This window comes from Scylla paramamosain, unplaced genomic scaffold (genome assembly GCF_035594125.1).
Source record: "Scylla paramamosain isolate STU-SP2022 unplaced genomic scaffold, ASM3559412v1 Contig2, whole genome shotgun sequence".
NCBI lineage: Eukaryota > Metazoa > Arthropoda > Malacostraca > Decapoda > Portunidae > Scylla > Scylla paramamosain.
Genome location: NW_026973667.1, coordinates 3899471 through 3961709, shown reverse-complemented (window position 1 = coordinate 3961709; position 62239 = coordinate 3899471). Strand labels below are relative to the sequence as shown.

Here is a 62239-nt window from a genome sequence, read left to right as displayed (position 1 = left end):
GGCACCACCACGGGGCTAGGCACAGCTGCCGGGACAGGCACCACCACGGGGCCAGGCACAGCTGCCAGGACAGGCACCACCACGGGGCCAGGCACAGCTGCCAGGACAAAGACTCTGCAGGCGGCGCCGACACGCGGTGATGCCGCCGGCGAGGGGCTCGGTGACTGCCCCGGGGTGCTGCCGCCTGAGGCAGAGTTCATCAGGCAGACGGACGGGTCCCTGCAAGTGCCGGCACAGGGACGCACGTACCACGCTGGGGAGTACGAGGGCGCAGAGGGGGGCGTGCTGGTGTACGGGTCTGTACGCAAGTTCTCGGCAGCACTGGGGTGGGTGAGCACTGTGGGGCTGAGTCTGTCCTGCCTGGCCCTGGCGCTGCACCTCGCCGCCTTCTGCGTGGCGCCCAGCCTCAGGAACCGTGCTTCGGCAAGCACGGGCGTCTGGCGTGGTGGTGTAATGCGCGTCGTGTCTTTTGTATCAGTTGGGAAGAGCAGGGGACCCAGCACAGAGCCCTGGGGCCCCCTGCCGTGCACCTTCACTCTGCTGGGCGCTGCTGCATGTACTATTGTGCCTCTACATGCTGCACCTGCTGGAGGTGTTTCAGCGGTACAAGGACTGTGGCGAGGGTGACACAGGCAGAATTCTCAGGATACAAAAAGACATGTTATCAATGTCTGTCGTATTTCTCTATTCATTCCTTTGTTCTCTTCTGTGCATACTAATGTTATCAATCTCATATTTCTTTATTCACTTGTTTCTTCTCTTCTCTCTATACAAGTGTTATCAGTCAATCGGCCTCAGTTCTTTATTTTACTTTACTGGCCAAGAACACATTACATTGTACAGTCTTCCGTTATACGGAAGAAAAAATAAACGAAATAAAATAAATAAATAAATAAATAAATAAATAAATAAATATATATATATATATATATATATATATATATATATATATATATATATATATATATATATATATATATATATATATAGTACAGTAGACTGGGAAGTTAAATGCATAAAAAAAAATGAAAAAAAAAAAAGGAAAGAAGTACACAAAAAAAAAAAATAGTGAATTAATTTCACAGTATAAAAACCCTGACACACACATACACACACACACACACACACACAAGTTCAGCATTTTCATCACCCTGGCACACAGTAGCAGGTTGTCTCATTGGTACTGAACTAACAGGGATGCAATCTACAGTATTGCTCCCTTCTCAGTACAACAAATACTTAATACAAGTGATGTACAACATTCTCTCTCTCTCTCTCAAAAATGTTATGTGGAGTGTGAAACATTTTTTTATTTTTTATTTATTTATTTTTTGGGTTGGTCTTTGTACTGCTATCAAAGAGTCTATTCTAAAGTTCCTGTCTCTCTTTCTCTCTCTCTCTCTCTCTCTCTCTCTCTCTCTCTCTCTCTCTCTCTCTCTCTCTCTCTCTCTCTCTCTCATTTTTTTCATGCATTAATGTATATTTCTTATACATTATTTATTATTATAACTTGCTTTCTCTCTTTAAATTCTCGGCAATTAATCATTCCACTTCTTACTTTTTCTTCATTTGTTTGTCTTTTTTTCTTCTTTTCTGGCACCACTCATTTTTTTTCATCTGTTTATCTTACCCTTTGTTTTTCACTTTTATGGCAATATTTTCACTATCTTTTTTTGATCTGTTTATCTTGCCTTTTATTTATCTCTCTTTCCTTGTGTCAATATTTTCATTATGTCATTTTTTATTTTCATTTACCTTCGCTTCTCTTTTCTGTTAATATATTCATTAACCTTTTTTTTCGTCAATTTACACGTTTCCTTTTTTGTGCTTTTAATATTTTTTTTCTCATTTCTTCTTTTCCCTCTCTTTAAACTTTTGACAATTAATTCTCACCTTCTTTTTTCTTTTCACTTTTTCCTCTCTTCATACTGTCGACAATTAATCTTTTCATTGACACTCCAGTTTTTCCGGCAATTGTGCACAGTTTCTGTTGAGAGGTGAGTGAGCCGGACACCAGTGGTCACACAGCTCTTGTAAGTGTAGAGGAAAGGGAGCTATGAAGAGAGAGGGGTGGGGTGTCTCAGGGGAGGGAGAAGGCAGGTGTTGAAGGAAGAGTATTAAAGCAAATTGAAAATGACAAAATACAGACTGGCTTGAACTGTAACATTACAAGACAAGGTAAATCTTTGAATCCCTTGTTGTTTATCTCATCCTCCAGACTCTTGCTGCTCCCTAAACATAACAAAAAAGTAATCCTAATGAGAATAGTAAATTAAAAGAATGATCAATTGTGTAAACTGTAAGACAAGCCAAATAATTACTTGAATCAACTTGTTTATCTAATCTTACAAACTCTGCTTTTCCTTCCTTGTGCACTAATTAAACTGACAACTAAAGCATTAAATTAACTGTGTCTTTCCTTACCTCTCTCTCTCTCTCTCTCTCTCTCAAAAATGTTATGCAGAGTGAAACATTTTTTTCTTTATTTTTTTCATTGTTCTTTGTACTATCAAAGTGTCTATTCTTAAAAGTCAGTCAAGCATTCTCCTCTCCCACCCTCATCTTCACAATTTATAAACACCAAGTCGTCTTTCTTTGTACATCGAGATGACAAAATCATCGCCTCTCTTCTCTTTGTACCTCCCTTCGTTACTACATTCATTCGCTCATTCATTAATTTTCAAACACCAATTTCTTCCTTTGTACTTCTCCTTGTGCTGTGTTGAGACAGCTGACGTGTCCCTAAGGCACGCTGGTACATGTAAACAAACTGCTATGGAATGAAATGGTTTTGTACAGTGAAGTTCATAAGTCCTGAACATTGCTATCATTCCCTACTACTCAGACGGGATTATGGATGGGGATGATAGGTGGAAATAGGTAGGTATATTTCATACAGGGACTGCCACGTGTAAGCCCGGTCGCTTCATGCAGCTTCCCTTATTTCTTATGTTCTTATGTACTACTGTGCTTGTCTCCTGTCACAGTCTTTAGGGCCATAGTCTGCAACACTTCAGCACTGCACCTCCACTACTTTCCAAAGGGTCTAGTTGAAGTGACACATGTTTTCAAGGTGTTTTTACAGTTCTAGTGACAGATTAACATTTCTACATTATTAACAGGTGAAACACTCTTGAGAACCTGGCTAATCTCTGTGGCCTTGGAAAACAGTCATAATGAGAGCAGAGCATTACAGAATATTGGCCTTGTGCTATGATCTCTTGGAAATCTGAGCTGTTGGGGGCTAGAGGCTGTCACAGGAGTTAAAACTGTTAGCAAATTATGAGACACAACACCGAAGAAACACAGAAGACATGGTGAAGCTGAGAACACGAACACTGGTGGAGATGTGGCAGTGTGGCAGAGGTAGAAAGATGCTGGATGTGGAATGCTGAGGTGTGCTGCCCCAAGGAGATTCTGGTTTGTGTGTGATGGTGAGTGACTTGATGATGATGATGATGATGAAGAGTGTGTGTATTTTGAAGGGCATCTGTGTTGTGCAGGTGTGGAGAGTTGAGCCACACCTGCCAGGCTGTGGTTTGTACTGGTGGAGTGTGGGAAGTGAACACAGGTTTGTACTGTGGGTGTGTGGCAGGCAGGGACCAGGACGAGTGGTGCTAGGTGGTGTCTGGCAGGGTGTGCTGCTCTCCCATCTGTCCTCCTTCTCTTGCCTCACCCTGCTTCCCTTCCTCTCTTGCCTCCTCCTGCTCTCCTTCCTCCCCTGTGTCCTGTGCCGCCCGCTGCCCTGCCTGGCCGGCCTGCAGCACAGTGAGGTACTGGTTGGTGTAGTACATGTGGGCGCCATCCTCCCGTGTCCAGTCCCGCAGCGGGCGGGTGCTGCGGTAGGGGTTGGGGCGAGCCAGGGACACCTGCACCTCTGGCTTGGCCCTCCTGAGGGAAGCCAGGTCCCTCTGTGCCTCTGAGTGGTTGAAGGAGGTGAAGGCAAGGGGCGCAGCATCGTCGGCCATGAGGGCTAAGGAGTCTGGCCAGGTGTCCCCCTCGTCCCCCTCCCACTCGTGGAAGCCACAGTTGAAGGCCAAGCGCAGGGTGGCGGGGGGGTGGCTGCCGCAGTGGCCTGGGGCAGGTTGTGGTACAGGGCACGACGGCACTCCACCACCAGCTGCCGGTCCTTGTCCCTGCACTGCTGGCACAGCGCGGCCCTGTGGCACCCCTGTGGGCCGCCCAGCCCTGGCCCCACCAGCAACACATGCAGGCGGGCCAGGACTGGCAGGCGATGCATCAAGTACTCCCAGGGGGCGGCCACACGGGGCTCCCGGCCATCCTCCGCCCCCACCACATGCAGGGTAAGGACGGGTGCCGTGGCCAGGCCTGGCCACACCTGCTGCAGCACGTAGAGGGCTGTGAGGGGGAAGGTGAGGCTCTCTGAGGCCCCAGCGACAGCCACGGGCCGCAGCCTGCTGGCCAGGGAGAGCATGTGCTCCTCCATGATGGGGGCCAGGGGGCGGTACTCCTGGTCCAGGGCGGTGGGCAGTGTGATGGCCTCCCTGTTCTTGGCCTGCTGGTTGCAGCAGGAGCACAGCTTGTACAGCTCACACCACTGCCGGTGCTGCTCCCGGTCCTCCCGAAGGTGGTCGTGGCACCAGTAGTACACGCCACAACAGTCTGGGCAGCAGCCGGACCCTGCCCCCAGCGGCCCCGTCATACCACGTGTCGTGTTGACATCTTGAGCTTCAGCTTGGCGCTACAGGCGGCTCGCTTTGCTCCTGAGTCAGCCTTTGTAGCGACAACTGCTGGGAAAAACAAAAAGGCAAACACAAACTTAACGTTATCCTTCATATTAATTGTCAATACACCTGGCACGCCATGCATTCTCTCCAGGAACTCCTTCACTGCCTCAATACTCCTTCCATTGCTACAGCTGGCACGCCATGCATTCTCTCCAGGGACTCCTTCACTGCCTCAATACTCCTTCCATTGCTACAGCTGGCACGCCATGCACATTGTCTCCAGGGACTCCTTCACTGCCTCAATACTCCTTCCATTGGTACACCTGGCACGCCATGCACATTGTCTCCAGGGTCTCCTTCACTGCCTCAATACTCCTTCCATTGGTACACCTGGCACGCCATGCACATTGTCTCCAGGGACTCCTTCACTGCCTCAATACTCCTTCCATTGGTACACCTGGCACGCCATGCACATTGTCTCCAGGGACTCCTTCACTGCCTCAATACTCCTTCCATTGCTACAGCTGGCACGCCATGCACATTGTCTCCAGGGACTCCTTCACTGCCTCAATACTCCTTCCATTGCTACAGCTGGCACGCCATGCACATTGTCTCCAGGCCGAGTGGTTTTGCCACCCAGAGACACTGGCTTTTCTTGTTATTATTTAGTTATTTTCTTTTATGTAAGAGGGCTGTTGGAAAAGGACAACAAAAAATTTGAATAAAAATGCCAACTTAATGCCAGTTCCTGTAGAGGAGCCAAATAAAATGAGAATAATAAAAATAGATAAATAAAACGATGTCTTGAGCCTCCCCCTCGTTGAAAGACTTGAAGTCATTGGAAGGAGGAAATGCAGAAGCAGGCAGGGAGTCCCAGCGTTTACCTGAGAAAGGGAAGAATGAATGAGAACACTGGTTAACTCTTGGTGTTGTCTCTGCCTGCCCTCTCACCCTCCCCCTTCACGCACACCACGACCACCGCAAGCCTTTCACGACATTCCAGGGTGGCCTGTGCACTCTGCCGCCTTCTCTCATGACAGAGCTGCCTACATCTATCTTTTCTCCTCTTACATTCCTCTCCTTCCTATACACAAAGACTCCTGCTCCTCCTCCTCCTCCATCCTGAACGTTCTGTGCCTCTCCAATCATCACCTGCTCACCACCACGCACGTGAACGCCCTCCTTTGAATGTCTCGCTCGCCATCATCATCACCATCACCACCGTCATCATGACCACGGGCACAGCTGGCAGCAGTGAAGGAGCAAAGACGAGGGCGCAGTGATGCAGGGCCAGTCATCACCAAACAAGCACACAGACAACACAGTTGGTGACACAACAGGATGGTGAGGAACACGAGGGCAGCCTTTCCCTTCCTGGACGAGAATATGAGGAGGAAAGTCACCACCACAACAATTACACAGAAACTGTTAGCTGCTACACTTGTGTGCTCCCTCACCTGTAGAGAGAGAGAGAGAGAGAGAGAGAGGCAAAGAAGGTGCCAGACTTAACCTAACCTAATGTGTGAAGGGTGACAAAAAGAAACAGAAACACAACACTTGAGGCAAGGAGAGAGAGGGGCTGCCTCACTACAATATATTCCTGTAGCTGAGGCCCTGTATACTACACCTGGTGAATACACAAACACTTGAGGCAAGGAGAGAGAGGGGCTGCCTCACTACAATATATTCCTGTAGCTGAGGCCCTGTATACTACACCTGGTGAATACACAAACAAAGGTTTACTGCACACACACATTTATTGAAAGTCACACCTGCACTGCCAACAAAACAAATGCTGGGGCCATGACTCCCCCACACAACCACCACCACCACCACACAAAACTGCTGGGGCCATGACCCCCACACCACCACCACACCACCACCACCACCACCACCACCACACAAAACTGCTGGGGCCATGACTCCCTCACAGGCACGGCAACCACCACCACCACCACCACCACCACAGGTACAGGTGTGGCCCCATGTGTCCACACACCACCACCTCAGAAGTGGATTTTCACGTGCTTGGCAATATCACCCTTTGTCTTGAAACACTTGCCACAAACATCACACTCGAACTCCCTCACCCCAGTGTGTCTGAAGGCGTGTTCATTGAGATGAGAAATGGTGGTAAATTTCTTCCCACACTCATCACACTCATAATTTCTAACACCACTGTGTGTCAGGGTGTGTGAGGTGAGGGAAGACTTGTGGGTAAATTTCTTCCCACACTCATCACATTCATAATTTCTAACACCACTGTGTGTCAGGGTGTGTGTGGTGAGGTTAGACTTTTGGGTAAATTTCTTCCCACACTCATCACACTCATAATTTCTAACACCACTGTGTATCAGGGTGTGGTTGGTGAGGTCAGACTTGTGGGTAAATTTCCTCAAACACTCATCACACTCATAATTTCTAACACCACTGTGTGTCAGGGTGTGTCTGGTGAGGTGAGACTTTATGGTAAATTTCCTGCCACACTCATCACACTCATAATTTCTAACACCACTGTGTGTCAGGGTGTGTGTGTTGAGGGAAGACTTGTGGATAAATTTCTTCCCACACTCATCACACTCATAATTTCTAACACCACTGTGTGTCAGGGTGTGTCTGGTGAGGTGAGACTTACAGGTAAATTTCCTGCCACACTCACCACACTCATAATTTCTAACACCACTGTGTGTCAGGGTGTGTGAGGTGAGCTGACACTTGTGGATAAATTTCTTCCCACACTCATCACACTCATAATTTCTAACACCACTGTGTGTCAGGGTGTGTCTGGTGAGGTGAGACTTACAGGTAAATTTCCTGCCACACTCACCACACTCATAATTTCTAACACCACTGTGTGTCAGGGTGTGGTACTTAAGGCCTTGTCTGGATACAAAAGTTTTGTCACACTGCTGGCACTCAAACTTGCTCTCTCCTCTGTGGACAGAGCTGCCTGCCTCCAGGTGATTCTTGCCACCATGCTTGCGCCTCCCCACACCTGAGGCTGGCTGCTGCTGCTGCTGCTGCTGCTGCTGGTGCTGCTGCTGCTGCTGCCGCTGTTGCCGCCGGCCGCTCATGCTGCTGCCCGGCCTCATGACCTCCACCGCAGCACCACTCCCGCCAGCACACGCCGCGTCCAGTCCTGCAGGGACCCTCGGGGAGGCCAGACAGCCGTCAGTGCCAGGCAGGGCGGCGGCCTGGATGCTGGCCTGGTCTGTGGAGCAGGGAAGAGTGGCGGCCATTACAAACTGTACCCACGTCTCAGAAAGAGCCATTTCTGCAAGCACTGACCAACGTGATGCCGTCTTTGTCACTTGTGGGACGGGTCAAGTCACAAACCCTTCAGTAATTGTCAACTACACACACACACACACACACACACACACACACACACACACACACACACACACACACACACAGAGACATACTCACAATAGGGGCAAGAATGGTACAGCCTCAGGAGTGAACCAGGGACATCCAAGCACAGTGCAGCACAGCGGTGCACAGGTCTCCCCTCTCTCTCACAGCAAGTGCCTGGAAGAGTGCATCACCTTGGGTCAGTGGTTCTTAACCCTTGGGTCACAGCCCAAAGTTGGGTCAACCACCCACACTTCACTGGGTCATCAAGGACACAAACATAGTTTTTCCCCGGTATACTTGTTCAAAATGTTATCAGAGTATTAATGCTGTGTACAGAATACTTACTGTTCAAAATGTTATCACAGTATTAATGCTGTGTACAGAATACTTACTGTTCAAAATGTTATCAGAGTATTAATGCTGTGTACAGAATACTTACTGTTCAAAATGTTATCACAGTATTAATGCTGTGTACAGAATACTTACTGTTCAAAATGTTATCACAGTATTAATGCTGTGTACAGAATACTTACTGTTCAAAATGTTATCAGAGTATTAATGCTGTGTACAGAATACCTAACTCATTAACATCTAAGGCTAACCAAATCATGCACACAGACAATTTAACTGAGGTGGAGAGAGAGAGAGAGAGAGAGAGAGAGAGAGAGAGAGAGAGAGAGAGAGAGAGAGAGAGAGAGAGAGAGAGAGAGAGAGAGAGAGAGAGAGAGAGAGAGAGAGAGAGAGAGAGAGAGAGAGAGAGAGAGAGAGAGAGAGAGAGAGAGAGAGAGAGAGAGAGAGAGAGAGAGAGAGAGAGAGAGAGAGAGAGAGAGAGAGAGAGAGAGAGAGAGAGAGAGAGAGAGAGAGAGAGAGAGAGAGAGAGAGAGAGAGAGTCACATTTATCCCCGACCTTTCAACATAATTTGAATTTAAAGTGAGTGTTTGTGGGAACTGTCATTCCAACAGCAAGGTTAGTGGTGATGGGAATGAATTAAATTAGAGGGTAACAATCCACCGCAACAAGTGGATCCAGCAACGAGGATCCGGGTGGAGCAGATTCACCACTCCGGAGAAAAGCGACATCATTCCGCTCAACCTCCACCTTACAGGCCTAACCAAACTAGCTAACTTAACCTAATTAAAATAGCTAACCTAACCTAACCAAACCTAACCAAGACTAACTTAACCTAACCAAACTAACTTAACCAAACCTAACTTAACTTAACCTAAATAACCTAACCTGACTAAATTAAGCCAAATAAAACCTAACCAAACTAATTTAACCTAACTAAACTACCTAACCTAACCTAACCAAACGTAACTTTACCAAACCTAACCACACTAACCAAACTAAACTAACTCAACCTAACCTAACTAAAGTCACCTAACCTAACTGGCAAGGCAGAGAAATGAATAAGAAGTGGTCACCTTGTTTCTCTTCACAAAATGTGGCGGTGCGCTGGAAATAATGGCAGCAACAGACAGACTTCTTCCTCGCACTAACTCAAATATTTCAAATTGAGCGCTTCTCCCTCCTCAGGATGAAGTAAAGCGCTGTCATTGGCTAAATTAATCCTTCATGTTTTAATTGGCCAGCAGCTGCATTCTCAAACAAAGGAACCAATCACCGTGAACAATTTCACGCTTGCCAACAGATGTGACATACACACGCACGAACGAACACCCCCTCACCAGGGTAGACCAGTGCCCTTCTCTGATAAGAAGGGTAAGGAAAGCCACGTTAATACTGGGGAAACAGTAAAATACCGTAAGGTTTGGCGCACCTGCAGATCCGCGCTGCCCTTACATTCATCTGAAATAACCTCTACCTGTCTATTCATATGTCAAGAAAGGGTAGCCATCCAGGTGAGTCAAGCAGGTGAGTGAGTCCAAACATCTCCCGTCTTTTCCTCTTTCCGCAACTTCCTCCCTCCGTGGGGAAATAAGAAAAGTTTGTTGTCCCGTCCCCCCGCCCTCCCCTAGAGTACTTATCAGCCAGCCTTCTGCCAGTGACCCTTTATATGTCAGATGTAAACTTGAACACGGCTAGTGAAGGTTAGGCTGAGGCAGGAGCAGATATTCTACACATTAACCAAAATCCAAACACACGAGATCCCCGAAGTTCTCCCTAAACACACCGCTCCCTCCCCTTCTGTTTCTTGTGGTGGTAACAGCGTCTATTCTTGCCATTTTAAGGCGATTTTTGGCCAGACACACTCACCTGGACTTCCTTTCCCTCACTTCTACTAGTAATTTTGGTGTGGGCGCCGCGTTCATGTGAATTTTGGTGTTTTTTGGTCAATGTTTACACGTGCAACTTCAAACCTTCCTTCGGGACGCCATGAGATTCTGTTACGCTCGTACAGTTCAGCGTTGCCAGATTGTTTTGGCCATATTATCGTACTACAAGGGTTGAAATTATTGTACTTCTGGTAAAATTTTCGTACATATGTAATTATTTCAAATATTATGCAAAACTGCCACTTTCCAAATACAGCAGAATTTAGGTTTTATTATATATATATATATATATATATATATATATATATATATATATATATATATATATATATATATATATATATATATATATATATATATATTTCGATTAAATATTTGACATTTAAATAGTTTCGATTAAATATTTGACATGTTGCATCATGGAATTACTGTTACCTGTTTTTTCATCACACACCTCTCTCTCTCTCTCTCTCTCTATATATATATATATAGAGAGAGAGAGAGAGAGAGAGAGAGAGAGAGAGAGAGAGAGAGAGAGAGAGAGAGAGAGAGAGAGAGAGAGAGAGAGAGAGAGAGAGAGAGAGAGGGGTGTGTGTGATGAAAAAACAGGTAACAGTAATTCCATGATGCAACATGTCAAATATTTAATCGAAACTCGCTTACTTTGGTCCGCTTCAGTGTCCGCGACCACAGCCACACTCACACACCACCCCTACACCTGCTCACAACACACTAGCGCGTAGCAACTTCCCAGGGGGCCCAGCGTTGCCAGATTGTTTTGGCCATATTATCGTACTAATCAGGTTGAAATTATTGTACTTCTGGTAAAATTGTCGTACATATGTAATTATTCCAAATATTATGCAAAACTGTCACTTTCCAAATACAGCATAATTTAGGTTATATATATATATATATATATATATATATATATATATATATATATATATATATATATATATATATATATATATATATATATATATATATATGTAGCCGCATCGGCTGGGCATCAATTGGCTCTCAGGTGATCTGTTTTACTGATCACACCCATCATCGTAGGGTCGAGGAAAGGCAGTTCTCTCTCTGACGTTTATTGATGAGGTAGGCATGACCGTAAGAACTGCGAACAAGTTCTCGGTCTCAATTTCTTACAAAATAACATTATACACTGATATTAAACACTTTCAACATATTACAATATTCATTAACAATACATGCAATTGACTTAGCACTATGACAATCAGTTTTTACTACAAAATTAAAGTATTTACCTCAGTCACCATCCTGCCCGTCTTTGTCTGAGCGCGACTTGGCCGTGAGTGATGCCCGAAGGCGACTAGCAGGTTAACCCCACACTACCAACAAGTGAGCATCGGCTTCGGTGCTTAATATAGCATTAAATACTGATACTCACACATATTACACGTTTTCATGCAAATAGAAAACTATTGAACATTTCACTTATATATGCCGAGGAATAATCACATGAGGTACATACGCTTTACACACAGTAACATGGCTCCCCTAAATTGTGTAACAATTTACCTTAAATTAAGATTAGTATGTACCTTAAAACTAGGATTAGCACATAATATGTTTTGTTACATTGGCTCCTTGGCGGGGATGCTCCGGTCTATTATTATGCATTACCTTCTAACAGCAATACTAGACTATGTATTGGCCTCTCTATGATGGTCCTGTTTGCCTTTATGTGTCTTCCCTGGTTGTCGAGATTACAGTCTGAAACCAGGACCTTAACCTTTCTTACTAGGCCATCATGATCAGGAGATACTTCGGTTACTCTTCCCAGTTTCCACTGGTTCCTTGCTAAATTCTGATCTTTGATGATAACTATGTCATTTACACTGAGATTCCTCTTTGGTGTTGTCCACTTATTTCTAAGTTGTAGGAATTGCACATACTCCTTTTTCCACCTAGACCAGAACTGGTTGGCCAGGTATTGTGCTCTGCGCCATCTCTTTATGCAGTACAGGTCCTTCTTAATGAAAATGCTTGGAGGAGGCAGTACTACCTTTGTTTTCATAGTTAACAAATTACTGGGTGTCAACGGTGTAAGACTTTCTGGGGAGTTAAGATGGTCCACAATTAGGGGACGACCATTAACTATATTTTCTGCTTCGACTAGGAAGGTTCTCAGATCTTGGTCATCTAACTGAGTACCATGCTGATCAAGCAACACAGAGAGTACATTTCTCACTGTGCGTATCTGCCTCTCCCAAACACCTCCCATGTGACTGGAATTGGGTACATTCATGTTAAAAACAATCCAGTCACACTGATCTTTCACGAGTTCTTGTCTGACTTTATTGTTATTTAATTCTTTTAAGCATTTCTCATACTCTGATTTGGCTCCTACAAAGTTAGTTCCTTGGTCACATCTCAACTGTCTTACGGGCCCTCTTCGTCCTACAAAGCGACGGTATGCACTTAGGAAGGAACTTGTATCCATGCTGTTGGCTGTCTCTATGTGCACAGCTCTACATGCCATGCAAGTAAAGAGCACTCCATATCTTTTAAGCTCTTTACGCCCCTCTTTGACATAGAAAGGGCCAAAGAAATCTACTGCTGAGTATGTAAAAGGAGGTGATGGTTCTAGTCTGTCAATAGGCAGGTCTGCCATCTTCTGTCCCTGTGTTGTACTTCTAACTTTACGACAGATAATGCACTTTGAAATGTGCCTTGATACTAGGGATGATCCTCCTACTATCCAGTATCCACATGACCTGATTTCATTTAAAGTTATGCCCCTGCCTTGATGATTTGTCCTTTTGTGATGGTGGCATATTATCAGCTGGGTTATGTGAGATGTTTTGGGGAGGATGACTGGATGTTTGGATTCATCTGTCAAATTAGAAAGCCTCAATCTTCCTCCTACTCTCATGATACCATTTTTGTCAATGAAGGGATCTAACTTATAGAGGGAACTGGTCTTGTCTATCACTTTTGTTCCCTTGCCCTTGTCTCCTTTAATTAAAGAATTATGGTTAGCAGATGATTTCAGTACGTTTATTTCCTTCTGGAATGCCTTTGCTTGCAGTTGTTTTATAATTACATTTTCAGCTTCTGACACTTGTGCTACATTTACTGGCTTATATGTGTTTCCCTTTACTTTAGTAGTGCCATCACCTTTTCCTCTGAAGCTGTTCAGAAGCTTGAGGCATACAGCAACTGCCCTCTTTGCTTTAAACCAATCTGAAAAATACTCAAGTCTTTCTAGTATATCTGTGGGCTGTTGTGTACCTACAGCATGGCATACAACTTTCTTCACTTCAGGATCATTCTCATTTATGACCTTGTACTTGGAATGGCTATCCATTTTGCTATGTTGCCAAAGGAATTCTGGGCCATTCCACCAGATCTTGCTATTACACAATTCATCTGCTGTCATGCCTCTAGATGCATGATCTGCTGGGTTATACTGTGTCTCTACAAATTTCCACTGATCTGGTGAAGTGTGATCTCTTATTGTTTCTACTCTATTTGCAACATATACATGGAATCTCTTTGCTTCATTTGCAATGTAACCAAGGACTACTTTGCTGTCTGTCCAAAATACTTCTTCCACATTATTATACTCAAGTTCTCCCTTCAAGAGTTTATGGATTCTAACTGACACCACTGCTGCTGCTAGTTCTAGTCTGGGAATTGTTATGGTTTTTAGAGGTGTGACACGTGACTTTGCCATTACTAATGCACAATGAATTTGGCCAGTCTTGCTAATTAATCTAATATATGAGCACTGGCCATATCCCTCTTGACAGGCATCTGAAAAGTGATGGAGTTCAACCTTTTCTACTTCCCCAAAGTCATCAGGTTTGTAGCATCTAGGTACCTTTAACTGATCTAGTTTGTGCAGCTCATCCTTCCATTTTATCCATTTAGGTTTGACATAATCTGGCACCTCATCATCCCAATCAACTGCATTCTTACATAATTCTTGTAAAATTTGCTTTCCAGTCAGTATGAGAGGTGACACTAGACCTAATGGATCATATATAGAGCTCACTGTTGACAGAATGCCTCTCCTGGTGAGTGGCTTGTCTTTCAGCTTTATTCTAAATTGAAATGTGTCAGATTCTATGCACCACTCAACTCCCAAAGTTCTTTCTATAGGCAGTGTGTCTTCATTCTTACTAAAATCCAAACTTTTAATTCCATCTGCTCTCTCATGAGGAGAAATTGCAGCTAATACATCTTTGTTGTTTGACAAGAACTTATGAAGGTTAAAACCTCCCTTGTAACATAATTCTTTGCTCTGCTGAATAAGAGTGACAGCTTCATCCATTGTAGCTACTGACTTCAAACCATCATCAACATAAAAGTTGTTTCTTACAAACTTGGCTGCATCAGATCCACACCCGTAGTCATCTGCAGCTTTCTTAAGAGCAAAGTTCGCTACACTTGGAGATGAAGTAGCTCCAAACAGGTGAGCTGTCATCCTGTATTCAGCTATCTTATTATTAAGGTCACCATTTTCCCACCAAAGGAATCTTAACATGTCTCTGTGTTCTGGGTTGACTTTCACTTGATGGTACATTGCTTCTATATCACATACAAGTGCAATGCTTTCTTGCCTAAACCTACACAATACTCCAATAAGTTTGTTGGTAAGGTCTGGGCCTTGTAACAGGTGACTGTTTAATGACTGGCTCCTGTAGTTTGCACTACAGTCAAATACAACTCTCAACTTCTTTGGCTTTCTTGGATGATAGACTCCATGATGTGGAATGTACCAGACCTTACCATCATTCCTAACTAAATCCTTTGTCGGTACAACCTCTGCATAACCTTTTGTAATCATATCATCCATGAACACTTTGTAATCACCTTTGTGTTGATTATCCTTCTCAAGTTTACCTCTTAACTTCTTGAATCTCTGCTCTGCTAATAGTTTGTTGTTTGGAAGCTTGACGTTATCATCTTTAAGAGGAAGGGGCAACTCATAATGGCCATCCTTCAGCTGATGCACTCCTTCTTTCATCTTACTCATAAACCTTTTATCTTCATATGATAATGGAGTGTCAGCTGACTTTCTATCACTGAAGTCAAGTTCAAACATATCTCTCACTTGAGAAGGATTAATCATCTCTTTGGTTTTAGTAGGAACCACTAAGAAATTAACCCTCTTTTCTTCATTGATTTCTACTTCTTGTGTCACTGTTCTGTAGACTACCACTGTATCCTCCAATGGACTTGAATGGGGTGAGATTTTACCAATGATCCCCCAACCTAGCTCTGTCCTACGAGCATAGGGATGCTTCTTACTATCACCTGCTATTTGCTCTTCTGCCATAATGGCTTCTGCACAATCAAGACCAATGAGAAGTCCTATGTCAATGCTTGGGTCATATTTCATTAGTTTGTCAGAGATTGCCTTTAAGTGGGGCCAGTCACAAGCAGTCTCGGGCCTTGGTATCTGACTCCGTCCAGCTGAAATGTTTTCTGTTGAATATGCTGAAGGGACTGATATTTCCACTTCTTCATTATAACCTCTTACTTTAAGTCCATGAATTTTGATAGAATCAGTGATTTGTTTTCCACTTATTGTGTGGATATTGAGTGACACTGATGGTCCACTAACTCCCAATTTATTCAGAGTGCTTTCCTTGATGAATGAAGCATCAGACTGCTCATCCAGCAGGGCATACACTAAAAATTTATTCTCTTCGTTACTAACATGATGTAACCATACAGGAACTATCATGGTGTGCATGTCATGTGTCACTGATTCTGTAACTTTGACCTTATTGGCTACTACTGTGGGTTTATCATCTTTAGGCTGAGTTGCTTGTGCTGGCACCTTTTGGCTCTCAGTTCTTGTCATGTCATCATTGTGAAGAGCTGTGGGATGGTATCTCTGACATACTTTACAAACTTTCCTTCTTCTACAATCCTTTCCTTTGTGACCCATTTTTAGACACCCTGTACATAACCGTTTTTCTTTAGCAAATTTGTACCTAGTATTACCATCAAGTTTGGCAAATTCCTTGCAATCATCTAAATCATGATCCTTTGTACAGTAGTGACAGAATCGTCCTTTCCTTTCCTGGTCCTTGGGATACTGTTTGTTGGCTTGTACATTTACTTTACTTTGGAATGACCACATTGGTTTTTCCTCAATTGATTTAGCCATGAAAGTTCTACTCCCTCTATTCTTTGTCATGATGTTTGATTCCCTTGGTTTCCAATTGGCTGCCCATGTTTGAGTTTTGATCCAATCATTTACTTCCTTACTTACTGAATTCCATGAAAGAAATGGATTGCTTGCTCCTTTTGCTTCTTTCTGGACAAATTCACATAACATTTCAAAGGGTGGGTGGTGCTCTTCATTGCTACTAGAAATGTTGTTATTACTGTTAGTATCAAGATATATCATCGCTTGCTTTCTCCAGTCATGAACAACATGTTCAGGGAGTTTTGCTAGCACCTTTCTCTGCTCTCTAGGATCATTCAGAAATGACAAATAAGAAGTGTGTTTCATTGCAGCTAAGCAGCACTTCAAAAAATCTGAGAATGCTGTTAATGCTGGACCATTATGCGGAGAGATTGGTAGCCAATTCATTAACTTATTTGTGTAAGCATCAGCTATGATGCTTTTGTTTCCAAATCTATCACTAAGAATTTTCTTTGCTTGCACATAGTCAGCATCAGAGTTAAAGTGCATTAACATTTTAATGGCATTCTTTGCCTCACCAGTTGTATACCTCTCTAAGTAGGCAAGTCTCTCTTTACCAACAGAAGTTTTAGACTCTACATAAGTTTCAAAGTTTTTCAACCAACTTGGAAATTCCATGGGTTCTCCATCAAAAGTGTTAGGCTCTATTGGAGGGAGGCTCCACTTGGGATCAGGTATGTTGATTGCAAAGGTTCCCCCAGGATGGGAAAAGGATTGATGATTCTGTCTCACATTATTCACATTATTAGGCATGTTGACATTATGAGTGTGTCTACGAGAGCTTGGTACAAGACTTTGAGCTGTAGGGTTGAGATTTATTACCTGAGGTTCACTAAATATTTGTCCATCTACTTCATTTGTCATCAATTCATTATCTCTATTGCAAGAAGAAGGTTTCTGTGGGTCATGGAATGTAACATATTTGTGAGGCATGGCATTGTCACTTTGTTGATTTGCAATTGCTTGTGCTTTCATTTCATTTTGTGACTCTATGTATTGTTGAAGATAACTTTGCTTCTCTACACTTTCATCATTACCTGGAAGCATTTTTACTTCTTCTTCAACTAAGCTAAGAGCATTAAGTTCAGCACTAGCAACTGCTAAATCTCTCTCTTTCTTTTTCTTTGAGAACATTGCTTCGTCTCTTGCTAACATAACTTCTGCATCTGCTTTAGTCTTAGCTAACATAACTTCTGCCTCTGCTAAACTATCATGATATTCCATTTCCTTTCTAAGTCTGGCTACCTTTGCTGCTGCTTCTTGCTTTCTTTGTGCTGCTGATGAACGTGATGAAGTAGATGAGACTCTAGAATGTCTAGACCGTTTGCTGGAACAAATTGATCCTCTGTCATTCTTTAACTCCTTTCTTTTACATTCTATACTTTCTAATATTTCATGGTGAACTCGTTGATTGTGTTCCAGCTCTTCATTTAGCTCCTCTGACCTTTCTGGCTCTAGTTCCACCAGCTTTGTGTATTCCACATAATACTGCTGAAATGCCTCTATTACTTCACTTGACATGGGCTCTAATTCAAAGGGGCTAATTACAATTTTTAATCCTTTCTTAATTTTGCTGGTAACACTGCTCCATTTACGCTTACAGGACTCTGCTCTTCCTTTGGTTACACTGACTTGATATTCTCTTCCTTTATCGGTTGGCACTCGCTCCCTGACACTAACTTCTTCAATACAAGTTTGATCCCTGTCCACTTGCTCACCCTCACCTTCCCTAAGGCCATCTACGGCATTAATTTCCTCAGTATCAGACATATCTAACAACTTAATTGTGTCAATACTGAGACACTGAAAGAGCAATTTAAAATTACCACTCTTAATACTAGCTAATTGTGGGTAATTTTCACTTAGGCTACTCAATTCAGTGCACATACATACTATTATACTTTCTTGCCTGTGACCATGGGTTCTACAAAATGGTGGCGAGGCACAGTGGGTAGAAGGGAGTGGTTGTCGTCAAGGGTAGAGCTGACCCCGGGGCCTCAGAGGTCAACCTATAGGCTTACGTCAGCGTCCCCTCGTCCTGTGACTCACTCTTGCTACGGTTTCACATGGAGCCAATTTCTTGCTTGTAGGCCGAGTTCTTACTGTAGCCGCATCGGCTGGGCATCAATTGGCTCTCAGGTGATCTGTTTTACTGATCACACCCATCATCGTAGGGTCGAGGAAAGGCAGTTCTCTCTCTGACGTTTATTGATGAGGTAGGCATGACCGTAAGAACTGCGAACAAGTTCTCGGTCTCAATTTCTTACAAAATAACATTATACACTGATATTAAACACTTTCAACATATTACAATATTCATTAACAATACATGCAATTGACTTAGCACTATGACAATCAGTTTTTACTACAAAATTAAAGTATTTACCTCAGTCACCATCCTGCCCGTCTTTGTCTGAGCGCGACTTGGCCGTGAGTGATGCCCGAAGGCGACTAGCAGGTTAACCCCACACTACCAACAAGTGAGCATCGGCTTCGGTGCTTAATATAGCATTAAATACTGATACTCACACATATTACACGTTTTCATGCAAATAGAAAACTATTGAACATTTCACTTATATATGCCGAGGAATAATCACATGAGGTACATACGCTTTACACACAGTAACAATATATATATATATATATATAGAGAGAGAGAGAGAGAGAGAGAGAGAGAGAGAGAGAGAGAGAGAGAGAGAGAGAGAGAGAGAGAGAGAGAGAGAGAGAGAGAGAGAGTGTGTGTGTGTGTGTGTGTGTAATGAAAAAAAAACAACAATGCCCTTAACAAACAAAACACTTTCCTAAATACATATCATTAATAATTGGAGAAAAACTACAGGACACTTCGTTAAGTTGTTTACTTACTATGTAGGAGATTACTGGTCTTGTTCTTCTATATATACATCCGGCACGTCGTCAGCAGCCCCGGCACTCTCTTCATTGGAGGAATATAGCACGCTTGATGTCATGTTTTTTATCATTGACTTTGATTGATGGCTTGAAGGTCGTACAGTCACTGCTGGATGTGGAAGCAACACACTGCTTCGCTAGTATGATGTCTCTTACGGTTTCTGTTATTAGCTTACTTCTGTCTTTTGTTTTCACACGGTTGACACTAGAGAAGCAGCGCTCACAGTCAGCATTAGCATGAGGCAAAGAAAGACATCCTAGTGAAAAGTCTGAAACAAGCTTAAACTTGGGGTTTCCATCACTATCCTCCAGAGTTTTTATGGCACACCAAAATTTATCAGGCTGGTTGTAATTGCTTTTGTCCACTTTTTCGCCATGTTGGTAATGGATTCAGGCAGATCTTCTACGGCAAGCCTCTTCCACTCATCGTCCAGTTGCTGGAGGGTAGAATCATCCTGGGCAATGATTCGGGGAAGGTGTGTCGCGAGGGGCACCAAACTTTGCTCTTGCACTTTGCCCTGGATGCCTAGAACACTGGCTGGCTCCAGCATATGCATTCTTGAAGGGATTTCATCTCCGAAATTAAATATCTTCCTGATCTGTTCTGCTGCTACTATCAAAAATAATCTGCAGTGGAAGCGAAACTCATACATTTCATTTTTTTTTTTTTTTGCTTGCTTAATTCTGGATTGTCTGTTATTGTTTTTAAGACAGATGCACCCAAATACACCTGCTCTAGCATCAGGAACTCACGTTGATATCTTGGATCAACTTTTGAAAGCATGGTTTTCACAATGTATTCATGGTTCATGTACACCAGTAGCAATTCTTTATATAAATTACAAACTTGCCTGTGCAATTCAGTTATGACCACTCTTTCTCTTTGAAATAAAAGGTTCAGCTTTTTGGTAATACTTTGGTAATACTGAAGAAAGGAGGCAGTAGTAAAGCCTGGTAAATGGATTGTGCAGTTGTTCATAAGCACTTCTAACTGTGCTACCACAAGTTTTCGTCTGTTGAAAATTTAATTCAGTAAACAACATCTGAAGAGGGCCCCACTGCTCAAGCATCCTTTTCACAACAGCCGTGTAGGAAAGCCAGCGCGTTCTACATGGCAATAAAATCCTAAGCTTTTGAGCCCCAGCAAACTCTTGAAATTGTACAAATTGTGCCAATCGTTTTGAAGAGTTCTTGAATGTGTTGTGGACATCATGAGCTAGTTGTTCAATAGCATCAGGTAATTGTTTGCATGCTTCAGAGGCACATATATGGGCAGAATGGCACACACATTTCATAATAAAGATTCCTGGGCAAAGTTCCTTTAACCTGCTACTCACAGAGTTATTAGGCACCATCATAGTGCTGCATCCATCAGAACCAAAGCCAATGATATTACAAGTACGTATACCATTTTCAGTAAATGTTTTCATTATCTCTGAAAACAACCTGGCAGCTGTAGCACCTTCATTAGCTTTACTAGGATCACTACTAAATAATGGCACTAAATCCAAAAATTTGGTGACAACAGTATTTCCTTCAACCACTCTTACCATGATGCATAAATTCTGACAGACCGATATATCTGTGGATTCATCCACAAGAATGCTCAACTTGTTCTGCTTCAAGATGTTAATGAGCTCTTGTTTGTGAGAGTGTGCCATAACATTACCACACACTCTTTGACATTTTGTTCTTTTCATTTTCAATTCCTTTGCAATAGCGGAGTCAGAGAAGAAACCTTTCAGGACTTCACACAGATGATCGGCCACACGGAAACTTATATTGTGTTCCACCATAAATGCAGTAAGCCTTATTTCAGCAGCCTTAACAGAATCACTTTTACTAGTTTCATTATCACCACGTGCACTTGTAAATGACTCCATAAGTATTTTGGATGAGGATGGCGCACACATTTTCTTGTGCTTTGCAGTGTTTTCGTGCAACTTGAGAGTTGTGAGCTGGGCGGTTATTTCAACACTGCAAATAAGGCACATGGCCTTACAAGCATCCTTCTTTGCAGGCCCCACCCACGGAAACTGTTTGTCCCACTCGGGCCTATATTTCTGTTTCCGTCTCGCTTTTTTCGGCACTGCACCACATGCCTCCTCTCTCTCCTTTCCTTTCTCTTCAGACATTTTTAACGAAAACTGAAAGTCCTGTCCTGCGTCACGACGCGCGAGACTGACGACTGACTGACGACTACGAGACTATGGGACGGGGACTCGGGGAGCGGACGGACTGGTCGCAGACAAGAACGAGACCTGTTGTTCACCCGTATGGTGAGACTTGTCTCGTAAGGAAAGCAATACATCTGGCACTTTCAGGTTTTTATTTTGTTGTTCAAATTTATGTAAGAAATTTTGCATTACCTGATATTGATAACATTAATTTTCACTCAAATTATTGTATATTTCATAAAAAATATCGTACGAATTCCCAAATTATCGTATAATCGTATGAGTCCCATTGTACATCGTACACTGGCAAAAATTATTGTTCTTGTACAATAATTATCGTACGTCTGGCAACGCTGGCGGGAGTTACTTCCTCTCAGCTACTGTATGCTCTGAGTTGCCTCTTGGGTCATTCTCCTGCCTTCCTTCACGCATTTCTTTGCTTAACCTTCTTATTTTGTGGCTGGCTTTCTGCTGTCACCCATGGCCTTGGTGTCCCAGTGGCTCAGGAAGACTCCCAATCTTTGTGTCGGGTCAGATGTGGATGATGATGGTCTTTGCAACGGCATCTCTAATGGCTCAGTCTGCCTCTTCCCCTTTCCTCGGCGAGTCTTCCACAGGAGATGCTTCCCGTCTGGCGGCATGTTAGCAGACGCTCACCCGAGGGCGCTCCTTTCACGGTTGGTGATCATGCAATTCACACAGACACTGGACTAGAGAACTAATGCATTTTTCTATATATTCCCATAATGGTATGCACTCTTTGGTTAAAATGAAGATAAATAATGCGTGGTGTAGTGATACACACTGAGTTTAACAGAAAATGCCATGCTGGTGCTTCAGCTGGTGGCCATTGTTGGGTCTGTTTTCAAAGGTAGTCCGCCAACGACACGGTAACAATTTATGGACATTTTATTCCCGCCATACAAGAAATGTGAATCTGTTGGTCATGGACAGAACTGTGAAGACTGAGGCAAACTGTTGGGTGAAAGTAGTCACTGTACAATTACCTGGCCATGAAATGTTACTCTGGGAAGCAGGTACCGAGCGAGGCAAACACCTGTGACACACCACGTCACTTTCATCATGGGCTGTGTGTGTCTGGGCTGGGTCAGCTGGTGCAGGGTTAGGCCTGGAGTCCCCCAGGGGTAGGGCAGGTCAGTACCTTTCACCATTATGTGAGGGAATCCCTGCAGAGTTCAAAGTTCATTTTGATAGAGATAATTATCAGTAAGTTTGCACATATTTTTTGGTTGTTAAGGTGTGGGATTTTACCTCAGTTTCAGCATCCAGCACTGCAGGTCATGCCTCGCCATACTTCGGTGAGGCTGACGTGGAAAGAGGAGGAAAATAGTGCCTAACCGATTCCTAAGCCAAGAGGTCTCCTGCCAATAATGGACGTCCTTTTTTGCCTGCCTCAAACTCGTGTTTGGGGTTATTTTTGACCGATGTTGCTTCTACAGCATGCAAGATCGTCATTCGTTAGTATGAAGGCAAAGAAAATGTCAGCAATACTATTGTGACTCTCATTTATCAAGTATTCTAAAACCTCCGACTCGTCTCCTGGGTGGCGATTCCGCTGGCCTCGACAAAGGTGCGTGCACTTTCAATTTTTTTATTAACTAATTAGATCTTCACTTTTTTATTTTTATACTGTACACAAAGGAATAATTGGCGCATCTCCACATGTATGTTGAGTGAGAAACGCTCACTATTAACTTTTACAAACCAAATTACAAACTAAATTACAAACCAAAATAGGTCCGCCCTTCGCCTCCGATCAAGCCAACCTAGCGATCGCGGATTGTGGCTTCACTCATTGAGAAAGACTCGACTTATTGTTTCGTACTGGGATGTATTTCAAGGAAATGTATGTATCACAATACCAACAAAAAGTGTATACAACCACATTAATGCTTACCGGGGTAGAGTTGGCCGTAATATGTGAGTGTTGTTGTTAAGGGCCGTGACGATCAGTGTGACAATCATAAATTATGTGCCCTCTGGTGAAGTGCCTGTGGTGTCATCACAGGCGTGGCAGCTGTCCTGACTTCTTGGGGAAGGCACAGGTGAGGCGGATGACAGCTGACTGTCTTGAGGGATGGACGCCTGCCGCCGCCAGTAGGGTGGACAGGTCAAAACTATTTATCCCCGGAGCAAAGACTTGTGTGCGGAGAACAGTACGGTGTGAGTGGAGGCGAGGGCGCTGCAGAAGGAAGTGTTCAACAGTGTCAGGCACTGTGTGGCACCGAGGGCAGCGTGGGTCAGATGAAAGATGTAGATGGTGAAGGTGTTCATGTGAGGCTAGTGAGAGGCTACGTCCAACACTGGACTTTTTCTTATCCAAGGCTGTGGAGAGGAGTCAGTTCTGTAGAGGCCCATGGAGGTGGTGCGGAGGTCATGTATTAGTCAGTCATCCCATAGAGATGGAGATCAGGCGTTGGGTATGTGAGAGAGGAGCAGCTGGAGTACCTGAAGCAGTCCACGGCAGCTTGTGTTTTTCCATGGGGCCGCGGTGAATATTGCCAACACTCAATTCCTTAGCAAAGTGGAAAAAAGGCTTTAATGCAGGCTATCATATCTAGTGTTGCTTTACTCTTCACACATCCAATTACCATTATAATAACGTGGAAATAACTATGCAGTAATTCAGAAAATAAACGAAGAGTCCTTCTGGGGGTGCATTTCATTGGTGCGAGTCCTGTAAGTCCTTTATAGGACTCGCACGAAACGGTTGCTACTTAACAAACTGCGATCAGCGTCCATTACTAACCTTCGGTCGCCAAATGGTATCCACGAACGTGCAAGAGGTTGGTGTTGCCATGGTAGCAAGGTTGGTAAGTTAAACCACCACCTGAGGATTTCCAGTCACTCCGGCCCCTAGTTACTCCGGCCCTCCGTAATTCCGGCCCTCAACCCTAGTCACTCCGGCCCTCAACCCTAGTCACTCCGGCTACCACCCTGGTCATTCCGGCCGCTCATATGATTACTACTAATATATCTTTATGTTTAATTCCACACGTGAACATATTTTCAGTAGCAATACAAAATCAATTATGAATAGGCTTACCTTAAACCCATTATTGGCGTGGACTGAATGAGCCCCGGCCTTGGTGGGGTTTACAAATAACGTTTCAACATCATGTAGCCATATATGTTTACGTTAGCAGAAAACGCCAACATTTTCCCGCCAAATTCAATGACTAGCATTGATTTTTGGTTGCTCACAAGACACCTACGTGTGGGAATTAAAAAAAATACTATTCAGTTAAAAAATCTATTATTCAATTTATTCAGTGTATTAAAAATAACATTACAAAATATGTTAAAGTATGTGTAAAACATTGACATTACATAAAATTAAGTCATACAGCTACATAGCGCATACATCTGTGCAAAGACACGTCCAATTAAGTACAGTTATGTCGTTGGTCCACTTAGCCTAGAACATGCTTTTAGTAAGTGGTCTGTCGTTATTTCATGGCTCTCATACTTGTTCCACAATGTAAAAATTCGGCCTTGTAGGGATTTATATCTTTTTCTCTGGTAATGAGCAAGTTTGCCATCCCTGACCAGGCGCACTTGAACGTCTACATAACTTGATTCCTTGTACAAAAGGGGAACCAACGCATAAAAAGGAATGTGTGAATTACCTGCACTGCCATTTAGTCTTCTGTGATAACCCTCCAAGTCATTGTTTGTTCTAATACTCTGCCCAAACACCGTCCACTCATTTGGTGACCACAGTCCAGTGATCCATGTTTCTTTAACATAGGACATTAATTCTAGAATTGGTCCCGCAGGTGCACATGATTGTAGGTGATTGAATGTTGGTTCAATATGTTCTCCTGGGAGGAAAGGAAGGGCCATGATTTGTCTTATAAAATCCTGTGTGGGACGATGATTTATATAGGGAACTGCTAGTCCTAATGACTGAACCTTCCTCCAGATGGCTTGGTTCCAGTGAAATGCACATCCTTGTAATTTTGCCATTGGTAATAGGGTTCTGACAGCTGACCATAACGCCATTTCGAAATCCATTACAAGCTTCTCCACGTTACACTCCCCAGTTACTTCTAAGATTGCTTTTAATACCTTTCGGTAATCTTTTTTTTTTCTTTTCCCTGAGGATTACCGCCGCACCATGCGGCGGTAATCCTCCTGAGTTATACCAGTGTCACACGTTCGGTGCTGCCACTGGTCACACCCATCGCACTGCAGCGCTTGCTGGCGTGGACGGACTTCAGTAGAACAGCAAATGCATGGAAAGGAAGCCATGGTCAGAATATGGTCCTATGCAGGGTCTTGTTCCGAAGTAACTTTGCTTCATATTAATTCCAGACCAGTAATTTTGCATATCGAGACCCATTAGTTAATGTAAGAGATTCGCGACAGGTTCATATATCTTCATCAGAAACATTTCGTGTATCGAGCTGTGATGAGTGAGTATTTAACTTAATAGCTTCGAAATAATTAAGCCATACGTGATATATATTAAACTTAGGACTATCGGAACACCTGAGTTGCGCTCTGCCAACCTGACTGTGGTCCACACTGGGACTGGATTCATCGTTCATCAGATCGAAGTGATCGGGCAAACGATACTCAAAACATTCGGTATTTCGGTTCCATCAAATGTCGTGGAATCATGGATTGTAAACAAGGCGATGAGTCACGCACACATAGGGGAGGCCGGTATGATTTGGGTCAAAGGTAAGGGAGGCCGGAGTGACCAGGGCCGGAAGAACTAGGGGCCGGAGTGACCTGGGCCGGAAGAACTAGGGGGCCGGAGTAACTTGTTTCGCACCTGAGGTGGTGTAAGTTAACATCTCACCCGAAAACTCTTATATAAATATTTATGTGCACAAAATAACCTTTTTTTTTCATTGTTTACAAGGTTTACCACCAAGAAAGCATGGTTTTGTGATGCATAAAGTGAAATATTGCATAGAGCACCAAAAATAAAGCAGGAAAAGGCTGATTTGCCCCACGTGCGCGCTCCTCATTCCGCCTCGCAGCAACAAGTGTGTACTGTGATTAAGTATTGTTTTCGTCGTTTCACCTGCATGTATTGGATATTTTCTTTGCATACTTCCACGTTCGTGCCTTGAAGTGAGAAAGGCGCTTTTGGGATCGCCTTGACCCCTTGGCATTGAGTAATAATGAGCTCATGCTCATATATCACTTCCCTCGGCAGACCTAATCCTCTTGTTTGAGGAGATGCAGCCTCAGCTGGAGAGAAGGACAAGGCGTAGCCGGGCATTACCAACTCACACCCAGATTTTGCTGTCCCTGAGATTGTTTGCCAGTGGGTCCTTCCAAAATGTCATTGGAGACACTGCAGGTAAGATATGCTGGTGTTGCATGCTTCAGCACAGGGGCTGGCTGTTTTGGTAATTGTCAGGGAGCCTTTTTCCTGACCTTATTACTGGTCTGTTCTCTTACATTCTTCGCATATACCTTTAGATACACTTAAAACATAACTTTAAGGTGAGGAAGAAGTGCCCCTGCCCTTCAGGAGTCCAGGGGATGGGCTAAGGCCCCCCAGAGGTTAGATTAGTCACAGCACACTTATATTGGGAACATTACCTAATCTAATGTAACCACAGGGGCTAGACCCACCTTTACAGACACTAATATCACTTAGCATAACCTCTGGAACACCCCTGAAGGACGGGGACACTTCTCCCCCATCTAATACTATGTGTTTCAGGTTTATCAAGAGGTTTGTGAAAGAATGGAAGAGGATAGATGTGTAACAAGGACAAGAGAGGACTCTAAACAATTACTGCTACTATTTTTTTAGACAAACTGCACAATATTCCATAAATAACTTTAGTAGGTGAATAAACTGATGTTGTTCATTGGGGTGCATAATATTCAAGTGTGGCTGACTTTCAAGGATAAAAGGCATTAAAGTCAACTTCCTGCATGCCACTGTTTATAACGCTGTAATCCAGTGTTAGGAACTTGTCAAGCTTAGTTCCTGGTGTCAAAATATGTGAGTGCATAATTAATAAGGAGGGATGAGGGATGATGCTAACCTTACAAAACCAAACCTTACCAAACCTGCCATCAAGCACCCCTGGGGCTGCCCCTTCCTCACCCACCCCATTATTATTCATGTGTACAAATATTTCTAGACTTGTTAGGTTTATTTCTGACATGTTTCTAACACTGTCCTAAGGATAACTTAATTTACTATACTGCTGGCAAAAAAAAATTGACAGCAGAAGTAATATGTGTATGGATATGATGGCAGTGATTGAAGTAATATGTGTATGGATATGATGGCAGTGATTGAAGTAATATGTGTATGGATATGATGGCAGTGATTGAAAGAACACTGCATTACATGCAGAAGGATCATTAAATTTGTGACTGATTTTTTTTTTTTTTTTTTTTTTTTTTTTTTTTTTTTTTTTTTTTTTTTGGCCTGCAACAAAGATGTATCTTATTTAAAATAAATAAATAAAATGAAAACTAATGGCTTATAATCTGCCTTCAGACCTACGCAAGCGTCAGCAGAGTCTTTGAGTGTGTGTGCACCGAGTTGAGTGATAAGTCAGTGCAGGAAATCAAGATGCCTCCAACACACCTTGATCAAAGGAGAACTGCACAACAGTTCTTCAGGATCAAAAATTTCCCAAGGGTTACTGGGGCCATTGATGGTAAGATTAACAATAACGTATTTTTGTTTTAAATTTAGTGTTACTGTTATAATCTATCACTTCATCAGTGTTTCCTTTGAGTGAAAGGTATCTCACAGCCTCAAGGTCCTGTTAGGCATTAATAAAGTTTTCAATAATTTATGTATACTGTGTGCATATCCAGTGCAGGGGTGGTGTATGTATATATATATATATATATATATATATATATATATATATATATATATGATGGATATATGTAGCTACTGTGTAACATGATCATGTAATACTTTCTTTTGTGTGCACAGGCACCCACATTGCCATCAAGGCCCCAGGTGTGGACGAGGCCCTTTACTTTAACCAGAAAAGGTATCACTCCCTCTCAACATCCAACTTGTTTGTGATGCGAATGGAGTGATCCTCAGCTACTGCTCCAGACTCCCAGGTATACAGTATCATTGCATTACATGTTTACCCAACCATGTATTTTATTGATTTTCATGTGACTGCACATGGTTACTGGTATTGCATAAGAAAACAGTGTGATAAGCCTTGACATTAGTTATAAATGGACATTTGACATACTCCTTGACAAGTAATGAATCCTCTTGTAGTATGAAATCTCACTTTTCACAGGTGCCTGCACTCTTACGGAGGTAGCTTGCAGTACAGACCCATCAAGTGTGTGAAAATAATTAATGCTTGCCTGCTCCTACACAACCGCTGCATGAAGTTCCTGATGACGTATGTACTTGTCGCTATTTTTCTGGTAGTTGACGGGATATATCAATATCATGGACATTAGATTTGATTTAACCGAGTACAGTCATGAGTGTTCTTACACTTGTTGTTAGGGTAATGAAATTTGTCAGAAGTGTACCGTCATTTAACGAAAATAACATTTGTTTTTTTCCTACAAAGGTGTCTTGAAAGTCATTATGGTTTGGGCCAGTTTTGGATCACGAAAATGCTAAATGTCAAACTACACGTCTGTTCCTCTCGTACAACATAAACTTTAAACAAATGGAAGGGTTAGGTTCCAACCCCTAGACCTCTCAAACCCTCACAAAAGTCTGCTTACAGCTACCACCTCTTGAGGATGAAGCAGTGCCCCATGCTGGTGCCGACCCTGCTGTGCTGCAGAGGGGTCTACGTGCTCCAGGCAGAATTGTGCAGCAAGAAATCATACAAAACTTCTTCCAGCAATGAAGTAAGGAAGTCAGGTATCATTTACCTATGTCAGTAATCATGTAATGAGTGAAGTAATGGTTTTCCATGTATCACTGCATACTACATGAAAGAGATGAGTGCAGCATTTTATTTCATCAAATACTTAAGTGGCTTGCTAGTATTAGGTATGAATAACACAAATTAACACAAAATGAATTAACACAAATAATACAAAAAATGCTGTAGATTTATTTAAAAAAAATTAAATGATTGGTAATGGCAAAGTTTTTGCAAAAGAAAAAAAAAATAACATATGAGCATAGTTCAGTTCCTGTAAAAAGTAAAAAAATAAATAAATAAATAAACATATTTATAGAAATGCCCACCAGCAGGTCACCACAAAGCACTCTAATGTAATTTTTGTACTTTAAGTAACACAAAGGCATTGTAGGTATCACAGTGAAGAAATGCTTTGGTATTATATTGCACTAATATTAACATGCTACTCTAGGTAAATGATAGAATTAATTAATGAAGTGCTCAGCAAGTGTTACCAGCTGCTGCAAACAAAAAAAAAAAAAAAAAAAAAGGTAGAGAATAAGCTGGTATTCTTTGAGTGATGTTTTTTGTTGACTAATTTTTCTTTTAATTATCAGTCAACCTAGTCATGTCTATGTCTATCACATGGTTTTGTTGAGTTGGCGTGCAAGTGTGCAGATCTCTACGTTCAGGAGGATGAGTATTGGACATGATGCAGCTAGCCCCATGGAAGATGATGCTGTGACATAATCATTGTTACATTACAGTACTGCACTTAGTTAAAAATGGCAGTAATTTACAAAATGTAATTTGACCTTTGGTAGTTTACTTACGCAGTGTGGTGCCATCACTTTCAGGGTATGGCAGTCCTGTAAATGCTGTGTGAGACCACATCCACAGCACGACCACCTCCACAGCAGTGTATGTTGTCTCATCTGGAGGTCACCCACCTGCATGGATATGAATGTTGCAATTATCAGCCACTTTGAAGTTCACATGTAAAGCCAAATGAAATTGGTGTAAATCATGAATGTATTAGAGCATATTGATGTTATTTAGCACTGCAGTGGTCACTGTCTCAGACCTGACTGCCAGAGGTACTGTACATACTCCTATTTATAATCCATTGCTTAGTTGGTTCTTGTATGTTTATTGACTATATGGGTAAATTGTGTAACAGCACCAACAATGAAATACAACAAGTACACGAGCAAACTTTTTAAATAATTGCCAGGGTTTTAAGCACTGCTAACAGTCATCTAACCTAACTAACCTAACCATAACCTAACCTCAACAAAGTAAAACCAATATTCAAGAAATGAAATTCATTACAGCAGTTTGGGTCCCAAAGGTTGTGCAGAAAAACTTTTTTTTTTGTCCCAATATGCAACAAAGTCATACAGAGGAAGTTGTTCACATTACTCAAAACAGTGTCCAGCAATGCCCAAAACATTAGTCAATTAAATTCCATAAGCAATTAGGTCAAGAAGACAAAATATTAAGCAAATATGGTAGTGTGGGTAAATTTTTACTCTATGTTCATCTTTTCCACATGAAACTATTTGCTTTTTGTCATTTTTGGCATACACTGAATTAGTATGTTAATCAAATCTGATGTAACATAACCAAAGTAATCTAACAAAACCAAAGACAAACCTGAAATAGCTAAAATAACCTTGCTTCTCTAAAAATATGTACATGTAGCCGTTTAACAATTGCTGTCATCATTACAATTAATTTGCAGTTGGTATATGTGGGGTTCAAATTATTCTGGAATGACAAACTGTATCTGATGAGAAGGGTAGGAAAGGCCATGTTGAGACTGGTGAAGGAGTAAAAGAATACCCTACTGTGTGTGTGTGCTGGAACCATAAGCCATGATTTCACTTACTTGTAGCAGGACATCACTCCATTTTTGGTAATATCACCCATCCATATAGCCCTCTATCCCTCTTCTGTCTCAACTGCACCATGCTAGGTCTGCAACTATGCCAATGAAGATGTGATAAGAATAACCAATTAACTCACCAGTGCCTGCAGTGTGACACTGTTCTGCAGCAGCCTTGCTCTTGACCTGGGTCGGAGGTCCTTAAATTTCCTCTGGACCTCAGGATAGGCAATTGCCGTGAAGGGAAGACAGCTGAGTCTGGGCAGGTTGAGAGATGTGATGCTCAGCAGGGCAGAGAGTGGGTAGCGAAGTGCAGTGCAGTGGGAGTAGAAATGGCATTTCTACTCCATACCCTGAAAGTGATGGTGCCACACTGCTTAAGGTCAAATTACATTTTGTAAATTACTGCCATTTTTAACTAAGTGCAGTACTGTAATGTAACAATGATTATGTCACAGCATCATCTTCCATGGGGCTAGCTGCATCATGTCCAATACTCATCCTCCTGAACGTAGAGATCTGCACACTTGCACGCCAACTCAACAAAACCATGTGATAGACATAGACATGACTAGGTTGACTGATAATTAAAAGAAAAATTAGTCAACAAAAAACATCACTCAAAGAATACCAGCTTATTCTCTACCTTTTTTTTTTTTTTTTTTTTTGTTTGCAGCAGCTGGTAACACTTGCTGAGCACTTCATTAATTAATTCTATCATTTACCTAGAGTAGCATGTTAATATTAGTGCAATATAATACCAAAGCATTTCTTCACTGTGATACCTACAATGCCTTTGTGTTACTTAAAGTACAAAAATTACATTAGAGTGCTTTGTGGTGACCTGCTGGTGGGCATTTCTATAAATATGTTTATTTATTTATTTATTTTTTTACTTTTTACAGGAACTGAACTATGCTCATATGTTATTTTTTTTTTCTTTTGCAAAAACTTTGCCATTACCAATCATTTAATTTTTTTTAAATAAATCTACAGCATTTTTTGTATTATTTGTGTTAATTCATTTTGTGTTAATTTGTGTTATTCATACCTAATACTAGCAAGCCACTTAAGTATTTGATGAAATAAAATGCTGCACTCATCTCTTTCATGTAGTATGCAGTGATACATGGAAAACCATTACTTCACTCATTACATGATTACTGACATAGGTAAATGATACCTGACTTCCTTACTTCATTGCTGGAAGAAGTTTTGTATGATTTCTTGCTGCACAATTCTGCCTGGAGCACGTAGACCCCTCTGCAGCACAGCAGGGTCGGCACCAGCATGGGGCACTGCTTCATCCTCAAGAGGTGGTAGCTGTAAGCAGACTTTTGTGAGGGTTTGAGAGGTCTAAGGGTTGGAACCTAACCCTTCCATTTGTTTAAAGTTTATGTTGTACGAGAGGAACAGACGTGTAGTTTGACATTTAGCATTTTCGTGATCCAAAACTGGCCCAAACCATAATGACTTTCAAGACACCTTTGTAGGAAAAAAACAAATGTTATTTTCGTTAAATGACGGTACACTTCTGACAAATTTCATTACCCTAACAACAAGTGTAAGAACACTCATGACTGTACTCGGTTAAATCAAATCTAATGTCCATGATATTGATATATCCCGTCAACTACCAGAAAAATAGCGACAAGTACATACGTCATCAGGAACTTCATGCAGCGGTTGTGTAGGAGCAGGCAAGCATTAATTATTTTCACACACTTGATGGGTCTGTACTGCAAGCTACCTCCGTAAGAGTGCAGGCACCTGTGAAAAGTGAGATTTCATACTACAAGAGGATTCATTACTTGTCAAGGAGTATGTCAAATGTCCATTTATAACTAATGTCAAGGCTTATCACACTGTTTTCTTATGCAATACCAGTAACCATGTGCAGTCACATGAAAATCAATAAAATACATGGTTGGGTAAACATGTAATGCAATGATACTGTATACCTGGGAGTCTGGAGCAGTAGCTGAGGATCACTCCATTCGCATTACAAACAAGTTGGATGTTGAGAGGGAGTGATACCTTTTCTGGTTAAAGTAAAGGGCCTCGTCCACACCTGGGGCCTTGATGGCAATGTGGGTGCCTGTGCACACAAAAGAAAGTATTACATGATCATGTTACACAGTAGCTACATATATCCATCATATATATATATATATATATATATATATATATATATATATATATATATATATATATATATATATATATATATATATACATACACCACCCCTGCACTGGATATGCACACAGTATACATAAATTATTGAAAACTTTATTAATGCCTAACAGGACCTTGAGGCTGTGAGATACCTTTCACTCAAAGGAAACACTGATGAAGTGATAGATTATAACAGTAACACTAAATTTAAAACAAAAATACGTTATTGTTAATCTTACCATCAATGGCCCCAGTAACCCTTGGGAAATTTTTGATCCTGAAGAACTGTTGTGCAGTTCTCCTTTGATCAAGGTGTGTTGGAGGCATCTTGATTTCCTGCACTGACTTATCACTCAACTCGGTGCACACACACTCAAAGACTCTGCTGACGCTTGCGTAGGTCTGAAGGCAGATTATAAGCCATTAGTTTTCATTTTATTTATTTATTTTAAATAAGATACATCTTTGTTGCAGGCCAAAAAAAAAAAAAAAAAAAAAAAAAAAAAAAAAAAAAAAATCAGTCACAAATTTAATGATCCTTCTGCATGTAATGCAGTGTTCTTTCAATCACTGCCATCATATCCATACACATATTACTTCAATCACTGCCATCATATCCATACACATATTACTTCAATCACTGCCATCATATCCATACACATATTACTTCTGCTGTCAATTTTTTTTTGCCAGCAGTATAGTAAATTAAGTTATCCTTAGGACAGTGTTAGAAACATGTCAGAAATAAACCTAACAAGTCTAGAAATATTTGTACACATGAATAATAATGGGGTGGGTGAGGAAGGGGCAGCCCCAGGGGTGCTTGATGGCAGGTTTGGTAAGGTTTGGTTTTGTAAGGTTAGCATCATCCCTCATCCCTCCTTATTAATTATGCACTCACATATTTTGACACCAGGAACTAAGCTTGACAAGTTCCTAACACTGGATTACAGCGTTATAAACAGTGGCATGCAGGAAGTTGACTTTAATGCCTTTTATCCTTGAAAGTCAGCCACACTTGAATATTATGCACCCCAATGAACATCAGTTTATTCACCTACTAAAGTTATTTATGGAATATTGTGCAGTTTGTCAAAAAAAAAATTAGTAGTAATTGTTTAGAGTCCTCTCTTGTCCTTGTTACACATCTATCCTCTTCCATTCTTTCACAAACCTCTTGATAAACCTGAAACACATAGTATTAGATGGGGGAGAAGTGTCCCCGTCCTTCAGGGGTGTTCCAGAGGTTATGCTAAGTGATATTAGTGTCTGTAAAGGTGGGTCTAGCCCCTGTGGTTACATTAGATTAGGTAATGTTTCAAATATAAGTGTGCGGTGACTAACCTAACCTCTGGCAGCCTCTGGGGGGCCTTAGCCCATCCCCTGGACTCCTGAAGGGCAGGGGCACTTCTTCCTCATCTTAAAGTTGTTTTATGTGTATCTAAAGGTATATGCGAAGAATGTAAGAGAACAGACCAGTAATAAGGTCAGGAAAAAGGCTCCCTGACAATTACCAAAACAGCCAGCCCCTGTGCTGAAGCATGCAACACCAGCATATCTTACCTGCAGTGTCTCCAATGACATTTTGGAAGGACCCACTGGCAAACAATCTCAGGGACAGCAAAACCTGGGTGTAAATTGGTAATTACCAAATCACAAGAGGATTAGGTCTGCCGAGGGAAGTGATATTTGAGCATGAGCTCATTATCACTCAATGCCAAGGGGTCAAGGCAATCCCAAAAGAGCTCATTATCACTCAATGCCAAGGGGTCAAGGTGATCCTGAAAGCGTGGCTTTCAGGATCACTGGAAAACATGATTCTGACGACTCCTTCCCCATAGGTCTTGTTCAGTTCGCGTTGGATCGTCTCCGCCAGTTGTTTTTCGTTCAGTATTTTTCGCGTCGTGCGCCGGGTGAGGAGGACGGCTAGGGGGGGTGACTGGCAGGTGCTGGGGCTCGGCTGACTGGCTGGGGTGTTAGTTGGGGTGTGTTCTGGGAGGTTTGCTAAGCCTGGGGTGTGTTCTGGGGCATTTGAGAAGCCTAGAGTATTTTCCAGTGTGTTTTCTGGGGTATTTTCTGCTCTTGCATTAGAGAGGTGGACAGAATAGGGGTGAGAGAAAGAAGAAAGTCTTGTGGGGCGAGGCCGTGGAAGGAGGGGAGGCATGCAGTTAGCAAGATCAGAAGAGCAGTTAGCATGAAAATGAAGAAAGAAGGAAAGAGATTTTGCAGCAGCACATGTACCACCAAAAACCAATGCATGGAATCAGGAGGACTACAAAATAATGTTAAGAGATCCTAGTAACTGTCTAAAGAAAATATTGAGAGTAATAATATAACACTTATGGGAGACTTTAACTGCAAAGAAGTGTGCTGGAAAGAATGGACTGCAGAAGAGGAAGAAGAATGATGGGGAAATGCACAGCTAAACTTAGTAATGTCTAACACTATGACCCAGTGGATTGGGGAAAACACCAGATTTAATGGGGATGAGGAGGCACCAAGGTGCGATCTACTGTTTACCAATGAACTTGACATCATTGAGCGGATAAATTTTCATTGCTCTTTGGGCAAAAGTGATCATCTGTTAATTGAATTTAAATTAGGCAAGACTTTAATAGAAACCAGGAGGGGAACTTACAAGAGTGGAAGATATTACAACAGGAAGGCAGATGTCATTGAGCTGAGGAAATTCTTTGTGGACACAGAGTGGAAACAACTGTTCATGGTGAGAATTAAGCAGGAAAAGCAAGTGAGGTACATTTATGAAAATCTATAATGAAGGGGTCAATAGATAAACACCAAAGATCACAATTAATGAGATGGAAAAGAAAGAAAAGATGCAGACTAGCAAGTGGAGAAAAAGTAGCAGCTTGGAATAGATAGAGAAAAAGGAGGACAAAAGAAATGGGAAGAATTTAAAATAGCAAGAAATGATTATGTCCAAATCTTGAGAGAAGAGGGAAGGAATTAAAAGAAAGATGTAGTAGACAAATGCAAGAATGAGCCAAACTCTTTTACAGATGTGTAAACTGAAAAATGAAAAAGAAACAAAGTATAGATTAAAGGTAGATGACTTTGTTTATGAAGATGCTCTGTCACAGGCTGAATTAATGAACACACGCTTCCAGCCAGTATTAACCTGAGTAAACTTTGTATGAGAAAGAGCACCACACACGGACAAAGTGTTGAGAGAACATCAAGTGGACATTCAAGAAGTTTAGAAAATAATGAAGGATTAGGATGTAAGTGAGATTCAAGGGCTGGATGTGTCAAACTGGATAATGAAGGAATGTAGCAATCAGCTGGCAGAGGTGACACATAATATAATAGTGTTTTCATTTAAAGAGGGGGAAGTCCCTCTAGACTGGAAAAGAGCCAATAGAATACCAATTTTCAAAGGAGGTAATAAAGAAGAACCACTGATTTACAGACCGGTGTCCCTAACAGGTGTTATTGCAAAAATATGTGAAAGGATTGTTAAAGACAGGTGGATGAAATATCTAGAAGAATCATACACACTGACTGGTTCAGAAGAGGAAGATTGTGTCACAAATTTATTGAGTTCTTACCATAAAGCAATTGATATAATCCAAGAGAGGGACGGCTGGTCAGACTGTGTTTACTTGGATCTATAAAAAGGCATTTGATAAAGTACCACACCATGATTACAGAAAATTCAAAATGTTGTGTGTTTGTCGGGCAAAACACTGGACTGGATAACAGACTTCTTAAGGGGCAGAAAAATGAGAACAGTAATTGAGGGTGAAAAATCAGAATGGTGCAAAGTTATGAGCGGAGTTCCACAGGGAACACTTCTGGCTCCTGTAATGTTTGTAGTATATATTAATGACATGGTGGATGAAGTTGTCAGCCATACAAGTTTATTTGCAGATGACACAAAGCTGTTGAAAAAGAGTGGAAAATAACATGGATTGTGAAATGTTACAGAAGGATCTGAATAAAATACATGAGTGGAGTAGGAGACTGGAAATGGAACTTAATGCAAAGAAATGCAGTGAGGGAGCACGGGAAGAGCAAAAGAAGACAGACAAGATTCTACACCATGGGAGATGTAGAAATTAAGAAAACCAAAAAAGAAGAAGATTTGGGAATTGCAATAAGTGATAATTTATAACCAGAAAATATATAAACAATATTGTCAGGGAACCTGTGAGTGACTGAGAAAGAGAGAAAGATGAAAAGGACATTTACTGACATGGATGAAAAGATGATGAAAAAGCTGATAAAATCTATGATTCAACCCAGACCGGAATATTCTGCAGCTGTTTGGTCACCTCATGATAAAAAAGAAGACCTGTTTGTATGGGACTCAAGACACACAAAAGGACATGGTATGAAATTAGAGATGACATCGTGGAGAAGAGACATCAAGAAATACAGTTACTGAACAGAAGCACAGAAATATGTAATAATTTAAATGAAACAGTGATTCAAGCAAAGAACATTCACGAATTTAAAGCCAAACTGTGCACTTATAGATGTGGAGACAGGACAGCACCAGCATGCCTCTTTTCCTGTAAAACATAACTAGGTAAATACAAGGTAAATACACACACACACACACACACACACACACACACACACACACACACACTTTTATGACTAAATGTACTTGTCTTTCTCAATTTTACTGTAACCACAATATAACATCCACAGCTACTGAATTAGTGCTTTATGGAAGGGCCTTATGAAAACAGAGAGAGAGAGAGAGAGAGAGAGAGAGAGAGAGAGAGAGAGAGAGAGAGAGAGAGAGAGAGAGAGACCATGAAATGACAAAACCAACAATACTAATACTAACTCTGCCTCACCTTGCCTCCTTATTCTGCTTCTCTTCCACACACACACACACACACACACACACACATCTACAAAACTTCATATATGTAGAGATGCTGTATTATAAAACTGAGTGGAAGTTCAAGAATGATGACACCAATACTAACTAAACCAAATCACTGAAGTATCAAATTACAGAGAAAAAGAGAGAAGGAATTAAAGAAGAAAAAAGTAAATAGAATAACAGGGAGAGAAGGAATTAAAGAAGAAAAAAAGTAAACAGAATAACAGAGAGGAAAGGTAAGGAAAGGAGAGAGAGGAGCAAAGACAGGGGGAGAAGAAAAAAGATAAAAAAGACTAATAAACAGGAGAGGAAAGGAGAAAGAGAAAGAATAAAGAGAGGGGAGGAGGAGGAGGAGGAGAGTGGGAGAGAACTGAGCAGAAAAGAAAATAAACAAAAATAGAGAAGAATAAACATAAGAATAAAGGATAGGAAAGGAGAAAGAAAGAAAAGAAGAATGAGAGGGGAGAAGGAGAGACAGTGAGAGAAAGAAGTGAATAAAACAAAAGAAAATAAACAAAAATAGGGAAGGCTAAACAGAGAGAGAGAGAGAGAGAGAGAGAGAGAGAATAAAGTGGGAATAAGAGAAAAAGAATTAACATTTTTACAGCTGCTAACTTTGTCGCCTATAAAGATTCCACCAAAAACTGTGGAATTGAAAAAAAAACAATAACAATGATCCTAACTCTCTCTCTTTCTCTCTCTCTCTCTCTCTCTCTCTCTCTCTCTCTCTCTCTCTCTCTCTCTCTCTCTCTCTCTCTCTCTCTCTCTCTCTCTTTTGTCAAAAACGAAATATGCTACCTAACATAGGGTAAAATTTTTGTCAATTCAAGACCGACGTCCATGAAATGAAAATGTTAAAAAATGCCACCGCCTTCCAAGTGTGAGTCTCGAAGACTTGTCACATGGAGAGATTGAGAAGGTTGAATGTACAGCCGCTGGGACAACAGAGGGAGAGAAGAGACCTGACTGCGGTGTGTACACTGACGAGTGGATTAGAAAAAGTGGACCAGCAGGATTTGATAACATGAGACGTAAGAGATTCAAGAGGACATGGATAGAAATTGAAAAAGGCCACCTGTACAAGGGATATTGAAAAAGGCCACCCGACAAGGGATGTTAAAAAGAGCACCTTTCCTCAAAGTATTGTAGAGACATGGAATACTTTGGAAGAAGATGTTGTTCACGCAAGATACACTCAGGGTTTCAAGGACAAGCTGGACGATAGTAAATGGGGCAGCACCAACACAGCTTCCCTACTTATATACCACACACACTTATATATATATACACACACACACACACACACACACACACACACACAGAGGAAAAAATACTACTTCTACTACTATTACTACTAAACTGCCTTACATATAGCTACAGAACCAAGAACAGTAGTAATAGTCTGAATTTTGACATAGGAAAACATGGCAACTTTCAACACCCTTCCACTGCAACAAGATACAATTAGCAGCACTAGAGATAATGTGGGAAACTTTTATAGGTATCTGCGAGCAAGAAGGGGGATTAAAAAGAATGTATTTGGAATTTCTAGCCACTGTGGTACAAGTGAAGATGTGTCAGAAAGGTTGGTGATTAAGGAAAGGTGTACCAATTAGCAGATAAAGGGTTAGAGGTGAATATGGCCACATCATATAAGGAAAAATGTAATCTGGCCACACCAAATAAGGAAAAATGTAATCTGGCCACACCAAATATGGAAAAATGTAATCTGGCCACACCAAATAAGGAAAAATGTAATCTGATCACACCAAATAAGGAATATATATAATCTGGCCACACCAAATATGGAAAAATGTAATCTGGCCACACCAAATAAGGAAAAATGTAATCTGATCACACCAAATAAGGAATATATATAATCTGGCCACACCAAATAAGGAAAAATGTAATCTGGCCACACCAAATAAGGAAAAATGTAATCTGGCCACACCAAATAAGGAAAAATGTAATCTGGCCACACCAAATAGAGAAAATGTAATCTGGCCACACCAAATAAGGAAAAATGTAATCTGATCACACCAAATAAGGAAAAATGTAATCTGGCCACACCAAATAAGGAATTTGTGTAATCTGGCCACACCAAATAAGGAAAAATGTAATCTGATCACACCAAATAAGGAAAAAATGTAATCTGGCCACACCAAATAAGGAAAAATGTAATAGCAGTGTGCACCTGGGACAACATTTAAGTACAGAATATGAGAAAAAGTTTAATGGATGTGTTTTTCCTCGTGGTGACCGGAGGAACCCTTGACAGCAGCAGTTCATCACCACAGCATTAAATAGTGATGGCAACACTGACTCCTTTCCACCTTCTAATTTGGCGATTCTGAGAGACTTCCCTTCATAACTGGCAACACACACCAGAGAGAGAGAGAGAGAGAGAGAGAGAGAGAGAGAGAGAGAGAGACGGGTGCAGAGGAAGAGGTGGTCAATGTTGGTGTGATATTATCGTTTCTATCTCGGGGTTCAGTTGGGTTTAGATTCATTCAGTTCACTAATTTCACAGCTGGTTCCTTCACTGTACAGATCACATGTTGAATAGCCGTCATAGTTATTTTGCGCAGAAATAAACAAATAAACGGTTTAATTGCGTCTGCTAATAAGTAGGCTACGGTAATCCCCCCCAGAAAGCTTCTTATAAAATTTTCTACATGTAAAAAATATAAATAAATAAACAAACAAAACAATAAATAAAAAATGCAATAAATAAAATGCATCTGAGGTCTGCTCTGAGTGACCACCTCAACACAATTTCCCCAAAAAATCTGGTCACCGCCTTTACACCTCCACAAACTGACACCTGCTGCAAACGTGACCCCCTCAGGACAGCACAGCCTGCACACCACCAACACTCACACGCAGCACCACCGAGGCACGCACAGCACTCGCAGCACCACCGAGGCACGCACAGCACTCGCAGCACCAGGACAAGTGACGGGACGACGCGAAACAAGAGGTGGAATGCTCAGGGGATCAAGTCGTGCTTCGAACTTTTGGCGCGTTTTTTGAACATACCTTCGCTTCACTGGGCCGATACTCCCCATTGCCCACGCCAAGCACGGGACCTGTACAACTCTTGCCTAAACATAAGACAGGGAAGCATCGAGGTGTGGGAACGGGCGTGGCTCCAGGGACTAATACGCACGCCACCTTGTTCTGAAACCCCATCTCTGTTATATTCATCAGGATTTAGTTGAAGTGACACGGGTTTTACAGATGTTTTAGTTCTAGTGGCAGATTAAAAAAAAAAATAGATATATACATTGTTAACCGGAGAAAGCCAGGGTAATCATCTCTGGCATTGAAAAATAGTGGAAAATAGCGTTTTTAAGGAAGTTTTTAGAGTTCCAGAGACAGATCAACAAGATTTCTTCATTGTTAACAGGAGAAATACTCTTGAGAACCCGGCTAGTCATCTCTGTGGCCTTGGAAAACAGTCGTGTTGAGAGAGCTAAGCGTTTCTGAAAGCGGAAGTTTGCAGTGACTCGGTGCAGTGCAGTCAAGGCGTGTGCGCGCGCGCGCGGCCAAGCTTGTGTCAGAATGGTCACGCCACCTCTAGGGTTTTGTGGAAATAACCTCAACCTGATCATCTTAAGACAGCGACTGTTCATTTCTGGGCAAAAAACTTTCTTTTATTCCGCAATCTAAACAATGAAGGGATTAGCAATGGATTTAATGAACTGCATTAATCCAGACATAACGTAACCCTTGGATGAAAACGCTGATGTCATTACAAACCTCCTGAGTGCCCGAATAATGCTGAGGGGACGGGGGGACGGGGGATGTCAGAGTGGAGGCAGGAAGAGAGTGGATGGTGGTGGTGGTGCCGGGACTGTGTGGAGAGACGAGTGAAAGGGAAGTCAGCAGGAGCGAAGTAGACATTCGGGCAGGTATAGTTTTGCAGGACAGTCAGGACGTGTATCACTCAGCCACCTCTCTCTCTCCCCACTCCCGTCTTCCTCCCCCTGCCCCCATCCTGCTCTTATCCCCGCCCTCTCTCTCTCTCTCTCTCTCTCTCTCTCCGGTCCTGCAGACCGGAGAGCTGCACGGCATCTTGGATGCTGTGTCCCCTCTGTCAGGGCAGCCTAAACGGGGTTATTATATGTGACTCACAGGCAGCCCTTCATGCCCTTACATCTTCGAACCCTGCCCCTCGTCACCTGGTGAACAGGATCTTGACAGGCCTGGCTCTGGCTCATGACTGGTCACTAGATATCAAGTTTGTGTGGATCCCTCACGTGTCTCGCTGTCTCATGGTGACGCCGTGGATCGCCTGGCTAAAGCTGCATGAGGACTGCCTGCCCCTCACGCTGGCCCCAGCCCCTCCCTCCAGTGCCTCAAGTCCAGGATCCGAGCAGCTTCTCTACTCTCGACCAGCATCAGGACGGATGACCAGCGGGCGGCCAGCGTCACCATTCAGCACCATGATGCATTTCGTCATCATCGCTTTGAGCACCGCCGTCGGGGCCTGTGGGTCCGAAAACACAGTGTGGTGTCGGCGCGGCCGAGACTCTGCTACCGACCCCTGTGGCAGGTTGCGGGCTTGGCAGACGAGCTTCATTATACCTCCTGTCCCTGTGCCACTCTCCTGACTCCAGTAACCTGCAACACTACTGCCTGCACTGTCCTGCTGTGGGAGACCTGCTCCCACGTGGACAGCCTCTCCTTGACGTATGCCAATGCCTGCTGCAGGAAGACCACCTACCTGCTCGTCATGACCCGCCACTCACAGTTTGGCGGCTGTTAGCTCACCATATTTTTTTGCCTGCTAACTGCCCCCTTATGTATTTATGTTCTATGATGCCTTTTGAAGTTAAAATATCACAAGTTCTATCTTGTCTTATCTACTTTCAAAGCCAGCTTCACTCTATTGTTAATTCGGTGCTATATTGTTTATTCGGTGCTATGCTTGTTATCTACAGGGGAAAAAATATCTTCACCGTACTTTGGCTTATTATCTACAAGGAAAAGTATCTACACTGTACAAATATTTATTCTGGAATGATATATAGCATAGAGAGAAAATGTAATTATTTTTTTCTTGTCTTCATATTGTAGCGATGAGCAGCACGTACAGTACATGGGCTAAACATGCTACATAGACGTCAGGAGCTTGTTTTGTCATCATCCGCCAACACAAGTAGTCTCGGTGACTGAAATGTTCTTTGATCGATGCCTCACATTATTTTCAATATACGAATCTTCGCATCAAGCCAGGATCTTTCAGTTCCTTGAGTACGACCTCCGATGTTAGAATCGCCGTAATATTGATGATGATTTACGGAAAAATGATGAAATTTGAGTTGGTTTAAATTAGAGTAAGCTGGCGAGTCATTGGAATGGATTACTGAGCCTTCAGCGACTTCTCTCTGAATGACTGGGTGAAGTGTCTCACGGTCTCTTCTTGGAACTTCGACGCTACAACAGACATTCCACTCCTGCGTCAGACTCTAACCAGACATTTTCTCTCCAAACCAGAACAAGTGTTTTCCTTGTTCTTGATGAGTACAACCTTTCTTGTTGTAGATCACAATATAAAGTGTACATTGCATACAAAAGGTTCATAACACACAGATCGCAATATTAAGTGTAGATCACATACCAAAGATGATTCATGACAGGTAGTTAACAAGCCAAACCAGCACCGTTAATTCATGACAGGTAGTTAACAAGCCAAACCAGCACCGTTAATTCATGACAGGTAGTTAACAAGCCAAACTAGCACCATTAATTCATGACAGGTAGTTAACAAGCCGAAGTAGCACCGTTAATTCATGACAGGTAGTTAACAAGCCAAACCAGCACCGTTAATTCATGACAGGTAGTTAACAAGCTAAACCAGCACCGTTAATTCATGACAGGTAGTTAACAAGCCAAACCAGCACCGTTAATTCATGACAGGTAGTTAACAAGCCAAACTGGCACCGTTAATTCATGACAGGTAGTTAACAAGCCAAACTAGCACCGTTAATTCATGACAGGTAGTTAACAAGCCAAACCAGCACCGTTAATTCATTTATGTCTGCTGTCACTCCCTTTGATACGCTGCCAGACCATAACCTGCTTGCCTTCATCATGTCATTATCTGAATTATCAATTTATACTGTCAGGAGTAGTTTTGTATGGTGTTTTCTGTAGACTGGCGCAATAAATTAACAAACTCTCTCTCTCTCTCTCTCTCTCTCTCTCTCTCTCTCTCTCTCTCTCTGTGTACAAGATAATGAAGCCACGCACACATTACTCGTCTGTAGTGGCAGATAATTGGGTATTGTTGGGTCGTTGATGCAAACTATCATGATGGCAGTTGTACCCCGCCTGGCTGTGATGCGGTGCTTGTTGGGTGGTTAACGCTGTGACGGAGGGGCGCGTGGCCGTGGGTGTGAAGGCAAGTGCTGGGGAAAGAATGCTTCATCTGTGTCTACCAAGCCTGCACGCTGCCTGTCCAGGGGGTGGGAGGAAGGCAAGGAGGGAGGGAGGGGCAGGCTGGTGACTGAAGCAGAGAGGCGGGGTGGGTGCTGCGAGTCTGGCGAGGCAGAGGGAACCATCTTGTCACTCATGAACCTCGTAACACCTGAGCTCATCATTAGTATGACGAGTGTAATTGCTTATAAACCTTCAAATACCTGTGATAACTGATACGGCAGATGTAATTACTTAACCACAGTGTAAATTACATCTGTGGCGGCTAACCTGACAGGTGAAACCACTTAAAAGCTTCGTTAAACACATCCCCACTTCCCCTGACTAATACAGCACCACTCAACCACGTATATATCTTGCAATATCTCTGTGGTGACCAACATGACGGCTGTAATACCGACCATTGCCTACGCTGTTATGTTAACCTTGTAATGCAGCAGCTGGAACCACAACCAGTCTGAAATGCCTGTTGTGGCTAATGACAGACAGAACCACTTGGCAGCTTCGTTGTAGCCTTTGATTGGTCGGGAAATATTGCGAGTAAAACTACTTAACCCTTGTATAGCACACTTATTGACCTTGTAATAACCCTGTAGTGGCTGCCATGACAGGTACAACCACTTCACACCTCGTCTTGCCTCTGTAGCTAATACCACTAGTACTACTAATACCACTAAGATTTTGTAATACCCACTTATAACCCTTGTAAAACCTACTTATAAACTTTGAAACATCTCTGGAGTAACTCATGTGACAGGTAGACCCACTTTATCACTCAGAAACCTTGCAATACCAATGTGGTGACCAGTGCGCTGGGTTGGAGGAGCGGGAGGCGAGGCGCTGTGCACACGGCGGTGTCTGGGCGGGAAAAAGGTTTCATTATTGTCAGATGATGCGGTTAAAATTTCTGGAGATTTACTGCCACAATTTCTGGAGATTTAAAAAATTCTGACAGTTGAGATTTTCACACACAGTGTTAGAATAGCAGAGGAGTACGGGAGGGAGTGCAACATTAGATACAGTGACAGGAAATGTTAGGTGACAATATAACAGCACAGGAGGAAGCCAGTGAGTGCTGGGAAGCATTGTGCTAGAAGTAGTAGATAAATGTATATAATTGATAGAGTGAGTATGAGGAGAAAAGTAAGGGAAAATAAATGAAGGGGAAGCCAGGAGGATGACAAGCATGATCGATTAACAAGTATGCAATTAACAGAAGCGTGTGGAAAGGAATGGCTTACTGTTTGTACAGATCACAAATTACTTACCATTACCGGGAGGGAGATCTCATGAAGTTAGAGAGATCACGAACATTACAAGCAGGTGGAGTTTAGGGCTCCCAAACAGTACAGCAGTAGAGGCAATCTGAGGTGAGATGTGATGAAGCACATTCAGGGACAGGGTTGAGAAAGGAAAACTTAATTTACTTAGGAAGATAGAAGGACTCGGCGAGGAGAGATGGCTTGAAAAGATATTTAGAGCAGAGGGAACCTCATCTTGGAAAAAAAAAAAAAAAAAGAAATGGAACAGTGGAAACGAAGAACACAAAGGAAGAACGGCAGAAGTTAGGCGACAGGATGGTGAGGAAGAAGATAGAGAATGGCAGGGTCAGATGGCAGTCAGGAATGCAGAGAAAGACCTGAGGCATGTAGGAGACTGGGGGAGTAGATTGTTAGTTAAAGCAAGGATAAGAACAGTAGAGGCTAAAGCCAGGAGAAGGGATGAGCAGGCTTGTCTTCTAATGCTACAGTTTAAGCCTGTATCTATTTTGTCTTTTCTGTTTTTCTTCTTTTTTCTTTATTCTTCTCACTTTGGATTGCTTTTGTCTTTTGTTCAGGCAAGAGTTTGGAGGATCAGGTAAACAACAAGGGATTCAAAGATTTAGCTGTCTTCTAATGCTACAGTTTAAGCCAGTATCCGTTTTCTCATTTTCAGTTTGCTTTAATACTCTTCCTTCAACACAGCTGCCTTCTCACTCCCCTGTTACACCCCCCCCCCTCTCTTTTCATAACTCCCTTTCCTCTGCATTTATAAAAGCTGTATGACCACTGATGTTTGGTTCACTCATCTCTTAATGGAAGACAGTGTTGTGTTAGGCATCAGAAGACTGTGTTATTAGTGTTGGTGTTCCTTTCCTCTTGAGACACCCTGTATAGACCTTGGTGGTGGTGTTCACCTGCAGAGGTGTCAGTGTTGGGACGGCAGCCAGTGGTGGTGCCCCAGCAAGCCTTACAAGCACAGCACACAAGCCACGGGGGAAGTGGTCAGGGATGAAACACTCAAGATTTACAGGCCAGAAAAGTGTTTGGTGAGAAGCAACATGCATTCACACAGGGAGGGTTAAGTGTGACCAACCTGCCTGTCCCTGGACCCCTTCCCTGCAACACAACACAGTCAGCAGCACCACCAGCAGTGCAAGAATATCTTTTGCAATTTCTTCCCAGTTCAAAGACTGGATGTGCCTGTGGAGCAAGTAAAGGTGTCTCAGTGATTGGTGATGAGGGAAAGGTGTACCAAGTGGCAGTCAAAGGGTTAGTGGCTGGCCAAACGTGCACGACTACACTCGCCCTTTGGACGCTGTGCATCTTTGTAACAGCCTTCAATGCTGCGCCACACTGCCGACTGAAATGCAAGCTGCCCAGAACTGGCCCCGGAGCACAAGAACACAAGGGTTGGCGCAGGAAGCCACCAGGCCAACACGTGCCAGTCCCTGTAGTGAGTGCCTGCCAGTTTCCACCCGTCATCCCCGTCCGTACATTTCTCTAATCTTTCAAACCTCCCTACTGACGCAGCACTAACAACCAGATTACTCAGTCACTTCCAGTCATCCACCACTATTTGAGAACCATTTCCTTCCTGTCTCTTTAAACATAACTTTTTTTCAAGCTTGAACCAATTATTTGTTGTATCCTGAGAATTTTTCTTATGTTACCCTTGCTATGGTCCCTGTACCACTTAAAGACCTCATCAGGTCCATCACATAGATGCACAAGAGTACATGCAGCAGAGTGCAGCAGAGTGAAAGTGCACAGCAGGGCACCCCAGGGCTCTGTGCTGGGTCCCCTGCTCTTCCTAATTGATATGAAAGACCCAACACGCATTCTTACACCACCACGCAAGACACTTGTGCTTGCCGAAGACTCCCCAGCGTCAGCACAACGGCTCAGGCACACCCAGTGCACACAAGAGAGCACCGACAGGCCGGCGGAGTGGTGAGGGATGCGGCCGCTCAGATCCAGCGAAGCAAGTGTGGGGCGATGCTTGTGGCTGCCACAACTTGGCGCAGCAAACACCAGACACAGGGAGCCGACACACCACCACTCAAAAAGGAAAAGAACGTGGCATGATGTTACACACACATTTATTGAAAGTCACACCTGCACTGCCAACAAAACAACTGCTGCCGCCACTGCTCCCTCACAGCACACCTGGGCATGGCTGCCACCGCCACCACCACCACACAAAACAATTGCTGGGGCCATTATTCCCTCACAGCACACACAGGCACGGTTGCCACCACTGCCACCACCACCATCACCACCACCACCATCACAGGCATGGGTGTGGTCCCACTCATGCATACAACACACCTCAAAAGTGGACCCTCATGTGCCTGGCAATATCAACCCCTTGTCTTGAAACACTTGCCACAAACATCACACTTGAACTCCCTCAAGCCAGTGTGTCTGAAGGTGTGTTTATTGAGATGAGAAATGGTAGGAAATCTTTTGCCACACTCATCACACTCATAATTCTTAACACCACTGTGTGTCAGGGTGTGTGTGGTGAGGGAAGACTTGTGGGTAAATTTCTTCCCACACTCATCACACTCATAATTCTTAACACCACTGTGTGTCAGGGTGTGTGTGGTGAGGGAAGACTTGTGGGTAAATTTCTTCCCACACTCATCACACTCATAATTTGTAACACCACTGTGTGTCAGGGTGTGTGTGGTGAGGTAAGACTTAGTGGTAAATTTCTTTCCACACTTATCACTCTGATAATTTCTAACACCACTGTGTGTCAGGGTGTGTCTGGTGAGGTTAGACTTTCTTGTAAATTTCTTGCTACACTCACCACACTCATAATTTCTAACACCACTGTGTGTCAGGGTGTGGTACTTAAGGCCTTGTCTGGATACAAAAGTTTTGTCACACTGCTGGCACTCAAACTTGCTCTCTCCTCTGTGGACAGAGCTGCCTGCCTCCAGGTGATTCTTGCCACCACACCTGCGCCTCCCCACACCTGAGGCAGACTGCTGCTGCTGCCACCGGCCACTCATGCTGCTGCCCGGCCTCACAACCTCCACCACAGCACCACTCCCGCCAGCACACGCCGCAGCCAAATCTACAGGAAGTCAGACACAAGATTGGTTGGCAGTGAGCAGGGCGTGCTGCCTGGGCTCTGCCTGGCACCTGGAACAACAGTGACAGTCAGCACACACTGGGCCAAGCGCTGCCTAACACACTGTCCCCGCCTGCAACACACACACACACACACACACACACACCCTGCTTCCTGCCCCTCCCATGCAACAACAGGCCAGGTCTGCACTCCCTCCATCACTCCCCCCAGTCCCCTGACCACCTTCCCTGACAAATTAAGTGCCACCCCAATGGGACAGTGGCCCCATTAGGTTAGGTTAGGTTTGGTCTGTTAACACCCAAGAGTGCCGTGGCGGGAGACCAGCATGACGCTCCATCACCAGTGACCGCAGTGCATCACTGTGAACAGCGACAGGTATTGGTGTGTGTTTGTGTGTGTGTCAGTGAGGATGCAACATTTTGGCACATTTTGTCTTGATCTGACCATCATTTCCTTGCAAATCATCAGTGTCTGAGGGGGTTGAAGGAAGAGGGTAAAAAAAAAAAAAAATGATTTGCTACAAAAAAATTGTTAGCAGATTGAGAACATACCAAAATCTAGCAGGAAAAATAATGAAATTGTTTCTGCTGTTGTGAGCTGGGTAGTTTTCTTAATACTTACCAATGGTGAGAGAGAGAGAGAGAGAGAGAGAGAGAGAGAGAGAGAGAGAGAGAGAGAGAGAGAGAGAGAGAGAGAGAGGGGCAAAGATGGTGCCAGACTTAACATAACCTAACGTGTGAAGGGAGACAAAAAGAAACAAACACAACACTTGAGGCAAGGAGAGAGAGAAGGGCTGCCTCACTACAATATATTCCTGTAGCTGAGGCCCTGTATACTACACCTGGTGAATACACAAACACTTGAGGCAAGGAGAGAGAGAAGGGCTGCCTCACTACAATATATTCCTGTAGCTGAGGCCCTGTATACTACACCTGGTGAATACACAAACACTTGAGGCAAGGAGAGAGAGGGGCTGCCTCACTACAATATATTCCTGTAGCTGAGGCCCTGTATACTACACCTGGTGAATACACAAACACTTGAGGCAAGGAGAGAGAGGGGCTGCCTCACTACAATATATTCCTGTAGCTGAGGCCCTGTATACTACACCTGGTGAATACACAAACACTTGAGGCAAGGAGAGAGAGGGGCTGCCTCACTACAATATATTCCTGTAGCTGAGGCCCTGTATACTACACCTGGTGAATACACAAACACTTGAGGCAAGGAGAGAGAGGGGCTGCCTCACTACAATATATTCCTGTAGCTGAGGCCCTGTATACTACACCTGGTGAATACACAAACACTTGAGGCAAGGAGAGAGAGAAGGGCTGCCTCACTACAATATATTCCTGTAGCTGAGGCCCTGTATACTACACCTGGTGAATACACAAACACTTGAGGCAAGGAGAGAGAGGGGCTGCCTCACTACAATATATTCCTGTAGCTGAGGCCCTGTATACTACACCTGGTGAATACACAAACACTTGAGGCAAGGAGAGAGAAGGGCTGGCTCACTACAATATATTCCTGTAGCTGAGGCCCTGTATACTACACCTGGTGAATACACAAACACTTGAGGCAAGGAGAGAGAGGGGCTGCCTCACCACAATATATTCCTGTAGCTGAGGCCCTGTATACTACACCTGGTGAATACACAAACAAAGGTTTACTGCACACACACATTTATTGAAAGTCACACCTGCACTGCCAACAAAACAAATGCTGGGGCCATGACTCCCCCACACCACCACCACCACCACCACCACACAAAACTGCTGGGGCCATGACTCCCCCACACCACCACCACCACCACCACCACACAAAACTGCTGGGGCCATGACTCCCTCACAGGCACGGCAACCACCACCACCACCACCACCACAGGTACAGGTGTGGCCCCATGTGTCCACACACCACCACCTCAGAAGTGGATCTTCACGTGCTTGGCAATATCACCCTTTGTCTTGAAACACTTGCCACAAACATCACACTCGAACTCCCTCACCCCAGTGTGTCTGAAGGCGTGTTGATTGAGACGAGAAATGGTGGTAAATTTCTTCCCACACTCATCACACTCATAATTTTTAACACCACTGTGTGTCAGGGTGTGTGTGTTAAGGGAAGACTTTTGGGTAAATTTCTTCCCACACTCATCACACTCATAATTTTTAACACCACTGTGTGTCAGGGTGTGTGTGTTAAGGGAAGACTTGTGGGTAAATTTCTTCCCACACTCATCACACTCATAATTTTTAACACCACTGTGTGTCAGGGTGTGTGTGGTGAGGTAAGACTTATGGGTAAATTTCTTCCCACACTCATCACACTCATAATTTCTAACACCACTGTGTGTCAGGGTGTGTGTGGTGAGGTAAGACTTGTGGGTAAATTTCTTCTCACACTCACCACACTCATAATTTTTAACACCACTGTGTGTCAGTGTGTGTGTGGTGAGGTGAAACTTGTGGGTAAATTTCTTCCCACACTCATCACACTCATAATTTTTAACACCACTGTGTGTGAGGGTGTGTCTGGTGAGGGTAGACTTTCTGATAAATTTCTTCCCACACTCATCACACTCATAATTTCTAAGACCACTGTGTGTCAGGGTGTGTTTGGTGAGGTTAGACTTATGGGTAAATTTCTTCCCACACTCATCACACTCATAATTTCTAACATCACTGTGTGTCAGGGTGTGTGTGGTGAGGGAAGACTTGTGGGTAAATTTCTTCCCACACTCATCACACTCATAATTTCTAACACCACTGTGTGTCAGGGTGTGTGTGTTGAGGTTAGACTTACTTGTAAATTTCTTGCTACACTCACCATACTCATAATTTCTAACACCACTGTGTGTCAGGGTGTGTGTGTTGAGGTTAGACTTGTGGGTAAATTTCTTCCCACACTCACCACACTCATAATTTCTAACACCACTGTGTGTCAGGGTGTGGTACTTAAGGCCATGTCTGGATACAAAAGTTTTGTCACACTGCTGGCACTCAAACTTGCTCTCTCCTCTGTGGACAGAGCTGTCTGCCTCCAGGTGATTCTTGCCACCACACCTGTGCCTCCCCACACCTGAGGCTGGCTGCTGCTGCTGCTGCTGCTGCTGTTGCCGCCACCGCCGGCCACTCATGCTGGTGCCCGGCCTCACGACCTCCACCGCAGCACCACTCCCGCCAGCACACGCCGCGTCCAGTCCTGCAGGGACCCTCGGGGAGGCCAGACAGCCGTCAGTGCCAGGCAGGGCGGCAGCCTGGATGCTGGCCTGGTCTGTGGAGCAGGGAAGAGTGGCGGCCATTACAAACTGTACCCACGTCTCAGAAAGAGCCATTTCTGCAAGCACTGACCAACGTGATGCCGTCTTTGTCACTTGTGGGACGGGTCAAGTCACAAACCCTTCAGTAATTGTCAACTACACACACACACACACACACACACACACACACACACACACACACACACACACACACACACACACACACACACACGCACACACACACACACACACACAGAGACATACTCACAATAGGGGCAAGAATGGTACAGCCTCAGGAGTGAACCAGGGACATCTAAGCACAGTGCAGCACAGCGGTGCACAGGTCTCCCCTCTCTCTCACAGCAAGTGCCTGGAAGAGTGCATCACCTTGGGTCAGTGGTTCTTAACCCTTGGGTCACAGCCCAAAGTTGGGTCACCCACCCACACTTCACTGGGTCATCAAGGACACAAACACAGTTTTTCCCCGGTATACTTGTTCAAAATGTTATCACAGTATTAATGCTGTGTACAGAATACTTACTGTTCAAAATGTTATCACAGTATTAATGCTGTGTACAGAATACTTACTGTTCAAAATGTTATCACAGTATTAATGCTGTGTACAGAATACTTACTGTTCAAAATGTTATCAGAGTATTAATGCTGTGTACAGAATACTTACTGTTCAAAATGTTATCACAGTATTAATGCTGTGTACAGAATACTTACTGTTCAAAATGTTATCACAGTATTAATGCTGTGTACAGAATACTTACTGTTCAAAATGTTATCAGAGTATTAATGCTGTGTACAGAATACCTAACTCATTAACATCTAAGGCTAACCAAATCATGCACACAGACATGAGGAGAGAGAGAGAGAGAGAGAGAGAGAGAGAGAGAGAGAGAGAGAGAGAGAGAGAGAGAGAGAGAGAGAGAGAGAGAGAGAGTCACATTTATCCCCGGCCTTTCAACATAATTTGAATTTAAATGGAGTGTTTGTGGGAACTGTCATTCCAACAGCAAGGTTAGTGGTGATGGGAATGAATTAAATTAGAGGGTAGCAATCCACCGCAACAAGTGGATCCAGCAACGCGGATCCGGGTGGAGCAGATTCACCACTCCGGAGAAAAGCGACATCATTCCGCTCAACCTCCACCTTACAGACCTAACCAAACTAGCTAACTTAACCTAATTAAAATAGCTAACCTAACCTAACCAAACCTAACTTAACCAAACCTAACCAAGACTAATTTAACCTAACCAAACTAACTTAACAAAACCTAACTTAACTTCACCTAAATAACCTAACCTGACTAAATTAAAACAAATAAAACCTAACCAAACTAATTTAACCTAACTAAACTACCTAACCTAACCTAACCAAACGTAACTTAACCAAACCTAACCACACTAACCAAACTAAACTAACTTAACCTAACCTAACTAAAGTCACCAAAACCTAACTGGCAAGGCAGAGAAATGAATAAGAAGTGGTCACCTTGTTTCTCTTCACAAAATGTGGCGGTGCGCTGGAAATAATGGCAGCAACAGAGACTTCTTCCTCGCACTAACTCAAATATTTCAAATTGAGCGCTTCTCCCTCCTCAGGATGAAGTAAAGCGCTGTCATTGGCTAAATTAATCCCTCATGTTTTAATTGGCCAGCAGCTGCATTCTCAAACAAAGGAACCAATCACCGTGAACAATTTCACGCTTGCCAACAGATGTGACATACACACGCACGAACGAACACCCCCTCACCAGGGTAGACCAGTGCCCTTCTCTGATAAGAAGGGTAAGGAAAGCCACGTTAATACTGGGGAAACAGTAAAATACCGTAAGGTTTGGCGCACCTGCAGAACCGCGCTGCCCTTACATTCATCTGAAATAACCTCTACCTGTCTATTCATATGTCAAGAAAGGGTAGCCATCCAGGTGTGTCAAGCAGGTGAGTGAGTCCAAACATCTCCCGTCTTTTCCTCTTTCCGCAACTTCCTCCCTCCGTGGGGAAATAAGAAAAGTTTGTTGTCCCGTCCCCCCGCCCTCCCCTAGAGTACTTATCAGCCAGCCTTCTGCCAGTGACCCTTTATATGTCAGATGTAAACTTGAACACGGCTAGTGAAGGTTAGGCTGAGGCAGGAGCAGATATTCTACACATTAACCAAAATCCAAACACACCAGATCCCCGAAGTTCTCCCTAAACACACCGCTCCCTCCCCTTCTGTTTCTTGTGGTGGTAACAGCGTCCATTCTTGCCATTTTAAGGCGATTTTTGGCCAGACACACTCACCTGAACTTCCTTTCCCTCACTTCTACTAGTAATTTTGGTGTGGGCGCCGCGTTCATGTGAATTTTGGTGTTTTTTGGTCAATGTTTACACGTGCAACTTCAAACCTTCCTTCGGGACGCCATGAGATTCTGTTAGGCTCGTACAGTTCAGCGTTGCCAGATTGTTTTGGCCATATTATCGTACTACACAGGTTGAAATTATTGTACTTCTGGTAAAATTGTCGTACATATGTAATTATTCCAAATATTATGCAAAACTGCCATTTTCCAAATACAGCAGAATTTACGTTATATATATATATATATATATATATATATATATATATATATATATATATATATATATAGAGAGAGAGAGAGAGAGAGAGAGAGAGAGAGAGAGAGAGAGAGAGAGAGAGAGAGAGAGAGAGAGAGAGAGAGAGAGAGAGAGGTGTGTGTGTGTGTGTGTGTGATGAAAAAAAAACAACAATGCCCTTAACAAACAAAACACTTTCCTAAATACATATCATTAATAATTGGAGAAAAACTACAGGACACTTCGTTAAGTTGTTTACTTACTATGTAGGAGATTACTGGTCTTGTTCTTCTATATATACATCCGGCTCGTCGTCAGCAGCCCCGGCACTCTCTTCATTGGAGGAATATAGCACGCTTGATGTCATGTTTTTTATCATTGACTTTGATTGATGGCTTGAAGGTCGTACAGTCACTGCTGGATGTGGAAGCAACACACTGCTTCGCTAGGATGATGTCTCTTACGGTTTCTGTTATTAGCTTATTTCTGTCTTTTGTTTTCACACGGTTTACACTAGAGAAGCAGCAGTCAGTCAGCATTAGCATGAGGCAAAGAAAGACATCCTAGTGAAAAGTCTGAAACAAGCTTAAACTTGGGGTTTCCATCACTATCCTCCAGAGTTTTTATGGCACACCAAAATTTATCAGGCTGGTTGTAATTGCTTTTGTCCACTTTTTTCGCCATGTTGGTAATGGATTCAGGCAGATCTTCTACGGTAAGCCTCTTCCACTCATCGTCCAGTTGCTGGAGGGTAGAATCATCCTGGGTAATGATTCGGGGAAGGTGTGTCGCGAGGGGCACCAAACTTTGCTCTTGCACTTTGCCCTGGATGCCTAGAACACTGGCTGGCTCCAGCATGTGCATTCTTGAAAGGACTTCATCTGCGAAATTAAATCTCTTCCTGATCTGTTCTGCTGCTACTATCAAAAATAATCTGCAGTGGAAGCGAAACTCATACATTTCCTTTTTTCGCTTGCTTAATTCTGGATTGTCTGTTATTGTTTTTAAGACAGATGCACCCAAATACACCTGCTCTAGCATCAGGAACTCACGTTGATATCTTGGATCAACTTTTGAAAGCATGGTTTTCACAATGTATTCATGGTTCATGTACATCAGTAGCAATTCTTTATATAAATTACAAACTTGCCTGTGCAATTCAGGTATGACCACTCTTTCACTTTGAAATAAAAGGTTCAGCTTTTTGGTAATACTTTGGTAATACTGAAGAAAGGAAGCAGTAGTAAAGCCTGGTAAATTTAATTCAGTAAACAACATCTGAAGAGGGCCCCACTGCTCAAGCATCCTTTTCACAACAGCCGTGTAGGAAAGCCAGCGCGTTCTACATGGCAATAAAATCCTAAGCTTTTGAGCCCCAGCAAACTCTTGAAATTGTACAAATTGTGCCAATCGTTTTGAAGAGTTCTTGAATGTGTTGTGGACATCATGAGCTAGTTGTTCAATAGCATCAGGTAATTGTTTGCATGCTTCAGAGGCAGAATGGCAGAATGGCACACACATTTCATAATAAAGATTCCTGGGCAAAGTTCCTTTAACCTGCTACTCACAGAGTTATTAGGCCCCATCATAGTGCTGCATCCATCAGAACCAAAGCCAATGATATTACAAGTAGGTATACCATTTTCAGTAAATGTTTTCATTATCTCTGAAAACAACCTGGCAGCTGTAGCACCTTCATTAGCTTTACTAGGATCACTACTAAATAATGGCACTAAATCCAAAAATTTGGTGACAACAGCATTTCCTTCAACCACTCTTACCATGATGCATAAATTCTGACAGACCGATATATCTGTGGATTCATCCACAAGAATGCTCAACTTGTTCTGCTTCAAGATGTTAATGAGCTCTTGTTTGTGAGAGTGTGCCATAACATTACCACACACTCTTTGACATTTTGTTCTTTTCATTTTCAATTCCTTTGCAATAGCGGAGTCAGAGAAGCAACCTTTCAGGACTTCACACAGATGATCGGCCACACGGAAACTTATATTGTGTTCCACCATAAATGCAGTAAGCCTTATTTCAGCAGCCTTAACAGAATCACTTTTACTAGTTTCATTATCACCACGTGCACTTGTAAATGACTCCATAAGTATTTTGGATGAGGATGGCGCACGCATTTTCTTGTGCTTTGCAGTGTTTTCGTGCAACTTGAGAGTTGTGAGCTGGGCAGTTATTTCAACACTGCAAATAAGGCACATGGCCTTACAAGCATCCTTCTTTGCAGGCCCCACCCACGGAAACTGTTTTTCCCACTCGGGCCTATATTTCTGTTTCCGTCTCGCTTTTTTCGGCACTGCACCACATGCCTCCTCTCTCTCCTTTCCTTTCTCTTCAGACATTTTTAACGAAAACTGAAAGTCCTGTCCTGCGTCGCGACGCGCGAGACTGACGACTGACTGACGACTACGAGACTATGGGACGGGGACTCGGGGAGCGGACGGACTGGTCGCAGACAAGAACGAGACCTGTTGTTCACCCGTATGGTGAGACTTGTCTCGTAAGGAAAGCAATACATCTGCCACTTTCAGGTTTTTATTTTGTTATTCAAATTTATGTAAGAAATTTTGCATTACCTGATATTGATAACATTAATTTTCACTTAAATTATTGTATATTTCATAAAAATATCGTACGAATTCCCAAATTATCGTATTATCGCATGAGTCCCATTGTACATCGTACACTGGCAAAAATTATTGTACTTGTACAATAATTATCGTACGTCTGGCAACGCTGGCGGGAGTTACTTCCTCTCAGCTACTGTACGCTCTGAGTTGCCTCTTGGGTCATTCTCCTGCCTTCCTTCACGCATTTCTTTGCTTTACCTTCTTATTTTGTGGCTGGCTTTCTGCTGTCACCCGTGGCCTTGGTGTCCCAGTGGCTCAGGAAGACTCCCAATCTTTGTGTCGGGTCAGATGTGGATGATGATGGTCTTTGCAACGGCATCTCTAATGGCTCAGTCTGCCTCTTCCCCTTTCCTCGGCGAGTCTTCCACAGGAGATGCTTCCCGTCTGGCGGCATGTTAGCAGACGCTCACCCGAGGGCGCTCCTTTCACGGTTGGTGATCATGCAATTCACACAGACACTGGACTAGAGAACTAATGCATTTTTCTGTATATTCCCATAATGGTATGCACTCTTTGGTTAAGATGAAGATAAATAATGCGTGGTGTGGTGATACACACTGAATTTAACAGAAAATGCCATGCTGGTGCTTCAGCTGGTGGCCATTGTTGGGTCTGTTTTCAAAGGTAGTCCGCCAACGACACGGTAACAATTTATGGACATTTTATTCCCGCCATACAAGAAATGTGAATCTGTTGGTCATGGACAGAACTGTGAAGACTGAGGCAAACTGTTGGGTGAAAGTACTCACTGTACAATTACCTGGCCATGAAATGTTACTCTGGGAAGCAGGTACCGAGCGAGGCAAACACCTGTGACACACCACGTCACTTTCATCATGGGCTGTGTGTGTCTGGGCTGGGTCAGCTGGTGCAGGGTTAGGCCTGGAGTCCCCCAGGGGTAGGGCAGGTCAGTACCTTTCACCATTATGTGAGGGAATCCCTGCAGAGTTCAAAGTTCATTTTGATAGAGATAATTATCAGTAAGTTTGCACATATTTTTTGGTTGTTAAGGTGTGGGATTTTACCTCAGTTTCGGCATCCAGCACTGCAGGTCATGCCTCGCCATACTTCGGTGAGGCTGACGTGGAAAGAGGAGGAAAATAGTGCCTAACCCATTCCTAAGCCAGGCGGTGTCTCCTGCCAATTATGGACGTCCTTTTTTGCTTGGCTCAAACTCGTGTTTGGGGGTTATTTTTGACCGATGTTGCTTCTACAGCAGGCAAGATCGTCATTCGTTAGTATGAAGGCAAAGAAAATGTCAGCAATACTATTGTGACTCTCATTTATCAAGTATTCTAAAACCTCCGACTCGTCTCCTGGGTGGCGATTCCGCTGGCCTCGACAAAGGTGCGTGCACTTTCAATTTTTTGATTAACTAATTGGATCTTCACTTTTTTATTTTTATACTGTACACAAAGGAATAATTGGCGCGTCTCCACGTGTATGTTGAGTGAAAAACTTTCACTATTAACTATATTGCAGGCTACCCTAGCGATCGCGGATTGTGGCTTCACTTATTGGGAAAGACTTGACCTATTATTTCGTACTGGGATGTATTTCAGGGAGCTGTATGTATCACAATAGCCACAAAAAGTGTATACAGCCACTTTAATGCTTCCCGCGGTAGGGTTGGCCGTAATATGTGTTGTTGTTGTTGTTGTTGTTGTTGTTAAGGGCCGTCACGATCAGTGTGACAATCACTTGTGCCCTCTGGTGAAGTGCCTGTGGTGTCATCACAGGCGTGGCAGCTGTCCTGACTTCTTGGGGAAGGCACAGGTGAGGCGGATGACAGCTGACTGTCTTGAGGGATGGACGCCTGCCGCCGCCAGTAGGGTGGACAGGTCAAAACTATTTATCCCCGGAGCAAAGACTTGTGTGCGGAGAACAGTACGGTGTGAGTGGAGGCGAGGGCGCTGCAGAAGGAAGTGTTCAACAGTGTCAGGCACTGTGTGGCACCGAGGGCAGCGTGGGTCAGATGAAAGATGTAGATGGTGAAGGTGTTCGTGTGAGGCTAGTGAGAGGCTACGTCCAACACTGGACTTTTTCTTATCCAAAGCTGTGGAGAGGAGTCTGTTCTGTAGAGGCCCATGGAGGTGGTGCGGAGGTCATGTATTAGTCAGTCATCCCATAGAGATGGAGATCAGGTGTTGGGTATGTGAGAGAGGAGCAGCTGGAGTACCTGAAGCAGTCCACGGCAGCTTGTGTTTTTCCATGGGGCCGCGGTGAATATTGCCAACACTCAACTCCTTAGCAAAGTGGAAAAAAGGCTTTAATGCAGGCTATCATATCTAGTGTTGCTTTACTCTTCACATATCCGATTACCATTATAATAACGTGGAAATAACTATGCAGTAATTCAGAAAATAAACGAAGAGTCCTTCTGGGGGTGCATTTCATTGGCGCGAGTCCTGTAAGTCCTTTATAGGACTCGCACAAAACGGTTGCTACTTAACAAGCTGCGATCAGCATCCATTACTAACCTTCGGTCGCCAAATGGTATCCACGAACGGGCAAGAGGTTGGTGTTGCCATGCTAGCAAGGTTGGTAAGTTAAACCACCACCTGAGGTGGTGTAAGTTTACACCTCACCCGAAAACTCTTATATAAATATTTATGTGCACAAAATAACTTTTTTTTTTTCATTGCTTACAAGGTTTACCACCAAGAAAGCATGGTTTTGTGATGCATAAAGTGAAATATTGCATAGAACACCAAAAATAAAGCAGGAAAAGGCTGATTTGCCCCACGTGCGCGCTCCTCATTCCGCCTCGCAGCAACAAGTGTGTACTGTGATTAAGTATTGTTTTCGTCGTTTCACCTGCATGTACGAGTATTGGATATTTTCTTTGCATACTTCCACGTTCGTGCCTTGAAGTGAGAAAAGCGCTTTTGGGATCGCCTTGACCCCTTGGCATTGAGTGATAATGAGCTCATGCTCAAATATCACTTCTCTCGGCAGACCTAATCCTCTTGTTTGAGGAGATGCAGCCTCAGCTGGAGAGAAGGACAAGGCGTAGCCGGGCATTACCAACTCACACCTAGGTTTTGCTGTCCCTGAGATTGTTTGCCAGTGGGTCCTTCCAAAATGTCATTGGAGACACTGCAGGTAAGATATGCTGGTGTTGCATGCTTCAGCACAGGGGCTGGCTGTTTTGGTAATTGTCAGGGAGCCTTTTCCCTGACCTTATTACTGGTCTGTTCTCTTACATTCTTCGCATATACCTTTAGATACACTTAAAACATAACTTTAAGGTGAGGAAGAAGTGCCCCTGCCCTTCAGGAGTCCAGGGGATGGGCTAAGGTCCCTCAGAGGCTGCCAGAGGTTAGGTTAGTCACCGCACACTTATATTTGAAACATTACCTAATCTAACGTAACCACAGGGGCTAGACCCACCTTTACGGACACCAATATCAGTTAGCATAACCTCTGGAACACCCCTGAAGGACGGGGGCACTCCTCCCCCATCTAATACTATGTGTTTCAGGTTTATCAAGAGGTTTGTGAAAGAATGGAAGAGGATAGATGTGTAACAAGAGGTTTGTGAAAGAATGGAAGAGGATAGATGTGTAACAAGGACAAGAGAGGACTCTAAACAATTACTACTACTTTTTTTTTAGACAAACTGCACAATATTCCATAAATAACTTTTGTAGGTGAATAAACTGATGTTCATTGTGGTGAATAATATTCAAGTGTGGCTGACTTTCAAGGATAAAAGGCATTAAAGTCAACTTCCTGCATGCCACTGTTTATAACGCTGTAATCCAGTGTTAGGAACTTGTCAAGCTTAGTTCCTGGTGTCAAAATATGTGAGTGCATAATTAATAAGGAGGGATGAGGGATGATGCTAACCTTACAAAACCAAACCTTACCAAACCTGCCATCAAGCACCCCTGGGGCTGCCCCTTCCTCACCCACCCCATTATTATTCATGTGTACAAATATTTCTAGACTTGTTAGGTTTATTTCTGACATGTTTCTAACACTGCCCTAAGGATAACTTAATTTACTATACTGCTGGCAAAAAAAAATTGACAGCAGAAGTAATATGTGTATGGATATGATGGCAGTGATTGAAGCAATATGTGTATGGATATGATGGCAGTGATTGAAGTAATATGTGTATGGATATGATGGCAGTGATTGAAGTAATATGTGTATGGATATGATGGCAGTGATTGAAAGAACACTGCATTACATGCAGAAGGATCATTAAATTTGTGACCGTTTTTGTTTTTTTCTTTTGGGCCTACAACAAAGATGTATCTTATTTAAAATAAATAAATAAATAAAATGAAAACTAATGGCTTATAATCTGCTTTCAGACCTACGCAAGCGTCAGCAGAGTCTTTGAGTGTGTGTGCACCGAGTTGAGTGATAAGTCGGTGCAGGAAATCAAGATGCCTCCAACACACCTTGATCAAAGGAGAACTGCACAACAGTTCTTCAGGATAAAAAATTTCCCAAGGGTTACTGGGGCCATTGATGGTAAGATTAACAATAATGTATTTTTGTTTTAAATTTAGTGTTACTGTTATAATCTATCACTTCATCAGTGTTTCCTTTGAGTGAAAGG

At 43.0% G+C, this 62239-nt stretch overlaps 4 protein-coding genes across 13 annotated transcripts in view; 2 read left to right on the top strand and 2 right to left on the bottom strand.

Moving 5' to 3' along the window:
• Positions 1 to 3835: 3835 nt before the first annotated feature.
• On the bottom strand, positions 3836 to 31595 carry LOC135096055 (zinc finger protein 256-like). Of its 5 annotated transcripts, none has more exons than XM_063997274.1 (3): positions 31457 to 31595; positions 30262 to 30378; positions 3836 to 8219 (listed from the first exon to the last, which is right to left on the bottom strand). In XM_063997274.1, exon 3 carries the CDS (start codon positions 4661 to 4663, stop codon positions 3974 to 3976), a length of 690 nt encoding a protein of 229 aa, XP_063853344.1. In that variant the 5' UTR covers positions 4664 to 8219; positions 30262 to 30378; positions 31457 to 31595; the 3' UTR covers positions 3836 to 3973. The 5 variants fall into 5 exon arrangements, 4 of the variants coding, with proteins under 4 accessions (XP_063853344.1, XP_063853342.1, XP_063853341.1 ...); XM_063997272.1 differs by having other exon boundaries at positions 4661 to 8219; XR_010264568.1 differs by lacking the exons at positions 30262 to 30378; positions 31457 to 31595 and adding an exon at positions 19351 to 24477 and having other exon boundaries at positions 4661 to 8219.
• Positions 25542 to 31463, top strand: LOC135096056 (putative nuclease HARBI1). Of its 3 annotated transcripts, XR_010264570.1 has the most exons (7): positions 25546 to 26593; positions 26767 to 26913; positions 28078 to 28240; positions 28528 to 28664; positions 28856 to 28963; positions 29303 to 29429; positions 30286 to 31463. XR_010264570.1 is itself a non-coding variant. In XM_063997275.1 (4 exons), the coding sequence occupies exons 2-4, from the start codon at positions 26893 to 26895 to the stop codon at positions 28635 to 28637; spliced, it is 294 nt and encodes a 97-aa protein (XP_063853345.1). In that variant the 5' UTR covers positions 25542 to 26593; positions 26767 to 26892; the 3' UTR covers positions 28638 to 28848. The 3 variants fall into 3 exon arrangements, 1 of the variants encoding a protein (XP_063853345.1); XR_010264571.1 differs by having other exon boundaries at positions 25546 to 26913; XM_063997275.1 differs by lacking the exons at positions 28856 to 28963; positions 29303 to 29429; positions 30286 to 31463 and having other exon boundaries at positions 25542 to 26593; positions 28528 to 28848.
• A 15308-nt stretch (positions 31596 to 46903) lies between the features above and the next one.
• LOC135096054 (zinc finger protein OZF-like) lies at positions 46904 to 54053 on the bottom strand. The gene has a single exon (XM_063997270.1). It carries the CDS (start codon positions 52497 to 52499, stop codon positions 51087 to 51089), a length of 1413 nt encoding a protein of 470 aa, XP_063853340.1. The 5' UTR covers positions 52500 to 54053; the 3' UTR covers positions 46904 to 51086.
• A 6262-nt stretch (positions 54054 to 60315) lies between these two features.
• LOC135095863 (putative nuclease HARBI1) overlaps positions 60316 to 62239 on the top strand; it is a 4106-nt gene continuing 2182 nt past the window's right edge. For 2 of the 4 annotated variants that reach the window (XR_010264533.1, XM_063997007.1), the window contains exons 1-3: positions 60316 to 60442; positions 60622 to 60768; positions 61989 to 62151. Coding sequence is in view for 1 of the 4 variants with exons in the window: in XM_063997007.1 (XP_063853077.1) it covers positions 60748 to 60768; positions 61989 to 62151 (184 nt within the window). In the remaining 3 variants the exon portion in view is untranslated. Of the gene's footprint in view, positions 60443 to 60621; positions 60769 to 60852; positions 62152 to 62239 lie in introns of those variants that run through there. The other 2 variants (XM_063997005.1, XM_063997006.1) reach the window with 2 other exon arrangements.

Coding starts and splice junctions, on each gene's coding strand:
- LOC135096055 (XM_063997271.1), bottom strand. CDS start 21,530: ATGTCTGAAGAGAAAGGAAAGGAGAGAGAGGAGGCATGTGGTGCAGTG.
- LOC135096056 (XM_063997275.1), top strand. CDS start 26,893: ATGTCATTGGAGACACTGCAG. Junction 26,914..28,077: donor TGTCATTGGAGACACTGCAG/GTAAGATATGCT, acceptor ATCTGCCTTCAG/ACCTACGCAAGCGTCAGCAG. Junction 28,241..28,527: donor GGTTACTGGGGCCATTGATG/GTAAGATTAACA, acceptor TTGTGTGCACAG/GCACCCACATTGCCATCAAG.
- LOC135096054 (XM_063997270.1), bottom strand. CDS start 52,499: ATGGCTCTTTCTGAGACGTGGGTACAGTTTGTAATGGCCGCCACTCTT.